Source organism: Rhamphochromis longiceps, linkage group LG15 (genome assembly GCF_057381845.1).
Source record: "Rhamphochromis longiceps isolate RC_006_pf linkage group LG15, R_longiceps_female_GT1.1, whole genome shotgun sequence".
NCBI classification, from domain to species: domain Eukaryota; kingdom Metazoa; phylum Chordata; class Actinopteri; order Cichliformes; family Cichlidae; genus Rhamphochromis; species Rhamphochromis longiceps.
The window spans coordinates 6,039,720-6,111,808 of NC_140571.1; the positions used below are offsets into that span (position 1 = coordinate 6,039,720).

Consider the following 72,089-nt stretch of genomic DNA (forward strand, 5'->3'; position numbering starts at 1 on the left):
GGGGGTTGTGTCAGGAAGGGCATCCTGCGTAAAAATCTGCCAAATAAAACATGCGGCGCTACCCGCTGTGGCGACTTGCGAATAAAGGAGCAGCCAAAAGTAGTTTATTTTGGTTTATGGCTTGAATCTGTTAATTCGACTGAGTTGGGTGTTTTGATTCAGTGTTTTGATCCTCTGTGATTTATTTGTGTTTCCTGTGGAATCTGCAGTTAATCAGTAGTGGCGAAGTCGGGTTTGCATGATTAGATCCTAAGCTGTGAGTGATTGGGGGACAGGAGCAGAAGAGGGAGAGAATAGGTGAGTGGTTTTCGGTAGTCATTGACATTCTGTGAATATGTGGATGCACAACATGTTATAGGTATCGATTTTTAAGGAGAGCCTGGGCAGGAACCAGGATGACCTTTAACCTTATTGTTGTATGTATATTTTGTGTTATTTGTGTGTTGATCATCCTCATTCCTGAAAAATAGCAAATGCACAAATTTATTAAAATTTAATATTACCCAAAATGTGTGCCTGATCCAGTGTACCCAAGTGGTCAAATGCACTGCAACTCAAGAAAACACAAGAAAACAAAAAAATGTAACACTGAAACGAAACAGAAGTGTTTCTGGGGAGACAATAACCTGACAGAGCAGCTGTGGAAGTGACAAGCTAGCAGTAAAAGGCTAATGGCAAACATGTATCTACAGTATTATATGAATCATGTGATTAAAACACATATTACCTGCATCTTTCACTAATTCCCTACACTAATGAATCCACCACTTCTTCTAAGTGTGTCTCAGCGCATTGCTTCGCTTATTTGGATTTCTTTCACTTCAGCAGCCGGTGCACAAACGCAGAAATGTTTCTTTTGTGTTTTGTTCAGTTCTGTTGTGCTTTGTGTGCTGTTGCTGCATTTTTCTATTTGCTGGCATTTTCTTGAGTTGCAGTCTGTTCGATCTCTCAGGTCCACCATAGTCTGAGAACATTTTTCCACATATTTCACTGGGATCATTAGTCTTTTTGCAGTTTCGGGTATCGTCCCCTGGTGGTGTTTAAAAAGAATGCAGGTTAGAGGAACCTCCATGTCGACTTCACTTTTCAGACCCAGAAGCTACATCCATCTTTTATTCCGTCTATGCTCTTGATCTAGCTTGCAGTGGCAATCTGCTTTTTACTCCCATGATTCTTAGCTGTCATTTTATTTTATCTTCTGATCACCTCAACCACCCAGTTGCTGCCTTTGACCAACTTTGAATAACTGTGCACAAATTCCTCCTCTAATCTCACACTTCCTTCTTGACTTCGTTTCCTCTTTGCTTGCTTTTGAATTGATAGATAAATCTTTACAGATGTATCTGGGTCTTTCCCGGGGGATTGAAAATCCATAAAATTAGCTCTCTCTCGCCTCTGTTCTTTCCCATGCTTACAGACAAACCGACGAGTGCAGCAGCAAGATAAAAGCCAGTGTTATGTGAAAACACGAAATCACTCACTTTCATTTCATTTGAAAGGATCTTCCTAAAAAACCACTCCCTTTAGTCAAGGAGAGGTGTAGAGTCATGGATAGAGCTCAGCAGCACAGCAGTAGTATGGTTTCAGGCTTTACTAAAAACAGAGATTTTTGTCTGTATGAGATGTTCTCAGGCAGCTCTGTGTTATTCACCTGCTCTGTAGCCTTACTATCCACATGCTTTACTGAGAAACTGACTGAATATGTGTTAATGCACATCCTCCTCATGCCAGCTCGACTCAAAGCGCCATAGCTTTCTGCAGGCATGTAAAAATAAATGTATTTCACAATAAGCTCCTCAGTCTTACGAGTGCACGGAGTCATACACATTCAACAGTTTTGACAATATTCATTTAACTGCAGCCAATTAAAACTCAGGTAACAAAATGAATGGCTCTCTGGCCCTCACTCTAAAGACATTTTTAACTATTTCTCATGAATAACTGACAAATTCAGTTATTCAGCGGGGACATAATTTTATTCTCTCTGCTGAGGTTTCTTTATTGAAAGAGATAAGTGAAAGCAAATATACCCACAAAGAATATCCAGTCTAAATATATTGGCAGGAAAAGGAAAGATAGATAAAGCTCAGTTCAGTTTGAAAATGCAAATACTTCTGTGGGTTTTTTGAGGGTGTGTGTGGGTGATGTGATGTAAACTGTATCCTTGGGGTCTGCTCTGGAAATAAAGCTGAAGTAGCCCCCAGCTTGACTAATACTGTCATCTGAGATGGGAACATTTAGAAAACATAACATCTGTGAGGCGTTTTTGTTTTTTTCTTAAACTGTTTTGGAGATCTCAGTAGAAAGAAAGGCAGCACACACTCCTCTAAGCTCTTTCCCCTGAATAATCTAGCATTACAAATTCACAAGGTATGCTCAAAACCAGCACCTGCTCTTCGTGCTATTTTTATAGACAGCGCCTGAGTCACATAAGCTAAATGAGCCTCTTTTTAGAGTTTGCAGTCTGTCCAAAGCCCTCCTTAATACCCCAAGCAATTTCATTAGAATCCAAAATTAGCATGTTGTTATTGTTTTTAAAACGAGACAACACAATAACAATCCAGCCCAAATCAATTATGTTAAACGTACTTCTTATTTTACAGCTGTAGGGAAATATCATATAGTGTGACCTAAGTGGGAGGAGACGAGGGGGTGCTTGCTCTTCAATTTTCATTTCCATCAGTCTCCTCTACCGATATGGAATTCTCATGGGTGTCTTGGAGCAAGTTATCTCCTCAAAAAGAAAAAGAAAAAGAAAAAGACAATTGTTGATGGGGTGGGGGTGCTGGAAATATCTGGGTTGCGATGCATTACATCCCTAAATCTATGTGCAGAACATTTCTGCAAAAAGTTTATTTTTCCGACCAGCTTCATTTTCATCTTTGTCTCCTTCTGTTGCAGGAAAATGGAAAAAATGAGAAATGGTAACTGCAGTGCACGGCAGCTGAGAAGGAAATCACACTTAAAACCATGAGGGACATGTAGTGTTGACACTGTAATTAATACCCAAATTGTTTCTGTAGTTTGGAAGCTGCTCCACATGTCTTTTTTTTGGCTTAATCCACCGCTAAACATGATTACTGGAACAACTCCACTTGCTCACAGATTTTGTTATGCATAAGGGTTCATAAAGTGGGGTTTCCAAAGAACCGCACCATCCTTGAGTGAAACACAAAAATGCATCTGAGAAATCCACATGTAGACTGCAGTCCAGTGCTGTAGCTTCCAGTCAGAAACATGAGGTGAGCAAATACAGCCAGCCTGTTTCTCTCCTGCAGGAATCTTTGGCATTGCCAAGAAACGCTCATTGAAATGATGAAAAGTGACTCATCCACAGATGAGAGCAACCGAGGAAGTTGCTTTGCTTTTTCTTCTTTGTAAACTCTCAATAATTGACAGTCTGTGAAGATTTTATTAGTGACTTCATAACAACAGGCCCCCTTTCCTGCACCTTCACAAATGATTTTATTTAATTTAAATGTACACAAGAAATCCCTCGTGCACAAATCAGACACAAAATATTTTCCCACTCACTGTCTTGTTTTCTCAGGCAAAAGCACGGAGCATTGGCAAACACAACAGCCTTCTTTTGATCTATACTGCTTATTAATTCAATCTGCTTGTTTGTCTGCCTGTTCAGCATATCCTGGTGGAAAAAAAGTGAAGCAAGCTCTTTGTTTTGTTTTATATGAGCACTTTTCACCCTGGATGACTAGGCAAGCATCTCATCATTGGTTATTGTGCTGCAGCATGTTCACCGACAAAGACATCAGCATGTGACTCACTCCTCACTCTCCTACTGTAATGAGAGCTCTTCCCCAGCTGGTGCTGCAGTCGCTGCTGTTGCATGTATGCTGGCACGGCAGAGCCGCGTTTAACCCTCTCACAGAGGGGATTCGGCTATGCAAATTTAGTTTCTTCATTCTTAAGGAGGAAGGCGTACTTCAGTTTTTGTCAGCATAACTAAAAAAAAAAAGCACATTCATCAACCTGATTCAGCTGCAGCATAGTGACACCAACAATGCTTACAAACTGGAACATGCACAGAGCACACAGCAAGTAACAAATTAGCAGCTTTAAGAAATAAGTAATTCAAATAGCTGGGTGAAATGTTTGACATTTTAAATAAAACAAGCTGTTGAAGCCAGCTAAAATTATTGTAATTAATGTGCATGTTAGCTAATGTAATAGCTAACATATGGTGTATTGTACGGCTATTAAGGCCCCAGTTTGAATTCACCCCAGGTTTACTGGCTGTCATTCCCCTGCTGTTTCTCAGCTTCCTTATCTTCTGTCTACTGTCCTATTCAATAAAGAAAAAAAAATGAAATGATAGCGATTAAGCTACATACTAACCTTTATTATAGCGGTTAATAGACAACAGAATTAACTGTTAGCTAGTGTAAAAATTGAAAGGCAGTGGCTTGAAACTGTAAATACTAAAGGGGAATTAATCAGTTACTAAGAGTAGGAAAAAGTTGCAGCTGATGGTGACTTTGAAAGAAAATGCAAGTAAAATATCAAAAATGTAATGAATAACTGAAATAGCTGAGCTTAATTCAGGGAATAATCCTTTTACAAAAGTCATGTGATACAGCACAGGAAAAGCCGGCCAAAGATTGAGCTTGAGAATCTTGGTAAATACAGCCAAGCAATGATGCGATGCAGAGTTCTAATATTTTGATTTCACCATTTGCAAACATTTTCAAAACTATGTGTGATAAATGTAGTCTGCGGAGCAGTTTGTGATGCATAAATTGCAGATAATGCAGCACTTCCCAAAATCCTCACCCTGTAAACCTATTGACTATAATAGGAAAACTCATACTTGATGAGGCCACACTCAGCCGAAGGTATGATCTGGCCAGTCAGACTTTCAAATTTTCCTCCCTAGTGATGCTGGTGACCTTTTCTTCTTTGTGACAATACCAAAGAAGAAAAGTGCAGACAATCGCTTTTTGCCTTTTTACTAAATCACCATAAATTAAAGAAGGGACACAGTTTGACAAGTTAAAAGTCATGGAGATAGATTAAAAAAATCTGCTTTTTTAAGCGAGCAGTATTAATATTTTAGGAAACAAACAAGTAAAGTGGTGTTTGCGGGCTGCACCACACCCGTTGTGCTCATCTGATACACTGTGGGGGTATGTACAACAACAACAACAGAAAAAAAAAGTTGAGAGCCATTGATAATGTGCACCACAACCAACAATCACAACAGAATATAACATCATTGCTCTTCTTTGTCAAAGTGACTGCCGCAATAATAGGACACCATGTGGGAAATGTTAGCTTGTTCTGTTGGCATTTTGTTCACTGTGTGAAATTTTGAGCTGGGTAGGCTACAGCTCTGCTGTTCAATAATCATAATGGTTGACAACACAAAGGGAAATGTACTTTCCTGCATGCAGCAAAGAGAATGGTGCAGTTATACAGATTTCAAAGCTGCTCCTCTGTCTCTTTCTGGCAAAACCACCTACACCCCATGACTCAGTCTGTGTTTGCTTTTGCTTTAAGAACAACTCAAGCATCTCAATTACTCAGCCAGTTCCTTCAGATTGTGAAGGGCTTTTCAGATATGAATCCAACTATAGAACTTCACATTACAAAAATCAGAGAAAGAATTTTTGCTTCCAAGAAAGGCCATCCTTCCTGATTTATTTGTCATTACATTTGAACATGTCTTTATTTGCAATATGTACATGTTGCCGTCACACAAGATAGGAAAGAAATCCCAAAGATAATGTAACAACATTGTTTTTCTTTAACGCGGCTTAAAGCACGACACGAAGAGATCACTATCAACCTGGCATTCAGCAAACTTCTTTGTTGCATGGATGTGTAGCTCATCACAATGAGGAAAAAAAAGAATAACAGCATTAAAACTTACGTATTGTTGTAACACTTTGCACAATACCATGTTGCCAAAGAAGCCAGCTAAAAACACATCATTTGAATGACACGCTACAAAACACAAAGTATCTTCATCGCTATCAGCAATAAAACTTTCTCCGTGAGATGAAAACAAACTTTCGCTATAGGTACAGTGATGGTGATGTGTGCATACACTGCAATCAGTAGCTTGTGAGTTAAGTTTGGGACAAGTGGTCAAAAAGGTGTCAAAGGTTATCAGACTAAACATATACAGATACATTATCCTGTCTTCAGAACCCCTTAAGAGTGCACTGTGGTCCATTTCTGACTTATTTTAGTCAGAAGATGATTGTTTACCCATAAAGGCAGTCAAAGACAACATTCAAAAGAAACTTTGGGGTTTTTGAATTAAACTGCAGCTCGGACCCCAAACTTCAAGCTTCCTCTTGTAGAGAATATGTAAAGATATTCACTCGTCATTAGCACATGAGAACAGAGTTACATTTTAGCCTAAAAATTTCACAGAACCAAGGATGTGTGTAAATGGATTGTTTACTTGCCTGGTTTGACAGCAAGCAGTGACATCAAAAGTGGCTTATTAGTGAAATTAATGTGGTTGTGCTATTTTAGGGCTATGCTCCAGAGAATATGCATTCCTTCAGAAAAAGCCATTAATGGGAGCTAATTGTGCACCATAACTGTCAGGTATGACTAATGCAGGACCTGTGCAGGGTAGCAAAGTGTATATCATCCCCTCTTGAGGCTTCACTGCTTGAAATAGTATCTGCCAGACTTGTGTAAAAACACAAGCTAAAATATCAGACAGAAGCTAAGCTCGTTGCAACATGGCAACTGCCTCAACGCTACCCGAAATTGAACCTCCCCCACCCTCATTCTCTGTATTGAACTCTCTTTTCCAAAGATGAGTGATTCCTCGATCAGATAGATTTATTTGTTTTATTATTTTGCTTTTGTTGTTTCAGCAACATTAAATTTAAAACTGTACTTTTGAGTTAAAATATATATTCATAATTTTAATAAATGACATATTAAAAAGGCATGAACATTTTTTTGTATCGAAAAAATATCGACCCGTGACACCAAAGTGTCGAACCGAACCGTGAATTTTGTGTATCGTTGCACCCCTAATATATATATATATATATATATATATATATATATATATATATATATATATATATATATATATATATACACACACACACACACACACACACAGTTAGAAGTCTGGAATCTATATACGTCACCAAATGTTGCATTTCCTTGCTTCAGATTCACTGCTAGGCCTTTACTGTGGTCACATTTAATTGCTTATTATTGGGTTTGTATTTAACGACATGCTCGGTTCAGACAGATACGCACGAATTACTTCACCATTGAAGGATATGTAACTGTTTTGCCTTGGGTTGCTTTTGCAGTATGCTTTCCATTTCCACTGTGAAGTTCAGTGTGATCAGTTTTACAGCTACAGCTGAATCTGAGCAGAGTGTAGTCGTGTCATTATCATCAATAAACACCAGTGACTCAGTTCCACTACCAAATGCCACATTTGACCATTTGAATCTACTCCAGATCTTTTATTTGCTTAATTTATAATACAACGGTGCAGAAAACCAGGCCTCACCTGGCTGTGTAACTGCTTGTTAGTCCATTGTCCAATTATAAGTATTTTTTGAGCCTCTTGAAATTAAATACTAATTAAATACTTCTGTTAAACCACTTGAATGAAATCGGAAAGTCTGCACATCTTGATCGTTTGATTTCCAACAAACCAGAATTTACACAATTAAGTCTTTGTCCAAAAACCAAGAACCTAACTGTATGTAAGTCCTGCTTTGAACTGACATTATGTACTTTATGTATATGGCATCCTTAAATGGCTCATGCTTCATTTCATATTTCATGCTGTGTTATCAGATGTGTCACTTGTAGAAACACTGGACACCATTTGCCCTGAATATCTGGCCATTTCACATCTGTGCTTTACTTCAAAGGCCATAAATGAAAATTAGTTTAAGCAGTATTAATGAAGACACTTTTTAAACAGTAGAGAACACAAAAGGACAAACATTAAAAAAACAAACAAAATAAAGCAAATTTGTATGTATGTAGGCAAACATATCTGCATGAGCAGATTTTAGGAGTACTAGGGATTTGACAGATGGCTAGCTTTACTGAGGAAAAATGCAGGCCTGTGGCTCCATTGAGATTTTTCTGATTCATGCCAGTGCATTTGTTTTAATGAGAAGGGAACCGTGTTCCCTATTATAATTATTATTATTTTGATTTTCAAGAGTTTGATCCTTTATTGATGAACGCTCTATATTTTTTTTCTTATGTCCCTCTGGAAATAAGTCCTTTGTCATGGTTTAAGAAAGTGTAAATATTCTCACATCTTCTTTTTTTATTTTATTTAAATCTTGCGGTGTGAGGCAGTCAGCCCAGAGACAAATGCATTTTTGAGCTGATGGGGGCAGATTATAGTATATTAAAGACAATCCTAGGTGGCAAACTGAGATGATACAGGGCAAGACTCCACAGGGCAGCTCCAATTTTAACAGCAGCTCAAACAACAACAGTATAGTATTGGTTTAGGTGAATAAGTTACACTGTGTTGATCTGAACCTTCCTAAACCTCTGCTTGTTAATAATTGGTTAAGTTCAATAGGTTACTGTATGAGCTTCTCTCTTCAAAGTTTCTTTAGGGCTTGTGGAACCTAAAAATCCGTCAGGAGAGGATGAAGCAAACATGGATTTAAGCCATTGCAATGCAAACTGGGCTCCAACATGGAATGCTTCCTTTACTCAAACCCTCTGTCTCAGCAGTCTCTCTCAATCCACAGGCCTCCCTCTTCTTGCCCTCTTGCTTGACCTCTCTCCAGTCACTGTGGCAAATCTTGGCTGACAGAGGGCCTGCAGGGAGAGAAGTCTGGAACAAAAGGAAGGTGGAGGGGGGGAAAAATTGTACATCCTGGAAAAACTTTCCTCAAAGTCTGCAGGCGCAGTGACATTCCCCAGAGGACGGTGTTCTCTTCCTGGGCTCCCTGGAGGTGTTTGGAAAGAAGGTGTGACTGCTATATGTGCCCTGGTTTAGAAAGGTAGGCAATGAGCGCTACCACTACCCCTACATACACACCGGTGCCTATAGTGATGGAGAGGGCAGCTAAGAACAAAGCCCTTCGGGAGGCGATGTTGGCCAGCGGGAAGTCACCTTTGTTCACTGCCTTAGTGGTCTGTAAAAGAGAAAACAAAGAAGAAGAAGAAGAAGAAACTCAGAGGCTGATATCATTTGCAACGACTTCAAGAGAAATGGTGAGCCACTGAAAAATATGTTGTTTATCGTTTCTATTGCAATGTAAAACCTAAAGTCATGGAAATGGAGAGACCAACTGACTGACCTGTGCAAATAAATACATGAACTGAATAAAAAATGCATTGCAGGACTAAGAAATCGCAATCAGTGTGAAAATGTGAAGGACAGGAGGTTATGGTCACCTCAGCTGCTATCACTGAATGACAAAAATCGTATGGGGGGAAACAAGATAGATAATTTATCATTGAACTAAAAAAATAATAATTATTTTCATATTTATATATCACACAGTTAATCCATGCTTTCAAGTCACAGAGTGTAAAGCTGGTTCTTTGTGTGCCCACACTGCTTTTTTCCCCCTCCAAAGAGTGACTCCCACTGACATGACCCATTTACAACAGGCACATATAGATCCTCTTCACGAGCCCCTGTTAGTGTAGCTAGAAAAAGCAGCCGTTAAACCGCAGTAAATACTAGTTTTTGTTTTCAATCAAATAAGAATCCTAAAATTGGTGTTATATTTTGTCCTCTGACATACATTTATTTTTCAAGCAATCTGCTTTTATAACAAAAACCACTCTGAGAGCACAAACCTCTGCCAAGGCTTCTCGTTGTCTGGGCAGTATTTGGTTTCAAGGAAATGGGAAATGGCATTGAGATCTTTATGCATTCATTTTGCTTTCTTTGTTCTTTTTATTCATTCTTTAAGAAGCGTGTTGTACAATAAAAAGTAATTTCAGGCTTTTCTTTTTTCTCTGTTGAAACCCATTTTAATATACTTGACATGTTTTTCAGTACAATTATATTTTACTTTACTTACTAAACTTAATTTTAAATGTTTAGTGATAAATGTCAAGCGAAAACGTTTCTATTGATTTTTTGTTTGATAGTTTTGTTTTCCAAATAAAATCATACTTGTTCATGAGCATGTATTCAAATTGTTATTTATTTAAACACTTAGCCTTTTACTGTAATGTATATAACAACATCAAAATATAATATTAATAATATTATAATAAATATAATATTTATTCACTGTTTTCCCATACGTTGTCAATACAAACAATGGCAGTGATAAACATATTTTTAAATACCTACAGCTTTACTATCACTTTGACTTTCAGATCAACCTATTAACATTAAAGGAAAGGTCAAAGGTCAAATGGGGAATGATATTTTATATCGTTATACTGTACTGTACTTTCAATACTAAGAATCATAGTTTATAGGTGAGGTTATAAGGCTTTTGTCAGTTTTTAAATCCATTAATTATTAAGCTGACCTTTAAGACCTTGTAGGATGAAATCCAAGTTTTAATGAATTGTTAACATTACCCAACTCTACACACAAAGTTTTATCAGAAGTGATTCAAAACTCTTTGAGCTTTTCTGTGTTTACAGACATGAATGATGACACGCATGCAGGTACTGCAGCCTTTTTTTCTAAGTATATATGCCAACTGGAAAACCAATTGACAAAAAGAAAAATATATATATGTATGTATACATTTACAATATAATCACGTATATATGATTTGCCATTTGACTAAATTTGATTTGTATATTTAATCTGTCTGATTTGTGTTTCCAGGAAACTACTGACTTTGTGTTTTACAGTGCAAACACTGAAGCGATTATGTTGCATGATTCAGCGTAATGAATATAAGCTTGAGCATTAATATAGTGTATTTTTAGAAGTGTATTAGAAGAGTCTATGGTAAAAGAAGAAACTAAATGAACACTGTGAGATTAACAATGGGCAGTACTTACATTCTCAGAAATAACAATTATTTGATACGTAATAACTTCAGAAATAAACAGACTGAAACTTGGTTATGTTTTGAAGTGGTCCGTTTCCTGCCTCATTAGTCACTGTAGATGTATATTAAACATGTTGGTTGTATTTAAACACATCTAAATGTAATCATGTAGGCGAAAAATTCATCCTAATTTTGTGGTGATTGTAATGTGAAGTCTGGGCTCCAAAACACTGAGCTGAAAATGATTATAAAGCAGGGAGCTGCAGAGTTGTGCAGTGTTTGGATGTAGTATTTGGAATCTACATCAAAACATACATTTTTTTAGCATTTATCATCACACTATAATTATTGTAATATATGCATGCATGTATGTTTCCTATCTCCCACACATAGGGCGGGGGATTTGCTAGTTAATAATGGTAAATAGAGAATCTCCTCTCTAAAGCAGGAGCAGGTATAAAGACTTGTGGTTGCTGTGCTATGTAACCTTTAGCTATCTTCTTGTTCAAATGGATTTCCTCGCCAGAAGGGAAAGGAAGGGAAAATAGACTATTTTGATTTCTCTTTTTCATTTAGTTCACTGAGTGGAGGTTATCCCTGAAGCAGAAATTACAGAGCATAAACTGTTATATTGGCGTTTTTTGGCCTTTGTATTGGCTTTTTAAGTTTCTTGTTTCATTTTTCTTCCACTAAATTAAAATAAATTCAGTTTTTTTATTACAATGCCTTACTGTATTTACTACTTTTTTTTTCTTCACAGCAGTCAAAGATTCAGCAGTCTCCAGTGTTCAACATGTTTATAAATTACAACCATAATTCAATGTGCCAACAACACAACACAGTCAGATGGGTGTGAACCTGTGCTAACAGAATTTTGAAATGCACTGTGTGGATGCATGAAATGGCCTTCATTATTCTTGTATCCAATTTAATAATGATGTGTGGCATGTGAGTATGATGAAGTTGGCCTTAGGGTCACACTAGCTCACTCTGCCACTTTCATTTTGGAGGTGAGCCACAGCACCAAGTACTCATGAGGTAACATTTCTTACTAAAAATCAAGGTTAACAGGGATTGCACTGCTACTCAGGTGCAGCTCTCTCAGTAGTCAGAGAGTTTGCATCTGGCAGAGGCAGGGAGTGGAACCCTAAACACAAAGTCTCCATTAAAAAAAAAAAGAGCTATACTTGGTTTGACCTTTGACTTTGAAAGTCTTGCATATGAGTTGCTTTTGTAGAATTGCTTTGCTCAACATAAGGGAAAACTGAGAAGAATTCTGAAATCTTCTTCTCATTGAGAAGAGCGAGCTGGTTCAGGTATGTAGTCTAATAGCATCTTTCTTTATTTAAGTGTGGTCTTGTTGGATATCTGAGGGGAGAGAAGAAATACTGACTGGAGTAAGGATTACTTGAAGTTTACTTTTTTAACATAGTATAATCTGAGATAGTTCTCGAGGCTTTCTGAAGGCCTTTCAAAGTTGCTTTTCCTTGAAGATTGGCTGTTTGGTTTTTTCTTGTGCTAGTCATATAAATAGTAAAACAAAATCTGTCTTTGTAACATTAAGCCAGTATAATGTTTAAGTATTGCACTTAAAATTTAATATTTTATACAGTACTGTATAATGCTAATACTGTTTTTAGCCGCCTGTAACAAAAACACATAATTTATTCTAATTTCTTTAGTTGAATCTACAAAAAAAAAAAAGCCAAAGATGACATAACACAGTATTTTTGTAGCAATAAGGTGATTCCCAAATAGCTGTTAGCTGAAAACGTATCTTGGCATCGAGTGCAACATGTCCTTAAACAAAATGAGGACATTTTCCTTCAGGAAAATGAGGATAGTAGAGAAAATAGAGAGTGGAAGATGCAATAAAAAGTGGCAAGACTATTTCCTAAACTATATTTGAAGGTGATGCTGACATTTTTTACTATTTACAAAGAAGAAAATCCAGCAATGACGTTTGACAGGACCCGAGAGATGCATCTGGCTCTTCAGTTGCGTCATTAGAAATGGTCTTACTGGGAGACCATGTGAAACATACAGTGGAACAGTATCAGCCATAGATTGGCCTCCCCAGAGTTCGGACCGCAACATTTTTGAAGCAGTGTGGGAACATCTTGACAGAACAGAACAAAAGGCAGCACACATCTAAAAAGAGCTTTAAATGTCCTTCAAGAAGCCTGGAGAACTATTCATCAATCAGACTCAGAATACTTTATTAATCCCTAAGAAAATTATTTGGTCACAGTTGCTCCAAGACAATAAGAACAGTAACAGACTGAACTAAATTAAATAATACAATATATTACAAAGTGACAAATTTAAGAAATTGGCTCTAATACATGCAAACAGCTTAGTTCAGTCTTTCTTCAATAATGAAGGTGCTCATACCAATTATTGACATTCAAACTTATTAGAATTGTGCAAACTCTGTGTTTGCCTTAGAAACTGTATTATGTTTGCACGTTTTAATAAATCGCCGCACCTACTTCCTGTTCTACCAGCAAAATATAAGGAAATATCGGAAGGCTCAACTCTTTCGCACATTACAGTACAGTTTACAGAAATACAGTGATAACAAAGAATGAGTGCAGTGTGCGATAAATCTAATGTAAAATATATATTGAAATTTCTATTAGGAAGATTGTCTTGATGCTAGCTCTGTTTAGATTACTGCACATCCCTCTCTCCCGTTTCCCCACTTCAAACTCATCACTTTTTCCTGAGGTCATTTATTCTCTGCCAAACCAATCAGATTGTGCTTTCTCTCCCACTGCCAGGTGTTATTTTAGTGTGGAATTAATGCAATTCTCTTCAACCTTACTGGTGGGTTCTTCACATCCCTCCAGTTCTCATGTCATCACTCCTCGTCCACCACCAGGGTCTAGACTCCATAAAATGACTAACCCGTTAAAATAATGACATCACAATGGGGTCTACTCACAAAAGGCTAATGGCATATTTCTTTTCCCTTTTGTGCATATTAAGTCGAATACATTATTTTAATTACTCTTTAAGTGTCTTGCTTTATCGCTCTCTCCTGACAAAAATATTGTATTATTCATAGTCTCTGCCAATTTGCACTACAGTCATGCAAACAGCGACAAAGCAGCTGTACCAGAATATGACCTCTAGTTACTCATGCCTTCCTCCATTTAGCTCGAAATTCTGGATCTCATTCTCTGCAGTTTCTCACCAGGGTAAAATAACTCCAGTGAAGCAGATATAAATGAATTTTGCATATTTAGTCTGGCTTTAGCCAATTATATTAGAACAGAACGACAGGCATTGTTTATGTAGTCATTTCAATATATTGTTAAGAACATAAATGCAGACAGGATTAATAATCAGTTGTTTTCTGCTTTTAAGGAAGCATTGTTAATTGCCATGAGCTCAGAGCTCAAGAGGATTTTTTGATGCTTACTGGACGGAAAACTTTGTGTTGGGGTTGTTTTTTAGGGTACGGAGACAATTACGAAGCATTTAAACAAAATCAGATGCCTAAAACTTTCTGTATGTTTCTGCGAGTGCCCACAGCAAGTGAAGAAGATGTTTCACTGCAGATTACTGAAAAACCAATCACTAGTTTGAATTCCTGACTTTTGTGGATGTAGCCCTGGCTCAGACACAACGCATCTGTCAGAACCTTCTGTAGTTTTGCAGAATGCACGCAGAGTGGCCATTAGGAAGGGTCTTGTATCACTTTGATTGTTTGAACTTAATAAAAAAAACAGCACAAGGTATTGCCACTTTGCTCTGTTTCTCTAAGGCTGAGCAGATTTTTGAAGACAAAGTTAATAGTCCAAGACAAAGACAGCTAGATTAGAGCCAACGAGAGAGGCTCTTTAGACAAATGCCTCGAAAGGTCAGGAAGAAAATCCAGACGAAATATGTGCATTCGAGGCAGCCTTCAGCTTCCACATCAATACAGTAATCACTGGAACAGAAGCTCCATTATGAGGGGTTTATGGGAAATTAGGCTTTAATTTGCTTTCAAAATGACACAAAGCACATTCTCCCTCTGACAATATATTAGCACAACCCCACAGAGGTCTTTGGGGACACTAAAATAGTTCTGACTTGTTTTGAGATTCAGACTGAAGAGGGGTTTTTTTCTACAGAGGCTATTCAAAGGGCACTCACTCGAGGGTCAGTTTCTCTGGTGCATTTGTCAAATATGATACGCAATGTTTGTCAGTTAAAATGAAATCAAGGCATTTTGTGACAAACTGAAATAATGCTGTAATGTGGACTGAGAGTGATGAAAATATCGCAGCTTAACTTTTAACACTGTCAATCATTGTATTTTTCCTTGAATACCCTTGAGAGCAAAATGGTTAGAAGCATTTAAGGCTTTATCTCCACCACCTTGACAAAATGATTGAAATGTGGTGTCATAGAAAAAAGATAACATCTGAGACTCGGCTGCATGGAGACTCGGCACCCTTAACAGGTTTTTCTTCCAAACAAACAACACTCGACGCCCCCTTCTCTGTGTCTGTGTCTCCGCCTCCCTCGCACAGACAGGCACAAATAGAGAAACAGTTTCACTATAACGAGCTCATTCATTTTCATTCTTTATTATGGCTCGTACGCCATACGATAACTTCAGGGGAGTCTTATTTGCAAGATCGTGAAATAGATTGTTGCTGCTCCTCAGCCCTGCACTTTCCAGTGCAGATGTCTCAGAGCTAAGTGACGAATTTATCAGCATCTCCAAAACAAAACACTCACCCAATTAGCGGCAATAATTGAAACTCAATTCCGCTTCCCAATCAAATGCTCAAAGCTAATTTCCCTCAGATATTTATGGTATTCCAGTTATTATCAGCTGATGCGTGCGTTTGTGGGGGGAGGTTAACACTGAATCTCAAAATTGTGCACCACAAGTTACCATAAAGACATTATGCACAATAAAAGCCGTTGTCTTTGGCGAACAGCGTTACAGCAGCATATGAATGCATGTCTGTTTTTGTGTTAAGGTGTTTGCTGACGCCTTCACTCACTCGTCTCCTTGGCAAAGCAGCGGCGCTGTATTTGACTAGGCCTGACCTTCCAGTGGAACAAAAACACTATTGATCTGCCATCCACAGAGTCTATTACAGTCGCTAACGTGTTTGTTTTTAAATGTCCTTAGAGTAAGTGGTGAAGCTGATGTGCTATCATTTCTAAAATATAAATAAATAAATTTCTTTGCCCTTGTCACATCTACAGTGTTCTACAAAGACAGAAAGCTCTGCCAAAGCAATGAAATGAGCAGGGTGTGTATATGTGAAAGGAACCTGCGACAGAGGTAAATCCCTATCTTAGAAAACTGATTTCCATCCCAGTTTGCATGTTAGGTGTGTTTTAACAGTCAGGTACAGGAGTGGATAATTCATTTTCCCAGAGGGCCACATGAGAACCTGGGACTGTTGTGGAAGGTACAGCCTTCTACAACAGTCCCAGTTTCTCAAGCGGCCCCTTGAGACAATTAATTGCCCAGCCTCGGTCAGGTAGCTTGTTGTAGGTAGGCAATATTTATAAGCATGGCTTAGGGTTGCTTAAGCATTCTCTCTCAGTAGATCTATTGAAGCTTTCTGATTGAAGTAAAGGGTAAATCAATATAGTTTTCATATACGGAATTTTCTTGACTGATTGGAAATTTCAAAAACGTAACTGATTTTGCTATGTGGTCCACAGCTCTTCCAAAACAGTGCCCTCAACCCAGCAGCGAGCGAAACGCATGCTTTGTTGTATCTGAAAGCTCCATTTGTCTGATTTTTACCCCCAAACATCATTGTGACAGACAGATTACCTTAGGCAACAATGCAACATCTGTTTATTGTTTTCTCTCATCAGTTCTGGACAGCACATTCTCATCCCAGGGCATCACTTACTGCTGTTCCGGCAAATGACGCAGGCAGAGATGCACACAGGGTGCGTGCCATGGAAATATTAGATTTGGAAAAATAGCTGTCTTATTTTTGAGATCTACAAAGTACTCATTTGGAGTGGCAGTGGAATAATCAGCCAGAAGAACATGGCTTTGAATTTAGGGACTTTGTTTTGCTCTTTGCTTCGCTTGGTTAGGTTTGGAAATTGAAACAGGGTTCGCTTGAATGCTCGCAGGATTGGGATGTTGGTATCACTAAGGATAGGATTCTAAGATTAACAAAGTCAGAATGATACTATTGATTGTGTGATGATTGCACAGTTTAGGAGGACCAGTTGCTAATCTTGCTATTTGAACCCATGTCTAAAACAAAAACACAGAAAATCAAAATTATCCTTTAATTATATTAGATAACATCCAATCCAAAAAGGAAATCTGACTCAGCTACAACTAGTTATGGTTTGTGTTGGCTTCTTTTAATGAGTCATATATTCCTCAGCCATTATATTTTTATGAAGTAAAAGCTGATAAAGATTCTGATTTTACCTACATGTTGAGTTGATATTGCCATTATTGGCCACCAGTGCAGTGCAAATGCACCGGTAAGCATACTCAGACATGTGCTCTGCTAGCTCCTATAGAATCACCACTTTCAGGTTGGTCCTTCTGAATAACGGCATGAAACGAAGACCAGTGAAGTGGGTTATTGAACTATAAAATTAAGCGATCCCAAACTTCCTCCATATCTTTGAAATCCTGACAGCTCTTCAGGAAAGCACCTTCTAAAGGGGGGAGATTGGCAGAAAAATCATCCATCCCTAAACACAGCCATCACTTCCCCATAATTACCCAGGAAGAATCAAATTAGCTCCTGACAAGATAATTCACTGACGGGCTTAGACTACTTGCGCCCAAGATAAGGCAGCTAAATGCTTGAGCTTTTGATAAGAATTTGTGGTCAGACGCAGGGCAATTTAATGAAAAGCTTGTCTGTCTCTAGCACGTTTGTGTGTTTGTATGTGCAGTGCGTGTGTTTACATGCATTTTCGGACATACTGTGTGTTTACGCTTGTGCTGATAGCCTTTTAATGTGTTGTCTTTATTATGCTGATGATTCACAGGACAGACTTGATTAGCGGCAAGACAAGAGGCACTCCCTGTGCTCTTTGGTTGACATAACATCATCAGAGTCATTTCAAAGAGAACTGAAAAGAGGGAGGAAGTCTGGCTGGAATCTATTAGATACCTATTATGTTGTGATTGCAGACGTTACTGAAAAGAAAATATTGGTAAAGCTTCTCGCTTCAGATTACGTTGTTTAGGGTCATTTTTAGTATTTTTTTATGCTGGACTGCAATAAAACATTCGTTTTTAGTGCATCAGTCAAAAGAATGCCAGTGTGTCTGCAAAATAATTACGGCTCATCTTTCCCAAGGGCTCACCATCTTTAATACATCAGCCCGCCTTTAATTGGGTTCATCTTCAGTCCTCTTGAAAAGTCTACACGTTCAGAGATCCTCTCTCATCTTATTATTTATAATACAACCTTTCTTGGCATTTACAGATAGAACCTTGAAAGTGATTTATAGACTCTTCCTAAAGGAGGCTCTCAGCCTGTTTACAGAGCATCAAGCAGCCATTACAGATTGGCCTTGAGTTATTGATGCATAGCTCAGTAAAAATTGGCCTTGCAGTAAGCGAGTCAGCTGTCAGTCCTTTTTTAAGAGTGAAGGCTCTTAATCTTTTGGTAATGAGTCATACATAAAGACGGATAGATGTGTGTGTTTACATGTTTGTGTGTTCCCATCTCTACGAATTTATAGAAGCATGTGTATGGGTGATTGGGGGGGAGGGGGTGGGGGCATGCTAGACCTTGACAACCAGATGCTGCATCATTCATGTGTGACAGACCACAACTTTGAAAGGGTATGCATTGCATGCCTGTGTTAATATGTGCATGTGTGGCCTCACCCCTTGTGAGAAGTAAAATGCTGCAATCCCCAAAGGCCAGAAACAGCAGAGCATGGAGAATATGGCCAGGCCGAGATGATCTCGTGGAGGGACAACTATGAAGTTGTCTTCACTCTCGCTGTCGGTAGAACAGTCTGTCTGCACAGAAAACAGCAGTTAATGTTAAAACATATAGCCATTTAAAATTTCATGATGTATATGGGCAGACTGTGTAGTTTCAGTGGCGATGTAGCAGTAAACAGGTGGTTTGAGAAAACACTGGAATTGATTCCTTTTGATTTTTGATGCAGACAGCTGCATCAAAATGCAGACAAAGACTGATGCCACTCTTATGCTTTGCAAAATTTAAGGCTATTGACAACAATCAGTTAGTATACAGCCTGGAGAACTGTAGAGACTAACAGCTAATCTACCCCTGCACAAAAGGCCACAAGCACTTCATTAACTGAAAAGCTATATTTTTGTCACAACTCATAGCCAATGACAAGATGGGTTGTTATGCCAATTGTGACTTTGTTTACAATAGTAAAAACAAAAGTAAAAATAATAAACATGAAGTATGTGGGGTCAGAGGTATCAGTTGTGGCATGGATGATTGAGATAAGCATTTTTCTGTTGTTGAAAGTGGAGTGGATCTTTTTGTTACTTAATTTTCTTAGGTCATTTTTTTCAACCCACAAGACAAAATTTTTTGTTGCTAAAAGTTTTTGCTGCATCTGAAATTTTTGAGTTAAGATCTCAAAATTTTGAAATGCAAAGAAAAAATTTAAAAAGCTAAAAACAAAAAAACCCACTACAAATGGAGAAAATAACCTGAAATTTCAAGCTACCAAGTTGGAATTTGTGTTGACTTGTGAATGAGAAAAAAATGTTTGTTTGCTTTTTTAGTGCCAGAATAAAGCTTCCATGGTAAGTAGGCAAACTTTGATTCTATTTGACAGAACTCTGTTTTATGTGCTAACCAGTTTTTGGTTGAAGACTAAAGTTAAAACCTGACCAACTTAGGTTAGATATTAGCCATTCGTCTTTTGGTATCGGCATATATAATAGCCCAAAAATGAACATTTAAAAAGATAGCAACCAGCTGATCCAAACCAAAATAAATAACCAAACAAAACAGATATTAGCAATATCTGTTTATATTAGGTTTGTGAGAAAGAAAAAAATAATCAGCCATTATATTGAAATATCTCAGTTTTAGATATTGGTATCACTCTTAAAACAGATTCAATATCCTCTAATCCTCAGTGAAAGCACAAGCATTATTAACCGTTGAACAGTTTCTAACTACTGAGATAGAAATTTCTCATTGCAAACTCATAGCAATACAGGTAATACAAGTAATATCACCAAGACACCTCATCCTGTATATTTTTGGGCGCCTAAGTCCAACCATGTGGAACTTCTGTAAATTTTCTGTCACTGGATGATGAAATTTGCCAACAAACATGCAGATAAAAACAGGATTTACTTTAAAATACATATGAGTAAGACTTCATTTATATGGTACAGCAGTCTTTGTACAGGTAGAGTTGGTTTTCAAGTTGAGTGGGTGGGAAAAGAATCTCCACTTATTGAGAAAGAAAAAGGCATTTGTGTAATGGGAAACAAAACATACCAGCGTATGCAGGATCATTTGCTTCCACATAATGTCACAGCTCACATTTATAGACTTTTGGTGATGGCCCATTAGTTTCTCATTAGTTCTGAGATATGCAGATTCCTACATTTTGGCATCTAAACAACAGATGGCATGAAAAAAATAGCTACGGTTGAAAGTACACCCCATTTCAGATGTGAAATAGTTATGAATCAAACACACCTCCTCCCTAAAGCTTTATGAAACTATTTCACGCTCCATGCAACATTTCTCACAAGAAACTGCAGCAAAAGAGAATAGATGCTCATACATCTGCATACAGTTTAGGATGATGCAAATTCAGAGTCCTGATCCAGAGCTGAAAAGATCAGTATGTGTTACAATTCACAAGTCGGTACAGGACGTTCTGACTACGTCATTCTCTAGCATGCACGTATACAAACACGTTCCTCTTGCGGCTTTGTTGTTGGATTCTTCGACGAAGCCGAGACCAAGTACAGAGATTTATTTTCCAGGGATGAAAAGAAGTCTCAGATTGAGGCCACAGTTTCTATATGAGACATTAAGCTGCATCCTTCCCACATTATCCTGTTTGAAGGATGATCCAGCATGAGGGTGGAACATGGAAAATAAATGAAAAATACAATCAAGGCTAACAAATTGTGGGTGACTATTGTGTCAAATAAATAGACGTCAATTTTGCTCAACATTTCAATAAGAGAGATGATGTCTGCACAGATGTTGGATGTCAGGCAAAAGGTCAGGGAAGGAAGGCAGAGTACGTGAGAATCGTTATGATATATGATCTGACCAGATAATAATAATTATTATTTTTTAAGATAGCTATAGTGACAATTTTATTCTTTTTTATACAAGTTCTGGTTAAGGCAGGGGTGTCAAACTCCAGTCCCGGAGGGCCAGTGTCCTGAAACTTTGCTGCAGCACACCTGAATAAAATTAGTAGGTCATTAAGAAGACTACAGAACTTGACTGTATGCTGAGGTGGCAGTTCAGCCATTTGATTCATGTTACAGAAGCTCATGAGTGAATGAACATGGTGCAATAAAAGTACTTTTAGAAGTTACCACCTTTCCTATCGCTCACACGTTGATTCCAGATATTGTATCAAGAACCAATCCTAGACCATGGCTGGCTTGATAGAAGAGTGTACAGTTTTTACTTAAAAATGCATTTCTGATGTTTATTTTTGTGTTTCATATCGGTGAACAAGAGTGCAGAACAGTGACATTAGCATTATATTGAAAGTTACGCTTCTGTAAACATGTTAGAGTATTGGAAATACATTTGGTTTGAGGGCAAAACAGTTTTTAATTAATTTCAATAACACACCCTCCTTGTAACAATGTTGCCTGATTGATGATGAGGATTAGCGGGTGGGTGGCTGAGATGTATGGGGGCCCTGCCCACCGTCTCCAAAAATAGACCCTTTGAATGCAACCGTATTAGAGAAAGTAATTGAGCCGCAGAAGAACATTTCTAATTTCTCTGTGCACTCAGACAATGCCACGCTGTGTGAAAAGCTTTGCCTACAAAGCCGTTAAAACCTGCAAAAACGGGCCCCTGTCTAGGTGGTCAATATATTTTCATGCTCTTTATAATGACATGTGGACACCAGAAGGTTGCAACACATGAACATAATGCAGCTTAAAGAGTGCATAATGTCAGTCTGCTGTTGTGGCCTTAAGCAAGCACTATGGTGCAATCTCTGCAGAGCCAGCCCTGCTGTGTGCTGTGCCTTAGAGCTCCCTGACAATATCTGCACAGCCTTCTGGCTGTTTGGAGAATCAAAACACACATCATCCAGGGATTCTATTGGCTTAGATTACTGTGGGGAGAAAAGTTCAGGAAGCAGGGGAGGCAGGCAGGTGAAGATTTAGGTTGTCTGAAATCAGTGCAGACCTGCAGATAAGTCTGTGTTTAAGGAAGGAAGGTCATTAATCACAAACCTTCAAAGTAAAACAGGCCACTAACCCGTCTGGAAGACTGTCTCAGTTGTCAGTGAAATTACTTTATCTTTTACAGCATTTTTCTCAAAATTAATGATGGGTATGAAATCAAATCAAGAGCTGAATGACGTTACAGGTCGCAAACTTCTTTACCGGGTTTACAGAAAAACCCATCAACAAAAACTGTTGGATACTGTTTGTGACCACAATATTTAAACTTAGCCCTGCTTCCTGGCCCAACAAAAGCTTATTATTGTTATTAGAATATAATGGTTATTAGAACTGGAAAGTGAATGATGACAAAGGACCGCGTTACCTAGAACAACACAGTGAATCACAGAATAGAATAGCCCTTTATTGTTATTGTACATGTACAATGAAATCATGGTTGATCCACTTCAACTGTGTAGGAATAAAATGTAAATAGCAAGGCAGCAGCAATAAATAAAAAACTGGAGAAATATATAGAAATAGAAACATTTCATTATTTATCATCATTTATTTCACAAAGCTTGAGAGGATAGGTTAATTGGAAAATCCAAATTGCCATTGTGTGAATGGTGTGAATGTGCGAGTGAATGTGAGTGTGAATGGTTGTCTGTCCCTGTGTGTTGGCCCTGCAACAGACTGGCGACCTGTCCAGGGTGTACCCCGCCTCTCGCCCTATGACAGCTGGAATAGGCTCCAGCGCCCCCCGCGACCCTGAAAAGGATAAGCGGAAGCGAATGGATGGATGGATATTTCACAATGATTGCTTCTAAAAACACACCCTGCAAACCGTGCTGCTTTAACCTCTCTGCTCTGTGTCTCTGTTAAGCTCAGCTAAGTTAAATAGACACCCAGACCACAAGAGTTCCAGATAAATACACCACCACACGTTTTTAGTTTGTAATAGGAGATGCTTAAGTAAGAAAACCTTTATATTATTTATTACAGACATATTTATCTGGAAGATGCTGTAGATTATACCTTCAGTTTAAACAGCTTTGTAGTTTTTTGCCAAACTTTAAATGAGCAAATGCGCATGTGGGTTTGTTATGAAATGTTTATCTCTCCAGTAGCAGAAAGGACTAATGACTTGTGTATGCAGATGATGCTATCTGTGCTCAGATATCTCCTACGAGGTGTAAATCCTGTCAACATGCGGTAACTGGCTGACAGTTAATGAACAGCTAACTGATGATTTCACCATTCTGCTGTGACAGCTTAAACAAAAGCTTGTGTAATTTGCACTACAGGAAATGTGCCCCCCAACCTGTAGAATTTAATTAAATGTTTTATTTATTGATTTATTTTCATCAGATCTGATGTCATCTAAATGTCACAATTCCTGATGACAACAGCAAGATCATTTTTAATCTTTGCAAAAATCATAGGGAGGATTTTCACAAATTTGGGTACCGAAGCATTTTATTTTATTACACATTACATGTATTATTTCATAAAATAACCCATTGTGTGTGTGTCTACCCGATAGTTTAGTATGCACTTCTGCCATTATTTTGTGAACAAAATTAAATACATCATTTTCCACTAATATCCAAAACAGTGCAATAAAAGAAAATGAAAGTTATATCTTCAACTACTTTAAAAGCAAAAGCCAGCAGTTTAAATAACAGAAATTAATTGTGTGAGGCTACGCAAAGGTAAAGTACTACAGGATGGTCTCTAGAAAGAAACTACTTAACAGCCACAGGGCACTGAATTATTTACCTGCTTAAAAAAATAGATTACATTCAGAATATTTATATTTCGGGTGGTGAATATGAATTCAGGTGAAATGAAAAGAAATCGTGCAAGAAAACAAAGAACGTTAAAGCAACAAGCAGAAGTCTGTAGCCACTAGCGATTCAGTACTAATCGACACAAAAAAGCACTATTGTAACAACCGTAATGACCTTTTTCCATTAGTACCTACTCCGGTCACCTCGGCACAGCTCAAAATGGTTTTTAGGGATTTCCATTAGGTCATAGTACCTGGTACCAGGTTTTTTTTTTTAATACCTACTCGACCGGGGTTTCAAGCTATCTGAGGCGATCCAAAAATGTGACATCAGCAGACTGCATGCCACGGATTGGCTAGTCAGTGGCATCACTCAATGATTTATGAAAGCATCTTCTTCACAGAAATCAAAACAACCATTTATGAAACTATGAGGGGAGTGGCTGCACAGAAACAATACTCTGGTCTTGGAGTTTGACAAAAGAGCCACAGACTGAGTAGCAGGTATCACATAGAAATGATATTATGGGGTATTGCCATAACAACCACATGCACATTTGGTGGTACTCTGTTGTGTCTTCACCTCTAGCTGACACTCAACTTTACAGTCAGGTAGGCACACAGCCCCTCACCTCGCTAGCAGCTGAACACAAACAGCAACAATAGAACAATGAACTTCAAGGTCAGTTAAGCACTCATTTCAGCAGCATTGGCATATTAAATATTTAATGTAACTATTAACCTGGCCAGTGTACCCATTACCATTAACCATTTAACTATCAGAAATTCCCAGATGGATAACAAACCCAGCCTCAGCGCATCATAAGCTAGCATACAGCTAATGCTGGTATCAAGATAAATGCAATGCGTTAGGAAGGGCATCAGACATAAAATCTGTGCCAGTTCAACCATGCAGGTCCATCCACAGAGTTAATTTAACAGGATAACACCAAAAACAGTTATGTTTCTCTTAACGTCCCAGCAACTAGACAGAAAGAATGCTAGCCTACATTACCAACTACTTATCAAATCAAATATCTGGCATACAAACACCATACAGTTCCGCAACTGTATTTTTCTTTATTTTTCACCACATCAGACAACCTAAAAAAATAGTGTTGTCATTGGGGTTATTGTTTGCACTGTTCTAATCACAATCATTTTTTCACTCCTATGCTTCTGAAAATGGCATAAAGTATCAAATTTAATTTAATGTAATGTCTAAATTTGCATTTTCTTCTAACTAACAGAGCAACACTGCTCTGGTTATTTAAAAAAAAAAAAGCCTCATCACATTCGATATATGACCTCAGTAAAAATGTTCCTAATAACCATATTTTCTCAGATGTTAGTTTATAGTCTATCAATACAGCACAATGTTTATTCTGTAACTTGTGGTTCCATTTAGAGTGAAAAAAAGTATGATTTAGGGTGCAGATACAATTTGCTACCATGAGTGCTCACCATCCCTTGTTCTCACAGTCAGATCCCCATTTAGCTAGTAAAAAAAGATGCCCTAGATGTGTGGTTTTAGGGGTTTCAGAGGAATAACAGAAGAAACACCAAGTAAAAAATAATATAATCTTTACCATATGATTAGTAAGATTTACACAGTACCTGAGTGCACAAACTCTGGGTCGACGACACTCCTGTATGTGAGAGGCATATTCAGTATTAAGAGCTTTTCATGATGTCGTTCTCCCAAACATGTATTGCAGTTATAAGGGGATGTACTTGCAGTGTTGGATTAATGAACAAAATATTTGTTATTTTTCCTTTTCGTTGCCCCGTTGCTTCTTGTTGACAGGTGTGCAATTTAGGATCGTGTAATGAGGCTGCAAGAGGGAAACACTACACATCATGCTTAGCATTCACATCAGGTTGTGTAAACAGGTTGAAATGCATAAGCAAAACTGTGCTGTTGAGCACAGAAATTGGTGATTAAATCTGACAAAAATAACAAATTCTTGTTTTGTGGGACCCCAGTACAAGTTGGATTTTATCTTTTTTGAAACACTTTTTAAAGGTGCAGTTGTAGCCTAAAGGGTTTCATGAATCATGAATCTGACTGGTCAATCCAAGGACTTTTGCTGTGTGTTGCTCCCCATATAGTACTACCATTCATTCCCATCACTTCTCCACTATGAAAAAAAAAAGGCATACATAGCATAAAGAAAAATGAAAAAACTCTATGACAGGGTAAAATGATCAAAATAAAAAACAAACAAATTAAAAAAAACATACAGAATCATGGATCATGAACTTTGTATAAATCATATAAGTTGCAATACTAATGCAACTTATATGGTTTATACAAAGTTGCAACTAATAATATTTCAGCAAACAGGAGCACACTGTGTTCCTACATTATGCAAATGAAAGAAACTCCTGAAAAAACTCAAAGGATAGGGCTGTCTTAACTAATCTAAGTAGCTTCAGAATATAGAACATCCAAAACACATTCCTGCAAGTTGGGATGAGAGCACCGTCACCCCAACTGAGACGGTAGCTGCATTAACAGTAAAAAAGCTTGCATCTATAATTTAGCAGGTAATTGATTCGCTGGTGCCTTTAGCTGTGTAATACGTGATTTGGCATGACTGTATTACATATTCACATCCATTGAAAAGGTGTCAAGTCAGACCTGCCACAGTAATGGAGAGGGACAGATGGGATATAAATCAGAACACCCTCTTGGTATTATAACTAGCCACAAATTCTACATATTGCTTATTTTGTGAGGAAGAAAAACCCCTAAATCTAACAGACTAATCATTACATGTCTGCCCATAAAAATAAATAAATAAATAAATAAATGAAAGAAAGAAAGAAAGAAAGAAAGAAAGAAAGAAAGAAAGAAAGAAAGAAAGAAAGAAAGAAAGAAAGAGGGAAAAAACTGCTCAGGATTGCAACATGTAATCACTCCCGAAGGGCTGATATTACTCGAAACTCATTGCAAAAGCATCTTTCTCATTATTCACGTTGCTATTCAGGCAAGGATTAAAGTTGCAACAGTGACGTCTGGCAGAGAGAAAATCTGTGCTACTTCGTTTCTCTTTCAGGAATCTTATTCAGAACCAAAAATAAGGAGAGTCTTTTACTCCTTATTCTGTAATTAACAGTGAAAGCCACATATCATATTATCCTCATTTAGGATGACCAATTATGCCTGCTGCTGCTTACTGACTCCCACTCCTGTTCTGGGTAGAGACTGTGCAAACATGCACTTGAATCACTATGATGACCATCATTAATGCTTTTTCCTCTGCCTATTCTTAGAACCCAAATTGGTGTGCTCCTTTGTCTAAACAGTGGCTATGGGTAAATAAAAAAGAAAAATGATCTTTAAGATTAAATAAACAACTAAAAAGGCTGTTTGTGTCTCTACAACAACCTCATTTGACGTATTTATGATTAGGTTCGAGGCAGACTCAGGGTTTTGGTAAAACACTGTCATATTAGGAGATAATTCAGGTGGAGGAGGCACAAACAAACCTGTAGTCACACAGTTCATTAAAGTTGGTTTCTAAGTTGTATTAGCTCAAAGTGCAGTGGAAATGTTTTCCATAATCATCAGGTAGGAAAATACTAATAGAAAAACAAAGGTTTATGTAACTAAAAGATCTATAAAAAATAATTCCTTATATAAAATTCTGCAACTTTAAAAATATGTCATTATTCACACTCCCTCAAGGCCAAGTTTGCTTAATTTTATAATTCCTGTGGAACTAACCCTGTGGCTTTCCAAGTGATCATTTGTATAATATATAGGGCCATGTATTAATGCATGCTGAGTGGAAGAGAGCAAGGCCATGCCAAACAATTAATGAAATGCAGTGACTCAAACTGATATCCCATTTTAATACCACACGATCCCAGGAAGCAAAGATTGTCAGAATGCAAACAGAGTTTGGTTGGCATGTTTTGTTTGTGTGTGACTTAGTATTGCATTAGACAGAACATCACTGCCATACTTTTCCGTTTAATAATCACCCAAGGACTTATGATGTTGCTGTTAATACTCCTCCAACAAAATGTGTCCATGTGGTTGGAGGAGGACTTTAGTGTCCTATTAAATAGAATGGAAAAATCCGCTGCCTTTGCAGTGGTGCCTTTCATACCTATCTGGACTCTTTACAACTTCAAATATACTAATCATGCATGTTATCACACACAAAGTGGCAATCTGTCAGAACTCTTTTGCAATTTTAAGGAGAAATTCTGAGCTACTATTTCAAAAGTAGTTTTGGCACGAGATTTGATTCATTCTTTAAATGATGTAAAAGGGCAGCCAAGAGCAGAGCGACTTAATAAATACACATAAATGAGCATTCCTAAATCTTTTTATAAATTAACATTGAAGAAAAACTTAATATGGAATTAGTGTAAATTACTGACATTCCAAATGAATATAACATCAAAGGAGAAAAAAAACAATCTTTAATGAAGGATAAGGTTTCTGCTTATCATGACCACATTTTTGAGTTATTCTCGGCCAATGGAAGCAGTGACTCACAGACTCTGGAAAGTTACAATGTTCAATCAAGTTTTTGGAACCAGAAGATTTCGATAGATCAGAAAGATTTTCCAAGCTGAGAAATAAATATCTTTAGTTTGAAAAGAGAACACTTTCATTTTGCTGAATTGGGAATGACTCAAGAGATTGGTCTGTCATTTTCTGCCACAAAGAAATGTCTGAAAGATTTCACTAGAATACATGAAACATTGTCATAATGGTTAGACCTTTCAGAGGAAGAACAATGTGCGTGCAGTGAACTGAAGAATGACTACATTTTGGATTTAATTAAGCCATAGGCACTAATATTCCCACAGATTTAGACAGAATTGATAACCTTTTCAATCAAACTGGTCTGATTTAAAATTCAGAAAGGCAACAGAGGTCAATTATTGTATTTCTTTCTCTGGATTTCTCTTCAAGGCTTAGGGTTTTAAAATTACAATATCTCAATTGGAAAAGCTGAAGAAAGACAGGATTTAATGATTTAATGAAATGTTGCCACTGAATATGATATGCACTGATGAATGCAAATTCTGTACGCTGAAGAACATGCAACAGATGGTGCAGCCATTTTCAAACTCAAGTTTTGGTAGTATTCGTTGCTGTCATTTATTCTCCTCTTCCATTAACACTGTGCTGGTGAAGTCCTCCCATTCTAGGAAAGCCCACCAGGCGTTTTTCTTTTCCTGTTATATTTCTGAATATGTAGCTTCTCAAAGCACATTCCATGCTTTAAGGGAGTCATAAATATAGCACTTATAATGGAACTGTTCATATCATTAACACCATGTAAGTATGTTTACCAGCGAGGGTCAGAGGTTTTTCTCAAATTAACAATATGTGATATAACTACAAACAACATACACTAGCATAATGCTGCTGCTGTGACAGAGACGCATTTACTCAAATGATTTAAAGAACACCCATATTCCAGTATGTCAACGCCAGTAACACGTTAAGCCTGTTCATCCCTGATTCTATATATGTATAGTACACACATAATCGTTACACTAGTATCAGGGTTTTAGCGTGAAATTTAGGACCTTGGGGGGAGGGGTATTAACAGGACAGTTGAACATTGACATTGCAGCTCTCTGTACTTCTGTGCAGAGCTGCTGATGCTTTGTGGACAGTGAAAGAGAGACGATGGGATATGGGAGGATGACAGCTGAAGAAACAAAACGGTAATAAGACAACATATTTTAATTCTTCTCTTTTAATTTTAAACTTCTTTAGTTTTAACTCAGCCAACAGTATAAACTGACTTGTACAAAGCTAAATTAGTGTTTGCAGCTTAAGTATAAGAACAGTTTTAATGTATAAGTTAAAAACTGCCCCAATTATTTGGCCTATAAGTAGTCAGTTGGACACTTACAGACCTCTGGGGCCCAGTCAAAAATGAAATTAAACCACAGCCATAATACCTACTAAATCACCCTACTACAATGTTTAGCAATCATGTTATGATTAAGTGTCATTTCATTATACTGAAGTATTTGCCATCTAAAAACCCAGATACTGATGTGTGAAATGGTAAGTAATGGGAACGGGTTATGATCAAGGCAAATCAGTTTCTGCTGGTTCATTAACTCCACCCGTCTTCTCAATTTGATACCACCACCACTATCACGGGATGAGTGATTTCAGGTAGTACCGTGGCCTTGGTGTATTTTGTCCTGCCACATCATGCTTCCTGCAAGCACTTATTTGATTGATGCACTCTCTTCAAGACCTATCCACCAGGTCTCTACCTGCCCCTGCACTCAAAAAAATGAAACGTTGACTTTAATTAAAATTATTTTGTCAACAGGTTCCACGAAATTGAATTATGTTAGTTTAAAGCAAAAATCTTTAGTTCATCTAATTTAAAAAAACTACTTAAGATTAACAAGACATATTTAAGACTAACTAAATCAAGTTATGTTGTATGAACATAGATGATATATTTACAGGTTAGATAGTTAAGATTAGTTACTTCAACACATTTCTTATTTGTGGCAGTAAAATGTTAAATTTAAGTTAGATTAATTCAAATATTATATTTTCAGCCACCTTGTGCTTTATTAATTAGTTTTACCTAAATCTATTTTGTCAACAGGTTCCACACAAATGAATTAAGTACATCCAACTTATTTTTTTAAATTTATTTTATTGCCAACACATTCAGTGAGCATTTGTGTAAACCCAGTCCAAAATAAAACACAACAGCTCATTAGGGTTAGTAATTAACAGTATGTAGACAGATGCAACATCAAGACTTTAAATTAAATGTCTGTATCTACCAGAAATAGAAGAAAAAAAAAAAAACGCATTGAAGATCACATAACACATTAATAAGATGACACTTGAGTTATGCACATGTGATGCTAGTAAGGTCTGTGAGTGTTTTTTTCTTTTAGTGTCTAAAATGGATAGCAAAGTTGCTATTTGCAATGATTGCTTAGGGTCAGTCCAGTAACACAATGCCAATGAAGTGCTTTCCTTTAACAATGCAAAGTGAAGTGTCCACCTCAACAGCCACAATTTAAAAAAAAATTATGTAACAACAACAACAACAACAACAACAATAATAATAATAAATAGTCCACTGATATTAGCAATCAAAGAAAATTACATCACCATCCCAAATAAAACTTTAACAAAACATGCCAACATTATGGTCTAACAATAAAACAGCTTGTCAGCGTTCAGTTTTTTTGCAACAGCACAGCAGTAACCACTTAACACTTGCCACTGTCAACATTTATTTTACCAGTGTTTGGGCAAAAAACTTCAGATGTAAACATTTTAACATGGAAACAATTGTTCGTCTTTAAAAGTCCACAAAATATACATTCATCCTGCATTCCCAACTTGGATGATTTGATATCCTCGTGTTGGTGTTGTTCCCAGACCATCATGAAAATGTTGTTCCAGGTTCAACATTGCAAGTGACCAATCACATTGTTGTGACGTTATTCTTTTGCGCGCCAAGCCATTCGTGCATTTATGAAATTCCAATGTTGCAAGGACAATATCAATTCTGCTTACTGTTTATTAAAGGGTTACGGTTAGGGTCAGTTGATCGGCGGACAGAGGCGGTTTCACGCAGCTTAAGTACAGTTTTTTGTTTTACGCCGGTTTTTCCCGAAGTCGCAAAAGTATGACGTCACAACATTCTGATTGGTCACTTGCAATGTTGATCCTGGAACAACATTTAGTATGATGATCTGGGAACAACACCAACACGAGGATATCAGATCAACCTCCTAACTTACCCTTATTTTTAGTATGTATTGCAATTACCTTTACAATGCACACAATGTAACACAAACTGAATATGAACATATTTCCACCTCATAACAATATGCCTTGAACGCTAATATACACACCACCCTTCAACATTTCTGGTGCAGTATCATCTCTCAATTAAATCCTTTAAATCTCAATACTTTTGATTGTCTCTTAGCTTTCAGTCTTGAGGTTAACTGAGATTCAGTGCATATATCCCACCCATTAAGAGTGCACATGCAGAGGCCAGGTCTTCCAGGTCATGCAGGACACACTAGATGGTTATACCCACATCGGCTGGAGGAGTGCTGGCATCAGCTCATTCGATGGTAAAGATAGCAAGGGTAATTTGTTCCAGCTCCCTCTGAACAGCTGTAGCTTAGACACAAAAACATAGAAAAATGGCATCCAGTTTTAAAAAAAGAAAGAAAAAGGGCCAAAGCTACCCTTTAATGACGTAAACACAATATTAGGAACATGCACCCCAGTGCGCCACTATTTTAGACTACAGATTCAACGATAAATAGAAATAGTTTGGGTATACAAGAAGATTTCCCAAAACATTTAAACAGGTTCCATGCAAATTACAACAACAACAACATGCAACAACATTAGTTATTCAAAATTTGGTTTAATACAGATAAAAAACTAAACTAAAATTACCAACCAATTATTCTTTGAAGAGGATGCTTGGGTCTTCATTCAGGTAAAAAGGTAGTGCCCTGAGGACACACTCCCTCCCCTTTTCAATGGTTTCCTTCTGTAGAGAGTGGCAGAGATACAGGAAGAGAAAACAGATATACTTTAGGATGACAGAAACTCACATTATACGCAAAATGAATGACATATCCACTGCACAGATAGACATGTACACAAGACCAACTAATCATCACATGGACATGAATAGTTAACCTGTTGGGCAGGGTTTCCACCACATTATATATGTCCATAATGGAGGTAAAGACAAACTAATACATCATCTTTTTTGCATTCAAAACATAACATAAAAACATTCACTTCTGGTTTAACCTAAATCAAGGGATCAGATTTTACATATGTTTAGGTAATTTAAATTTTCCAACGTTTTGAGTACCAAACTTTGTCTTGCTTAATATAAATGTAAGTGCACTGTGCAGCTACCATACACTAGCTGTTTAAATTTGAAAATGATCTTATTAGCCATAATATTTTGCTACCAACAGAATAATGCACCTGTGTGGCTGGGGCCAAAGTTTGTCTAATTTTCTTCCCTGCAACGCCTCCTTTTTTCTTGAAGACTTTTATGAGCTGGTCAGTGTATTGGTCAAGTTGTGTAAAAAGCCTTGGAACATGTGCAGCAGTAGTAATCCTCACATATTCTGCTTCCACCTGAAAATATGTCAACAAACACAACATACTGTACTGTAAATATACATACTATATGTACACATATACAAACTAAAACTAATGTAGAAAGACCTCATTAAAGCTATAATTTTAACACAAACATTTACACAAAATGCTAATGGAGCCATTACAGCTTTTATTGTTATTTATCAAGTTCCAAAAAATATTGATCACAGCTGATCTGAAAAGAATTTCATGCCTCAGGCCCTTGAACTGCAACCTTTACCATGGTTCAGATGTGGAGAAGAAATAACAGGGGCATGGGATGGGTCACAAAAGAAAACTTAACTTATAAAACAGTTTTGTTTTTAAAAGTATAACAGTTCACATACCACATACAAGCTCAGCAATACCACATACACCACATCAGTATAGGAGGGAGCAGGTAAAGGCAGGGTCTGAGATTTATAAAGTAAAACAAGAAATTCATTACTTAATTTCAAGAAGCAAATTATTGTTTGAATTACAACTAAATAAAATACTACTCAGAAGAAAAGCAAGAGATTGACACTGCCATGTGCTAAGTTTCTATAGAAGCAATTATCACCAGGTCTGTCGACCTCCATTGTCTGTCCACTCATATGTCTTGAATAATTTTATTAAAAAAATTAAGTGTGTACTTTCACAAACTGTAATTTATAACTACATTGATATGTATAACTCCGCTAGGAAACATGCTGTATTTACAGACCATTTTTACATAATACAGATTACTGATAGAGCAGAGCAATGGTGTCACAGTGGCTTTCGCCCTTCACTTTTTGGATTTTAAATGTCACTTTATGCTATCCTTGCTATCCTATTCGATATTTCCGACTCTCGGATTACAGAAAAGGAATCCCAAGAAAGCAAATGGAAAAATAACCCCTTGAAAGAATAACCCCATGAACCCCTGTAGCTAATCCCTTAATAAAACAAAAAACAATAAAAATGTTTCTTATACAGTCCACAAAATAAGCATGTCCAGGACCCAGTAAAACTAATGTAAAACAAGCACACGCAAACGATATAACATGTCTTGTAAGACAAACGTAAAATATAACCATGCTGGACATATAGATACTACACAACATAGTCAAAGAAAAAAGTGGTCTTACCTCTCAAAGAAACAGCAGCTTGGCGCCAAAACAGCCTTTTTCAGTTAAATTTGAAGTCTTGCGCATGAGCAGGCACAAGCCGTGAAACCTTCTTGTTCTGCGCGGTTTCATTACAACTGTTTTTGCATTACTGCCACCTTGTGGATATACAAGGTATATCGATCCTAATTGACTTAACTTAAAGGTTATGCGATCAAGTAACACAGTATTATGTACGTTGAATAATAGACACAATTACGTAGACTTGATTAGAAAAACATATGTTAACTTAACAAAAACATATATTTTAAGTAAAATGAAAATAAATAATTAATATACACTGAACAATCCACCTCATTCATTTTTTTGAGTGTGTGTAGAGCTTACCTGAAAAAACATCTTTCACCACCAAATTCAAAGGTTGCACCTCCCACTCAAATGTATTTATTTATTTTTTGCAGAGGATTCTCTCTCAACCCTGACTTGCAGTGAAAAAAATGCTCTAAATGCATTTTCTTCCCTCTTTTTTTTGGTTTCAGTTAGAAAAACATCAGTTACACTGTCCCCTACTCAGACTCTGCACACCAAAACCGTCACCTTTAACTTGATTATATTGTCACACAACTAAATAATAAAGCAGAGCAGTAACTTGCCAACTGTTGTAATATGAGCACTGGCATCTTGACGGCCTGTATCAGTCACCGTGACATGATAATGACATCGTCTAACAGCATAAATTAAAAAAGAATAAACAAATAGATAAATAGTTTACCTCTCGTGTGACATACTTTATTGGCATTCAAGATTAGTGACTACAGCTGGGATCTGAGCAGGCATGCCTTTTGCATAATTTTGGAAAAATCAGTGCCTAAAACACAGGAGCTCTTTCAAATCAAGCTGACTGTATGTTCCCACCTCACAAAAGTGAGACCAGGAGCAAGGCAGAGAAAGAGGGCTTCATTTGGTAGCCCTCCTGTGGTTGATGCTGAAAAGAGAAGGCAGGTGAGGTTGCCTCAGTTGTCTGGAACAGACACCTCGAACACGTAAAGTGTTTTCTGAAGGCAAAACTCTCACCTTTCATGTTCTACATGGAGGTCACAATGCAGAACTGTGACCTTGCAGCTGGGACCGATTCAATAATTCTGGTGCATGCCATTATGCTGCTTCTATTCAGCAAATGTTCTGCTTACAAACTGCTCTGCTTTTTAATATTGCACTCAAAATAAAATAAAACTAATAAAGGGGAAAAACTAATAAAGTACTCTAATGGGAGATGTAAGACTTAAAAGGGGCTTTTGGACAGAGGATGCGTTTTGTAAAAAGGAATGTAAGTGTTAGTAAACAAAAGTTAATCATTTGATGTTTTAGTGTTTTGAATAAATTATTGTTTTGTTTTTTTACACTTGAGATGTTACTGAGCTCTAAAAGTGTTTAAAAAAGACAAATGGTACTTTGAATCATACTGAGATTTCAGTTTCTCCAGTAATATCATTAAGAGCTGCTTTACTTCTAATTTCGTACACTGAAAAAAAGGGACTGGCCATCTCTTGGATTTATGTAAGCATCTTGCATGTATTTAACACAATTGCCTCATGTTTTAAAGATAAATGTAACTATATAGTGTAAAAACGACATGATATGCAGAAAGGGTGTATTAAATTGTTCATATCATGTTCAGGTGAAGTAAGTCAATAAGATAGCAACGTTAAATCTCGTGAAACCACGCGTGATTTCATCTCGCGGGCTTTGGATCGTGGTTTAAAAAATGCATCCATCTCAGTCAAGTCGAGCAGCCAACTCTACGTTTTTTGGTATGTCTTGATTTTTTGAATTAATATTTACCATATTTCAGCCAAATGTAGTTAAACGTCTAAAGTGCCGCCATGTAACATGCTAAAAAAGAGCCGTTAGCTTATTTGCTGTTTTATCTGTTGTCAAAGAATTGGCGCTTTTTCATTTGAATTTGTCTTTGGCACAAGAGCCGTAATATCACATTAAACCTAATTGCGAGGCACTCATAACATAATTTGGTTTTCTGTGTGAATAGATTTGTCAACTGACTCTTCAGTTACATTGTGTATTTACTGCACCGTGGTGTTAGTGAGATTTTGGACATTGAACAGCTTTAGCTAATATCATCAGCGGTATTATGCTAGCTTACATCCCTACCCCTCCTGCCCTCACCTGCTGTCCTTTTGTTTTTGTTTTTGTTGATGCACATTGAGAGACCACATCTATTCTGCATTTCACCAGGAGTCAGCTGATGGATTGTGGGTTCAAGGTGTTATGGTAAGAAAGTATATTCTATTTTCGCTTAAGGTTTCTGTAACTTAATTATAATAGGTTTTTTATAATTATTAGGTGCATGCATACTCAAATAGACCACCCTATTAATACAACTGAGAAATCCAAAATCTGCCATAGGTTTAACTTATACCTGTATGTATTGTCAGAAAGGTGATTACTGGACTCACATTAATGCACACTTGAACTAAAATGAGGTTGTAACTTGTGGGTTCTTGGGTTGCAAATCAGAAATAAACACCTTTGGATTTTTTTAATCCCATAAGATCTGGAAGCACAGTTTTTATTCAACAAAACATTACTGATTATTAACCAAGCACAGTGCCTGCTGTTATTTCAAAATAATTTTATGTCATTTCAGATGAAATGCAGCATTCCAGTGCATCCCAACCATGCCTTTACAGTCAAGGTTTCTGACGGAGCTGAGTTTCTCTCTGACAGTCTGCTGAAAGTGTTTGCAAAGTGATCGGGGGAACAGGGCACAAAGCTAAAGGATGTAGCTGCCATAATGACAGTAAGAACTTTAAAATTCTTTAACTACAAAGTGTATATGTATTGCATTAGGTCAGTAAAAGATTTTTATGCTGCATCCATTGAAACAGTCAACTATTACCTGTGAGTACTGATTCCACCGAAAGGATGCCATAATTTTCGTCATGCATTTACTGGCCCACTGAGAAAAATTGATCTTTTTAAAAAAATAAATGTTCTGGAAACTATATATCCATAAAGTTGATGTCAAACAGGAACTTTTGATATTGCTTTGTAGATGCTGGTGTTGCATGTTGACTGGTTTAAGTTTTTGTCTGGGATCATTTTCTTCTGTGCTACTGAAAAGTTCACAAATCTCTGTTTTCTTTGTTATAATACTTTAGGATGACATTAATGCTCGAAGGGAGTCCCTCATCAAAGTGCTCCGCATCTGTGTGAAAGACAATTGCAACATCTTGGTGCAGGAGTTCATGGTGAGTGTTTTATGAGTAGATTGTGGCTTTGCAACATTTAAAAATGCATTTAGTTATCCACTTGATCCTCATTGGACTGGTTAGGACCAGTAGTCCTCTTTAATAATTTGAAGTTCACATGAGGCCTGGTAGTGAACTCGGCCGCCGGCCCTTGAGGCCCCACCCCTATATTAGGGGTCACATCAGTGTGAAAAAACTTTAAATTTGTCATTCTAGTGAACAAAGGAAAATCCCACCAATATTTACATTAGCTTTTGTTTGAAAAAAAAAAAAAAAAAGACCAACAGCTAACCAAATTGTGGGGCTGAAAGTCTAAATTCTAACATCTTCTGAGTGACAAAACCTGGATTTCTGATGGGCCGGTGTCTTTCTAACAAAAACGAATGTAAAATTATGTTTTTCACCCTCTCTTAGAAACTCTGTTAGACCATGAATGGCAGCATGGCAGGCCACTCTTTGGCTATAGCTATTTACTATGTTGCTTGCATTGGTTTAAATTACTCTAACATTAGAACTGGTAGATTCAAAAGAGATGAGTTTAAAAGGGAATCTTAAAAAAATGTTTTGTGTTTAACCAGGACTTGACTGAGGCCACTGCACAGATTGAGAAAACCACAATGAACATCTGTCTCCAGAGGATGCACCAGGCAATGACTTTTCTGATGTTGGCATCATCATCGAGGGTATAGTAGTTCTTCAAGATCTGGATAACGTGACCTTTGCAGTAGCCATGCTGTTTGGACCTTTTTTATTCCTTCAATATGAGTTACCCATCACAACTCTGCTACACTTTTGAGGTGATTCAAAGGGTGGTAATGGAGTTGGAAGCAACTCAGCTCTCAAGAAAAGTTCACAACTAAGACAAAACTGCTCCTGCAATGAAAGCTCACTGTTATGCATGTGAGGTGACCAGCTCTAGGTGAGAAGACATTTAAATCTCACACTTGTTCTGCTGCATTTTTGAAGCTCAATTCCAGGAACAGATCGCAGGGTTCATTTTTATATACACTGCAACTGCCATGAGGACGAGCCGTTTTTTTGTTGTTGTTGTTGTTGTTTGTTTTTCCTTTTACTCTGTACAAGTTCTCTGTTTGGCAGCATTTTTAAATTTCTCTTTGTATTTTTTTCTTTCTTTTACTAGTGAAGAGATGTAGCATGAACAGTTATGCAGTCTAAATATCCCATATGGGCCGTGTGAAATGGTATTTTCAGTTTCATTCAGTTGAAGTAAGGAACGTTGAATATTTCTAAGTGTGCTGTTTTGAACCAAGATGTCACAGTATGATCAGTGCTGTAATTTTTGACAGTCACTGTATCAATGTTATTTTTGCATCTCTTGAATAAAGGTTTTGACCTGCAAGTGCTAATTTCTTTAGTTATTGGGGTAAAATGGGTAATGTTAATAGGAAGGTGTTTGCCAATTCAGTAACCTAATTTAATGTTAATGGAAACTAACATTATCTCAAATTGTTTAGTTATAATTGTTGTTTAACTGAATCTTGACGTCAGAGGCCTTAAATAGAATGTTTTGATTTGTTCTTTCCCAACATTTTTCAAAAGAAAGAGTCTAATTTCTTTGCTGTGATTGATTCCAGAGAACACGGAAGAACTGACATTATTTAACTGTTGATTTATATAGATTCAGTAGAGGAGTAATGTCAGTTTAATTCTTTACCTACTGTCAATGCAGTGAAATTAGACATTTTGTTTTGAAAGGTTACTGGTGGATGCCAGCAACCATCTTGGAAGAGGACAATATAATCTGTTATAAGGCCTCCATTTGAAAATTGTGTATTTGATACTAGAATATAATAGCAAAATGTAATTTGAAGATAACATGTAGTATTTAAGTGACCAAGTAGTATTGGGTAAAAGTTATTGAATGGTGTTGGGATAAAGTGAGAAAATTGTGAAGGATTAAAATATTTCAAGAGCTCAAATTACTTCATCAAAACATGTTTAAGTCACATTTTATCAACACAAATTGCACAGGTTTATTGAACATGAATAAATTGTGTTAATTTAACTCAATTGTTTAAGTTGCTGCCAAAGCAAAACATCTGTGTGCAACAAATGTCCACCATTGAATTAAGTAAATCCAACAACATATTTTTTTCAGTGTACTTGAAGAAATTGCTATTCTACTTTACTGATTCTCCTCAGAGGCTATCTGCAATTTACTCATGCACTTTGATCATTGGAGAGTTTGTGCTTTATATAATAACTCTTTTCAGGCCCACCCTTTTAAAAATAAAATACTTCTTTCCACTGCAGTAGTTCTCTCTTTTTATCTATCTTTTTTGTAATTTAAACACACATACACACATAGTCAGCAAAATAAAGGAAAAGTAACATGAGCATACTGTACTGGCTAAGCTGTTCATTCATTAAGTTAAAAAAAAAAAAAGGGGGGGGGGGGGGGGGGGGTAAACCTGATTAAAACCTGAAACCTGATTAAAAGATTTTCTCAGTAATGTGATCTTGAAATGTCCAAGAAAGGAATCCAACCAACTTGAGTGGAGCCACCCTATGCATATTATAATTTATGAAAATATATATGTGTTTGCATAGCCCTGAGAGATTTCATGATATATAGTATATTGGGAATTAAAAATTAAAGGAAGATATGTCGGGGCGACCGTGACTCAGGGGGTTGCATCTGTAATCGGAAGGTCGCCGGTTCAATCCCCGGGCTCTCTGTCCTGGTCGTTGTGTCCTTGGGCACTGGTGATGGCCAGAGGGGCCGATGGCGCGATATGGCAGCCTCGCTTCTGTCAGTCTGCCCCAGGGCAGCTGTGGCTACAACCGTAGCTTGCCTCCACCAGTGTGTGAATGTGAGAGTGAATGAATAGTGGCATTGTAAAGCGCTTTGGGTGCCTTGAAAAGCGCTATATAAATCCAATCCATTATTATGTCCTGGAGAAAATTCTGACACAGATGAAGGCCCTAGCATGAGTAGTGGTCAGAAGAAAGCAAAAAATGTATACTACGGACAAACCGAGCCAATCCCGCTATACCTGGGGCACGGGGAAAAATGATCAATATGCTTTTTGTGACATTTTTGTTTGGTGGTGCGCTGCATGATTTTTCTGATGTGAAATATATGCCGTGGCTCCAAAGGTTTGGGAAAACACTAATTTAGACTTTTAATTATTCATCAACTCAAAGCTCACTTAATTCTGCTTTTAATGAGCGATGAACTTCTTCCGATTTAAACCCTAATATTATTTATTTGTATTTTATTCATTTTAATGCACTATATTCTGTGGAATTTGTTACAATATGAGAGGTATAAAAAACTATTTCATTACCCTTCTGTGTTTCATAATCAAGATTCAAATACTGCTGGAGTAATGTGATACATTTGTGGTAGAAGCCTTATAAGTAACCACATCTGTGTAGCTGTAGTGTATAAAGACAGCCGTTCTGCTGTTGTAGACGCTCAGCAATGACATACAATTAGTTAAACTGTACTTCTTCTCATTGACAGGTTTAATGAGAGGTGAAGCAGGCACAAGTATTAATTGAATGTTTTAGGGCGTTTCTATATCCAGTGGATAACTGATGGAGTGGAAATGAAGCTCTGGCATGTGCACTCAGTTCGACAAGGACTGAGAAGTCAGGCAGGAGACAGATTTACTACAGCACACATTTGAATTTGGCTATGACTTGGAGTTTTTCTCTGGAACAATCTGAGTAGGCATGGCACGCACTGTCCCTGGGACCATAAGAGACTTATACAGTTAAATGTATATATTATGAACAAAGAAACTTTTGTTATTGCAAGAAAAGACTAAGGAATTCGGGAACTTACAGATCTGAAGTGGGACAATATAAGAACAATTTGGTGAGCACAGCTCAGGCAGTATGAATGCCACCTCAGGTATAAAGTGTGTTAATTGGGTGAGACAGCTTCGAGCCTTTAATGGTTGGATAGAAAGGAGCTTGTGACTAACATCTTGTGACTGAACTACCATTTAACCCTTGTATGGTGTTCGGGTCTGTGAGACCCGTGTTCAGTTTTTTTCAAAAGAAAAATTAAACAATTAATTATTTTTTCACGTGTAAATGTGTTGTGTCTTTCCACTCACTCCACTTGATTATAACTGATTTATTTATAACATTTTATATAAAAGAAAAACGAGAAGCACATTAATTCATAAATGTGATCTAACAAAGGTAAAGGGAAAAAATTAACCATGTTTGCTGTTCATATGTCTTGTAACTGGGATGAAGTAAACATCTGTTGAGTAATTTAACATAAAATTGTTTGATAGTGTTAATTTGGAAAGCCAAAACTCTAGCGGGTCCACCAGACCCATGAACACTGGCTGAGTAACAAAAATACGAACACCACACAAGGGTTAAGGTAGGCAATATATCAGATCTAACATGACTACACACTGACAGAGGGAATATGAGAGTTAAGTTAGCTGTAGTGGAAAGTGCACTGTTTGAATTCATGCAAGCATCCATCAGCAGCAATATTCACTTAAGTGTACAAAAGCTGAACTGAAGATATTTAAACAACCTGAGGTTCAGTTCGTCATGACTTGTGTGACTTCACAACACAAGTCATCCTTAACCACTCAACACTCACATAGAAGAGAGAACTAAATTGAGGGAGTGTGGGATGGAGGGCTATATACATTTTGGAAAAGACCAAATTTAATACAGATATATAGTTGTTATGAAAAATCCCATTCTACGCCAAATCCAGTTCAGGTGATTGTGGTAATGGACCATGAAATTGTTTGCAACCATCAAAAACAGCAATATCCACGCTGAAAAAAGAATGCTCCCTGTCTGCATTACTGTGCGTCACAACAACACAAGGTCAGGAACACAAAGTGAATTAACCAAAGCTGCCAAACTGCTACCAATGTAGGGGCAATGTGGTAAGCAGAGAACAAGCAGAATAAAACTACAGTACTAATGCCACCTGCCATTTTAAATTCCATTGTAATTGGTGCCAGGCGTTTAATACTATAAGCAGCGCCAGACGTTTAAAACATGTGATGGCACCAGGCTTTTAATAAGGGCGATGCAGGCAAGGACAGCTGGCTGTGTAGTGTAATGGGTAAGGCAAATACCTTTCATGACAATCTGGGGTTTACTATAGGGAACGTAAGAGAACCCTATAAATGAGTTTTTCACTCAATTAAGGGATAAATCTATTTAGCATGAGTGATGTATCAATTCACAATGCAGATACGGATTATATGATTAAAAAATTATATATCAAAATTTAGACTTTTAAATGTATTTTGTGATTCTACATACTATAAACACTGTGTATTAAGAAAAGGATATAGCCAAGGTAACATCACATCATCACATTTCTTGAAATTGCACATCATGAGTGAGTTATGGTTCCAAGGTAGAACCTTAGCAGACAGTGAACATACACACGGTAGTCTGCTGTCTATTTTAAAAATGGAAACAGTTTACAAAATAAATATCATACACAATTGAAAATGACCATTAACTCACATGGTTACTTTTTTGTAGTCTGTTACAATAGGAATCAAAAAGCTGGTTTATTACACTTTCACATCAGCTTCAATTTTGAGATCAGGAACTTTGAGTTTCTTTATATATTTTTTAAACCCATTATGATTATTAGATGACAGTGAACAAGTAAGTTTCTAATTGTTAAGAATAACCCATAGCTGGACTGCCAAATTGGATCATTTTACATTGGTTAATAAAAAAAGTCCAACAAGAGCAAATCTCAACTCATTTGATTGAAATGGGAAGTGAAGGAAATGACTAGCAGTCCAGATAAAGTTCATACTAATTTAAATGATGCCAAAAAGGTGAGAAGATCTATGAGGATATCAGCTGCTATACTAGTTCTTTTGGGATTGGGTGGATCAGGTTAACAGCCTTTTCAAAATGGCATCCAAATAAGAGAAATGAAGAGAAACGGCAGGTGGTGATATTAAAATGGCAGCAGAGAGAATGACACAAATTATGACCCCAACAGCTTTCTGTGTAAATGAAGACTGCCTGATTTATAAAGCATGTTTTTGGATGGGCCCAACTGGCCAGGAATGGGGTTTGTGACTAATGCTAACACTGTGCCTGCCTGAAACGCTGCAAAGGTCTGTTTATAAGTGATTCTAAGCGAATGGGCTTTATATATTTGATCTAAAGAATTTGCATTCATATTTCTGTCTTTATATAAAACCGGCACATACAGTAGTATTAAGGTCCAGCGCACCAGTAAAAAGGCTTTTGTCCAAATCTTAACCAAGCTGACAAAAATACCATAACTCTAATCACCAGAATCATGCTTCAAGCAGACATAGATCACATTATGTAGTCGGAAGCACTGCACTTCAATGTTTGCTGTTCTATAAGCCTGCAAATTTTTTTGTTGCTGAGTTTGGTTGATTAGCTTTCTAGTTATTAGTTTTAGTAATTCAGAAACTTTATAGATAATATGCTTTTTACACTGGTGGTATCATTCCTGGTTACAGGAATAATGATGATTATGGATTAGACATCGCAAAAGAAGTAGTTTTGGTTAAGCAATACCAATGGTTCTAAAAGAAAGAAAGAAACCATAGAGAAAAACTCTTTTCTCATTGCTCTATTCAGCTGAGTCAGGCAAAAACCATTACACCTTACTGATCCCTTTATTAAATCAATACAACTCACTAAGGAGGAGCTGCAAATAAAGAGAAGCAGACTAGATAAAAGGATTAAAAACTTCAAAAAGTCAATGTGGAGTAAACAAAAAAAAAAGGAAAAGGAAAACTTCTTCTTCTTTGTAATTACATTGTGAAAGGAAACGAGGCTGGATTTTGGATCAGTTGAGCATTGGTCATGTAAGACCTAGTGCCTAAAACAAAGGATGGTAATATATGGCAGCGCTTGCAGAGTGTCACACAAATTGGCACCCATGTTATGCTTTAAACAAATAAAATTGTGTTACATTAGGCAAACTGTATTTTTCATATTTCACAATATGCCTTAAAAGTCCACATGTGCTACACAAAATAATCTAGTACCTCTTCACATTTAGGATTTAGGATTTTCAGTTTCAGGTGGGTCATTAAAGGCACCCTGTTGAGTTTCTGCTACGATCTCTAAAGAACAAACTTTTATATGGGATTTATATGGGCTGTTATATGGGAGTCAAAATCATAGACTGTATAAAAGGTGGGTATAGGTGCTGTGATATTACCCATCGGTTTTGGAGCCTCAATATGGGAGTTTCTGCCATCATCATCTTGGTTGGAAACAATGAAAAGAAATTACATGACGAGGAGGCCCTAGTCTGACTGAAAACTGCATGCTCACGAGCTAACAACTTGATACTGGCAAGTTGTTAGCCAATAAGCATACAATTTCCTACCACAGATAGTCGTTCATTTTGAAACACACTAAGGCCGAGACTTGCAAAATAGGCTCAATTTGTTTTAATTCAGTGTGACCCAAATTTGACTAAGCCAATAAAGTAAGTAAGAAATTTAGAGAGAGGGTGTTTATATAAAGGTCAAGTCAAAAAGCGGTTTTCCTATATACGTTCCATAGACCCATTCCCATTTTAAGGCCTTTAGACAGAATTAAGTTATAAGGCACTTTGATATTGGATCTATTTTTACAACCTATAAGCTAAATCCATGTGTTTTTTTATTGTCCATAGCCACAGTCCTGCTGTGACTTTCAGGTTACTGTTTGGAATAAAAGTACATAAAAACTATAGCAGAGTGCTAGCAAAGGCAGTGAAGAATACAAAAACTAGTAACTTGCATTCTGTGCAAGTTACTGATGTGTATTTTTTTTGCATGAGAGAACAAATCAATATGCTATTGATTGGTAGCTGTTTGCTAGTTACATTGCAAATACATCCTGTATGGCAGTGTTTCGAATGGTAGACACAGACGAGTTTTTGCATGTCAGTGTAGGGGCTTTCTAGTCTTCCTTCTGCACATTGTGTCAGACTGTGGGCCTGGTGGTAGAGACACCACACACTTTGTGGTGTCAATGATCTCCTGTTGGGAGGCTACATAATGAGTCCCACTGTGTATTTGCCTCTTTTACATCTCAAATCTGGCTGTGGGGCCTGATGATGCTTTTTTAAGCACTTGTTCATTTTTAAACAGGAAGTGTGTGGAAAAATATGAACTATATGGTAATGTGTTCGCTTAACCTTTGAGTGGGTTAAAAGGAACCTCTAGAAGTCTATGAATAGAGACTTTGTGTGAATTCAGTAAGAATTGTAACTCATGTATTCGCTCTTATTTTGTGTGCAAATCTACAACTACAATGGAATAAACCTTCACATCAGAAAATCTGGATTTTATTTGCTCTTGACATTTGCACATCAAATTTTTTCCTCAGCTCATCCTGCCAGGATGAGCTCAGTTAATCATTTACATTCCTCCCTTCCCCAGCTTCTATTTCTATGAGCTATATATACCCATTTCACGCAGCATTTCTGCAGCTGCATGTTTATCACTGCAGTCCAGGTTCATTCTAGTGGACTCAGGTGTGTGGCAGCCAGTCCATTAAGCGTTGCAGGACACTGGTCGACTCTTAACACCCTATTCCACCAGTCCAATCCCCTAAATCCTTTGGAGTGCTTTGTGCTATTGGTCATGTCGGTTGAGAGTGAAAATACTGTGGCTAAAGCTGTGGTACCTAATATTCCTGTGTGAGGCAGACATGGGTGATTTATTATTATCTAACGATGAATTTTACAAGAGTTGGGAATTGAGGCCAAGGTCAGTGGATCAAATGGATTTGTGTTTAGCAAAAATGGCAGACTGATCCAGGAGCTAAGCTCAATCCTTTGGTGTGATGATATAAATGCAGATCTACCACAGGAATACAAGCAAGCTTGCTGTCAATTAACAGAAACACATGCACACCCACATTAGCTGCCTGCTTTGGGTTTTTCCTACGAAACTGCACATGCGTCTATGAATGACTGAACTGAAATTTATATGTATATTAAAATATTATATATATGGTACTATTCGGTACAATTCACTTACAAATCCCTCAACATTCTGGTCCTTCGGTACCTATCTGACCTGCTGCACCCATACAAACAGTCTCTAATGCAATGGGCCTGCTTTTGTCCCACGCACCACCCTCCACACCTCTGGGGACAGAGCCTTCAGTGTGGCAGGCCCCACCCTCTGGAACTCTCTGTAATCTGAACTTTGAAACACCCCACACTGAACTCTTAAGGAACCTCTCAAAAATAATCTCTTCAACAAAGCGTTCACCCTCCAGCCTTTTTGTTTACTTATATACTTTTGTAAAGCATGTAAAGCACCCTTGGGTTTCTTGAAAGGCGCTAAACAAGTTCATTTTTTTATTACTTTTGAATTCTTCTATTTTAATTTTAGTTCTACGTGCTTTTTGTTAAGAACAGAGCAAATTTTAAAAAGTATCTAAAATAATGCAAGCTTTCTATCATGCATTGTCTTTCCATGCTGAATGCATTTTTTGCCCTTACCTCATATTCCACATACTCCTCCTCCTCCACCTCATAGGAAACCGTTTGGATCTTGATGTGTTCGCCGTCCTCCAGCAGCTTCGTCTGGGGTTCTTCCGTGCTGGGCGTGTCTGCCCCTGTTGTGTTGGACACCTCCTTTGCCTTTTTCTCAGTGAAGGTGGTCTCACAGCACTCATTTCTGTATTCCTTAGCCTTAATGCTGCCACTGTCCTCCTTGTATAGGATGAAATTGGGTCTGTAGAAGGCTTCTACTGCCAGATGTAGCGAGGTGGCATCCAAAAACTGCTGGGATTTCACCTTCCCGTTGGTATTGTAACTTCCGCTCACTGCATTGCCATTACTCACTTTTCCTCCTCCTCCACCTTCACCTCCTCCACCTCCTCCTCCTCCAGCAAAGTAGTTTATAATGTTTTCCTGATAATGATTGTTGGGGAATTCTCCTCCGTAACCATTGATCATGTGTTTACTGTTTTTGTCCAGCAAAGGATTTTGGAGTTCACTGAGATTCTCCATAATCAGCAGGGGTAAAAAAGTGGAAGGAGCTTCTCGGTGACAGCAGGGAGATGAAAGAGTGATGTGAAAGAGGCTCCTCGGTGACTGGTTTATGTCAGTGAAGGAGTTAATGGCATTAAGCACTCTGAGACCTAGAGGAAAAAGAAACAGCAATAGAGACGGGGAGCGTTTTTAGAGTCAGTGGAAAACTTGGAAGGAGAATTTTATTTGTCATGTACCAGCAGGTAGCAGTTACTCAAATCTCGCTCGCATCAGATCAAAGTTTAGCTGTCGTTTCCTCAGCAGAAACAAATTTTACAACATTCTGCTTGTCGAGAGGTGCACCCTGCAGACGACTCAATTAAGTTTAATTTGCTTCCTTGCTCTAGACACATAAAGTAACATGAACACACACACACACACACTGGAGTATTAACAGCAGTACATCATAGAAATTTCCATCTACTAAAAATATCAACCTCCACCATCAGTGTCCATGTGTTCTCTGTCCACCTAATTTGATTTTTATCACTACATTGTTTATAGAGATCATTGGGGTGTCATTACTGTCACAGTCTGATCCTGATAAGCTGAGGCCTCCTACCCATATAAAGCTCAGAAGGCTCCCATGTATGTATAAATTTATGACTCATTATACTAAAATCAGTTACACATCGGCTATGAAATGTACGATAAATAAAATCGGTTGACGATGGACATAACACAGCGGGTAGAGCATTAAAAATGACTTGCTAGTATTCTGTAACTGTATTGTGATGATTCATAATAGTGGTTCACACATTCATCTTACACTCGAACACGAATTACTGCTTCTGGGGGTCACAACCCCCCCTGAAAAAATATGGTATAAAATCTGTGCCAAATCAAACATGTGGATACATTCACTGTAGAGACCCTTTGAGAAATAAGGGAACATGCAGAATGTTCCCAAAGACTTAAATGGCCTCATTAGTTAGGGAGCAAATAATGATCCCGTGTTAACAGGAGTTACCTGGTGTTTGAGTAGACTCCAAGTTGGATACATGTAAATGCAGATTTTAAAATAATTCTTATTTTGATTGTGTATAAACCTGCAGTTTAGAAGTGGGTTTTGAATTTAACATTCTTAAATATTATACTTTAATAAACAGTTTCTCATAAGTTTATATCCAGACATAAATTACATTTGTAATTGGCTTCCATATATCTATATTTTAGGAGCGGGAACTATGTATATAAATATAGTTGTTATATCTGTTTAGAAATCTGGGATTCTGCCATGAATGTATACTGCAGATGTGCAGCCTTAAATAGCTACAGGCTTGTAATACTGAAGCCAACATTGATTATTAGCATTATAAACATGTAGGTATAATATTGATGCCAATCATGCAGTGCAAAGCTAAGAAAAGTGTGAGCTTCAGAGGATGGACCAAATACTTAACACCAGACTTATAGGCCTCAGTCAGTCCTAAAAAGCAATCCAAACCAAATTACAAACGTCCCCCCTTCCCAGCTATTTCCATACTGCAAAAATAGTCCAGAGTTTTCTGCCTCCCAGTCGGCACCCTGAACTCTTGTCTGATTAATCTGCGTTTAAAATAGAAATGCCAAGAGCAGATTATTTCTGGGGGGTCCTGACCCCAATCATGTATATCTGGCTTGCTGGTGTATTTCTAAATGCTTGAAGGTAATGTATTTCCAATTGAAGACAACAAGATTACACAAAATGCAAACTGGCATTATGGTGATGGGATAAGGATAATAGTCTGTCAGTTCATAGGTTAATAATGTCACGGAAGATTCGTGTACTTTCTTTGTAGATTGATTGTGGTTGTAAAGCACTGGTGATCATATTAGAATAACGTTTAATTCTTCATACTGTGTAGGCTTTTGTGTTCTGTGCCATACATTTATTCCTCCCTTAGAGGAAGATGAGAGATGATCAGGAGAAGTTGTGAAAATATTTAGGCTTTGTTTTTGTTTTTTCTGACAAATAATTCATCTCAAAACAGGCAGTTGTTTTTGGAATAAACTCTAGAACAAAAGAACAAAAGCCCCTATAAAAGTCCAACATACTCAGGTTCCTGGAGGGGAAACTGATTTAGAATCACCTAAAGACTCTTTCTATTAACATTTCTTCTCTTTATTCCTCCATCCATGCTTTGTATGTAACAGCTCCCTCATTATACTCTGTATACTCTTTAATTTGCTGCGTATTCATCACTTCCTTCTCAGATTCCCCGACTCCCCTTCCCTTATTTACTTTATATGTTGCAGTTTTCTTTCTTTCGCTTCCTCAAATTACCTCGATGTAGGATTTTTGTTAGCTATCCTTTTTATGTTTTCTGCGCCATGAATAAAACACAAGCCCCATGCTCCCAGATTTCCTGAAGCTCTGTAAGCACTGGACAGCCAGCAAAGTTTTCATGGTTCCTCCCTGTTGGACCTCCTGCGTCTGAATATGCTGACATTGTTGTTCCATGCCAGTGCTCCTTTTGGTCCGCGCATAGCCCTGGGGATCACATACTTCTTCAGTTCGTCAGATAGTGTGAGTACCTTGTAAAAAAAGATGAGCCGGCCCTGGGATTGCCAAATACTTTAGATGCTGATGTTGTGTGTGTTACGTGCTGTTGTTTAAGCAGCAGGATGCTCTCTGACCCATGTGTGCTTAAGTGTCAAAAATCCACAGCTAGCAGCCCTGACAGCTGTAATCTCCCTGGTGGGGTTAATGAATAATCCATGCAGATTTTGTGGACACAAAGTTAATTTATATTTTAGTATTTCTACTGCTTTATATTAATTGGTTCCAACAGGGAGTGAGTGATAAACGTTACATAACACACCCCATGTCCAAGTGTTTTCAAAATGTCAAAGGACATCAAAGGATCAAGACTTAAAGGGGCCACAAATAGCATTTTAACATCAATAAATCACGACTGCATTAATACTAAAGTACAGCTGCGATTACCATAATCATGTGGGACAGCCACCAAGCCTGAGAGCTTCAATGGGATAGTAGTGAGTAGGCTCTGTTGAAGGCAAAGTTGAATGAAACCTCAGCTGAGTGAAATTGTATGTACCCTTCAACCAGTGACTGGTTGGGTATACAACTTATGGTGGTGGTGGGAGGTAGTTATTGGGGTTATGTCATCGCTACATTTACTAAATCTGCCAGATGAATTGGAGTGCACTCTACCTCATAGAACACATTACCCCAACAGAACACTTCACTTTCAGACTGCTGGCTTATTTGTGGTTTCTAGGATATTTAAAAGTAGAGTATGAGGCAGAGCCTTCAGCTTTCAGGCTCCTCTTCTGTCGAACAGGCTCCCAGTTTGGGATTCAGGAGACAAACACCCTCTTTACTTTTAGGGTTAGGCTTCCCGCGATGCACTGTGTATTTCTTCTTCATTCCCCTTTCATTACTCACTATGTGTTTATACACCACTCTGCATTTAATCATTATGTGGGAGTGGGAGGCAAGTTAGGGAGGTTGCCCCTTCCTTCCTATATGTCCTGGAGGAAGCAGCTTGAGGTGACTGTTGTTGTGATTTGACGCTCTATAAATGAAATAGAATTGAACAGAGTCCATTAAAAGCTAGAGTAACATAAAAAAGTCAATTGAATTTGCTGTTAATTAATTTGGAACCAACTAACTAAAATTTTAGCAAATGTAAATTTAATCAGACCAGCAATCACAGCGGCAGACGGGATCATTTTTCCCCGTTAAAAGTAACATTACCAAAAATCAGTTTGGACAGACAAAAATCTGTCGTATTTACCAAAAACAATTAGCAGCTAACTTCAAAACTACAGCTATTCTTTTGTTAAAAACACAAAGTTTGCGTCACTAAGTGAATTTGCTCCAATAACGGCTAAATGGGATTTTCATCTTCCAAAAAGGTACACAAGATTTTGTGACAGATGGTGGAGTCTAATACACAAATTAACATTTTGCTTTCTTTTGTGTCCAAACACACCAGTGCATCAGCTAATGCAAAAATAAATGCTAAATAATTCACTCTGACGTGGGCTGAGGAACGAGATACGATGGGCTGTGATGCACACAGCCCAAAAAAACATTTCCTCTAAACTTCCCAGCTTTTGCTTCTGTAAAAACTCCCACTCTGCACAAAGCTACGAGCTGACAGCGGATTACTTTTCGTGTCATTACTTAGGGATGCTCTGAGTAATCTTTTTGGTGCTGTCATCCTTGCAAATACATTGCTGCCACAATGCTGGTGCAGAGCAAGGGTTATTTGGCTGCAAACAGGAATTAAAGTGTGAATACAGTATTTTAGTGCAAGCCGAAAACAACTCAGTATGGGTGATGATAAATGCTGAAGAAATAACCACAGATTTGTGTGTTTATTAATGTGCGCGCATTTGTTTGTTGGAGGATGTGTATTGTGCGTGTGCGGCTGTGAGTAAATAAACGTGTGTATGAGTGGGTGGAGGTGTTTGGAAAGGAAGGGAGAGTAGCAAAGAGACAGAGAGAGAAGATGGGTGGGAGAAAGCGAGAGAGAGAGAGAGATCACACTTTTGTGCTATTCTCTGGTCGAGTGCATTTGGGCATGTTGGCGGGCAGCAGAGGTTATGGAGTCGTAAGGAGCTGGGAGGTATAGCTGAAAGCGAATGAGGCAGAGCAATCATTGTTGCAAGGGAAACAGTTCAGCATGAGAGCGACAGCACAAGAGGGGGCCTGTGTGCTGCAGTGCTGCCGTGTAAGACATCTCAGAGGTGTCTGACAAGGGGTTAAAAGATTAGAGAACAACCTGTAAGAATACAGGTGCGTGAGGGTAAGAATGAGGCTGTGGCACTGCTAACATGTCAGACGCGCTGATACGTCTGTGCGCTCCAACCCCATTAGACTCCAGTCAGCACAATCAATTTTCCCATGTCAGCCCATTGCCAATCAACCTTGGACCTCTGACCCTGAAGCCAAGCGTGGGCATTTTCAGCCGGCGGCGAAGAGCAGCTGAATACCAATGTGTCTCATCCGTCGGCCACGTTTACCAATCCGTTCCATCCAGACTGCGTCTCTCACAGCTTGTCCTGTGCACCGCATGTAGAGATCTGCTCGCTGCACCCGACAACAACAACTTCATCTTCCTGTAATTTAATTTAGAGGCAGCGGCTGGCATATAATATGCATAATAAGGTAGCGCCCGGCAGTTATTGATGATCACAAATCGGGATAATGCACGAGATCTTATTGCTGAAAATGCAAATACCAACATAGGCTACATTTGTCAGTGAATCTTACTCCCGGCCTCAGCACGTGAAGGTCCACTGACAGATTAGGAGACAGAAAATGACAAAGTGAAGTAACTGACTTAACACCATGTTGACTGATCCTTTTATGAACTATTATCTTCAAAGGAGACTGTGTAAAATGCCATAATCCACTTGAAATTAATCTGAAGCCTATTCCTCTTACAGCAGCCACTGCTGTCCCTTCTGTCTACATGTCTATCTGTGAGCTGATAAAGCATTAAACCCTTAGCAAGTTCCCTTTAACATAGAAGTCGGGGCTCCTCTGAAGCCAATGAGCTCATCATCTGGCTTACTGTCTTCCACACCTTTGTTGGTTGATTTAAAGTGTTCTTCAGTATGTTAATCCACCATCTCTGTTACGTGTTTGAATAATTCACTGGTTGGGCGTTGCAAAAAGCAGCCGTGTATGCCTCTGCTGGAGTGTTTTGTTGTTTATGAGATGCAGGCTCTGGCTAAGTTGCCTTTGTTGTTGCCTATTGATCACAATCTCCATTAGCAGATGATAGCAACATTTAGGTTGTTTCTAGTCTGTAGCACTCATTTCTAAACGTGCTCGTTATTCTGAAGATAGACAGATGAATGAATGTACAGTAACAGAATGAGAATCATCTCCTTTTAAAAAATACAAAAAAATAACAAACAATAAAAACAAGACAAGGTGGAAGCTGAAACGTACCACTTTTCCCAGTTCCATCTATTAAAGCAGTTAAAGCAGAGATCAGGCCTGACTTTGCTTGTGCTACCCCAATTATTAAAGGCACCAGGGGTAGATCAGAGGGAGGGGGCAGTCTCTCTATCTGTGTGTGTGTGTGTGTGTGTGTGTGTGTGTGTGTGTGTGTGTGTGTGTGTGTGTGTGTGTGTGTGTGTTACTCATAGAGGGGCCATAAATCTGTTTGCACAGGCACATTTTGGGGACCTGCCGCAAAAAGCAAAACCACACATATAATGACTTGATTTAATGTTGGTGTGTGTTAGGCTTAAGTCATCTGAAGTAATGTTAGTTTTTGTGTGCGGGTGTGTTGAGTGTGCAAGTGTGTAAGTGTGTGGGTTAGAGTGCATGGTCTTGCACTCCTGTTGTATGCCCCCTTATTTTGCCCTCACTACTAAATCTCTGATATAACTATAACTGTGTAAGAGCTGCTAGAGTACCTCAAACCATAACTAACTACATGCATGACAACAACAATAATAACAACAACAACAAAATATATCCTGCATGCACACAGAATCATCACTTTGGTTCCCTTTGTTTATGTTTATGAGGTAAAAATGACCCTGGTGCATTCTTTGGCCAAGTGTTCTAGTCTATTTGCAGAGGGACAAAAGAACCAAAAGGCGCTGTTACAGTAGGAGGTCACAGAATGACTTGATGACTTCATGCCAAAAGCACTTCTCACTTAAAAACACACAAAGAAAAGGAAGGGATTTTTTTTTTTTGGTCCAGCAATCGCAGGTGGAAACTGTGTGGAGAGTTCTTCATCAGCATCATCCTCCATCCTCCATCACAGAATACATTGCAGTGCGACATATTCATTACTTATTTCTATTTATAACTTAAACATGAACATGTGTATTCACGTAAAAGCACCGTCTGGGTGCACAGAGTTTACTGTAGACAATTAAATAAAAATAAAACCCTTAAAAACAGATCAAAACGCACACTATTAAAAGGAAGTTTTTAACAAATAACCGAAGAATGTTCTTTACGCTTTAAGGATTTATACATATTTTTTCCTTACCTCTGAGTTCTCGTCAATCCAGATATTGTTTGAAGGACGCAAAGACTGGCTTGTTTTCGCCTGTACATTATGGCTCGGATGCTGATGGTGTCGCCCACAGAAAAAGACATTTCTCAGACTTTCTCATTTGAAGAAATGGCCAATCGCTCAGGAAAAAAAAGGGGGGGAAAAAAGAAACCCACTGCCGCCTGCCACAGTATCGTAATTTCTCTCCTCTATAAATTTGAAGGTCGCTTTGTTCAATAAGCCATTTGGCCACTGAAATTCTGTCGTCTTTGCAAAGTTAAAATAGCTTCTGTGAACGAGAAAGAGAGAGAGAGCGGGAGAGTGTGTAGGGAGGTTTAGAGACGCGGATGATGAGATGAGGTGAGGAGTGTACACGCTTCGCAGTGCGCGCAAAGCGAGAGCCCCCAGAGCAGCGTCCACCCCTGCCCGTCTGCATGCATCTTACTTTCACAGTACTGAAAACGGTAGCGAGGTTAATCTTGTCTTACAGATGATGATGATGATGTGTGTGTGTTTTTTCTTCCTCTTGCAAATCATTAAGAGGTAGAGGCAGGCTTTAAAAGCTCCACCTCTGAGAAGTGTGGGCAATTGCCCATCATTTAGACGCTCCATGATTTCAATCAGTTATTTCAGACAGCAGCCGCTTATGTCACGGAAGAGCAAATAACTACAACACATGTTCTGCTAGAGATTAAAAAAAGTAAGAAAAATAATTATGTAATTGTTGTGATTATTCGTGAAAAAATAGTTGCGGTGGACTGTCGTATCTCGAAGTGTTTCACGGCAGACAGCAAAACCTTTCACAAGCTGCCTCCACAATTAGAGCGATTGGACTACAGCTGATGTCTATTGTGACTCTGCTGATTTGATTAGCTAAAATGGACTCGGTGATCTCAGTAAAGGCACTGTGACATCTGTGCGACTTTAATCTTTCATTTCAAAGTACACGGGGAGCCACAACTTTCCTATGATAGACTTTGAAAGACCTGAAAGCAGAATTGAATGAACTTTTCAGTGATTCCATCTAATATGATTGTCAAAGTCACAGCAGTAGGCTGTAGATTATTTTGTACTGCGAGATTTTGTGTTTTTCGTGTAAACTTGAAGGTTTATTTTTATGTGGGCGTGGCTTAATTGAGTACAGGTGATGTCACACACCTTTAATGGCGTGCAATACTAAAAATGTTGGTATTGATCAGATACTGATTTTATAAAGGCAGCTTATGTAGAAAAGAGCAGTGTGACATGACTTATGTAACAAACCATCAACAATTTGCTAGTTCTGACCACATTTAATGACCAATTCACTGTATTCATTTTTACTTTCCACAACAATCAATTCATAATGTTGTACTAGTACGAATTGAATCCCAATACCAATGCTGTTATCCATACTATTGATATTGGGATCAGTCTGTGTAGGAGCCATAATTAAATGTATTGAATTTTGATGATCACTGGGTTTTCATTTGTTTGGTTGCTATGGTGATGTTTAATGAGAGTCACGTGGGTGCTAGCGGTGACATCAAGAGGGCGTTGTCAGTCTGTCATTCACTGGTTTGATTCTGACAGAGAGGAGGGCTGGGTAGCCGTAGTTTTTGTTGACCGCTGCGCAACGAGTTTCCCCTTGTTGCGTTAGAGTCTGTGATGTTTTAAAAGTCCGAATCGCGAGCCAATCACATTACTCTGTAAACTCTCAAAGCACTTTAATAATGAAGACTATCAGTATGAAAAAGAATACAAACATGCCAGTGGTGCTATTTTAATTTGAAATATCATGTGACGAGGCATAGAAGACATGGGAAGGTTTAAAAAGAGAATATTAACTTATAAACACAGCAAACTGTCAAATAAAATAAAGGAAATCAATGGGCTGTAATAGTCACAATGGCTTTCAAGTTATTAATTACAGCATCTTCAGTTTTATTTAATAATGGGGAGAATTGTCATTAAGTGGAGAAAAATACACTTTGAGGTTCTGTGGACAATAGTATTCACTTAGCTTTTACAGAAATATGATCATATTTAGAACTGAAAATGTCGACTGTGTCTAGGAAACTCAGTCCTGCACTATTATTCTGTATGCATTGCATATAAAAACCAGCAGTGGAGTGAAATTGCCATTTGACCTCCAATTTAATACTTCTAAGCAACTGGCTTTTAAACCCATCAAATACCTTGCTGAATAAAAATGCTGTCTGCTAATGAAAGTTCTAGTCTAAAGTTTAGTCTTATTGTATCTATCCTCTGATCCTCAGAGAATTTAAACGTCAGCTGGTTTTTGTGAACTCCATTTTCTCCTCTAAAAGGACCAGCTCAGACCTCCTTCATTCCCTGAGGCATCAGCTTAAATTTGCACAGTGAGACAGCACAGAGAGGAAACAAATAATAGGGCTGACGAGGCTTCATCTAAACTGAGAGGAAGCAGTGAGACAGGAACGTGTTGACAGAAATCTGAACATTTTAAGTTTCTTGAAAAGATATATAAAGATACATCAGCATAGTTTGACAATTACAGTTATTATGTGACTGTTTTAATACTTAATTGATAGTAGGAAAGATGTAGCAACCCCACATTTTGTGAGGCTTTCTTTTCCAACTTAATTTAAAAAAAGAAAGATTGTGCAAAAGTCTTCAACTAACCCTGATTTCTTTATATTTTGCTTGGAAAATGGAAAAATATATTTGGTGTATATAAGACAAGAACAGAGTTTGTACAATTCTAACAAGCTTGAGAGTCAATATTTGGTATGGCCACCTTTATTCAACACATCTGTCATCATGATCTCACACTGTTTAAGTTGAGGTCTGGGCTATGGGGAGGCCAATCTATGATTGATAGCGCTCTATTGTGTGTGTCTTTCTATCCAGATATCCATTTATGGTGTCATGCTAAATTAAGTGGTGGATCAAAATCTGATCCACCACTTTTCTGCATTCATAAGTCCATCAATATTTGAGAAAATACCAAATACTACTGTCTGAAATCCAACCTGAAACCATGACTCCTCTGCTGTGTTTTACAGATGACTGCTGACACTCACTGTTGTAACTCTGATCTCCTCATAACAACCTTTACATACTAAACATACTTACATACTATGTCAAATTTTGATTTATCACTCCATAAGATCTACTAGCACTGATTTTGAGGGCAGTTCTTGTGCAATTTGGCATATGTCATCCCTTTTTTCCTGTTTCCCTTCATTAAGAATTGGATTTCTTTACAGCCACCCTTCTTCCTCTGAGACCATTTCTGATGAGGCTTCAATGAACAGTAGATGAATCAGCCAGATGCATTTCTCAGGTCCTGTGTCAGGCATTTGCTGGATTTTTTTTTTTTTTTTAAGGACAGGACTTTCTGATACTCTTCATCGGCTGTAGATGGCTTTTTATGCCTGCTACTTCTTTTGTACTCCACTTTTCCAATTCCATTTGATTTTTTTAAAGAGAGACTGCAGACCATGCTGAGAAATGACAAGTTTATGGCTAATAGCTCTTTGGTAATTGCCTTGTTGATACAAAAACACTGTTTTATGTCTTTCAAGTTATGTTATCTTTGGCATTTTTCATAGATTTAACTTAAGAAATGGGAGCAAAGTATGTGTTGCTGTGACAGGCTGCTAGTAACAAAGTGACTAATGATACGGTTCAAGATTGGTTCTTTCTTAAATTGCTAAGTTGTAGGCAAAACACTGGTTCATCCCTGGAGTAACGTGTCTTTTTTATGCTTGAATGATTAATAGGTCAGAGTTAGGTGATTTAAAAGAAAAATAGCAATAGCAATTTTTTAAAAACCTTTGCACATTACTGTATGTAGTTTGAGAAATTCAAAGGCACAGCGTGTTCATCAAGGTACGAGGTGATGAATAAAGCTCAAAACCGAGGCCACTGAAATCATTCAAATCGGTCTTTATAGTGCAGTAATAAAGACAGTTAAATGCATGACAGGACAGAATACACAATAGTAAACTTTATCAAAGGTTGAATGATGTGATAACAAACACAAGCAGGGAGGAAAACCATAATAAAATGGTGACGGCAAAGCCCAAGCCAGTAACACCATGGCTAACAGCCAGGTAACAACAATACACTGAAAATTGTCAAAATATGTTGTTTTAAAAAATGTCATGAAACTGGAACACACATGTAAACAAAGGCACTGAAATTGGTCATACTTGACAAAAACAATAAGAAAAGCATGAGAGAGAAACATAATTAAACTGAGACTGGAAAGACATGAAAGTGACTATAACAGCTTTTTATTGACTAATATATCAGTGACCACATCCATTGTAAAATATGTGTAATAAATAGTAAACATTCTATAAATGTCCATGGACCGCTAAGGACAGCATAAAGCTGAGGGATATGATCAAAAGCAGAAAATGCATGTCCTTCATCAGAGCTACTGGTCTTTAAAATACAAACCAGGCTCTGTGTCTCTAATGAAGCTCAGCAAGCCCACAAAGAAAGCACAGACTATCAGCAGAAGACAAAAGACAGAGAGATCAGCTTTCTTTACTCTGCATCAGCTCTTCTTTTTTTGCCCATGGGAGCAGATGATTTGGTGGCAGGGAGCTTTGGAGATGTTCTCTTGGTCTCTCTGTACCAAGAAGTGAAAGGAGCTTTTAAAGACAGTGCGGTAGATGAGACGTCAGGATATTTAAGTGCTGGCTCTCAAGGGAACGTTGAAAATAAAAATAAACATAATTTCTTAATTGCATCTTAATTTCTTAATTGAGCAGCACTGGTCACTGTGAAGTGGCTATTATTAATTTAAAATACATCAACACCCTTCTGCTGCATACTGTTGATTTGTTTTCTTTGACTTTCACAAATTTTAGTTTTTAACTTGCAGCTTGTTTGACTTAATCGGTCTATAATTTTCAGACTGATTTGAAGTTTGGTTCTTTGTTTTGGATTTTAATCTTGTGTTTACCTTGATTAGGACATTAAAAACAGCAGATGCATTTGATATTTTACTGAATGTGTACAGCATAGAAATAGTCATCAAAAGATTGAACTTTTCTTCATTCATGGGTACATGATAATTAATGAACGTTTGTTCACTGCACAGACACTGTTGTCAAATTTGGCGTAATGTTTTCCTACTTTTCAATTATATTTCTTGCACAGTGTCATGTTTGCTCTTTATAAGATAATAACCACATTAATAGCTTATATTCACAGTTTTAATTGCAGAGGTTTTGTCACTGTTTTAAACTCTTCATGCATTTATCTTTCAAGGTTATTGAAACACGCTGAAAAGCAACTGGATGCCACTTACAACATCAGCCAGATAAAAGTAAAGAGCCCCAGTGGCTCAATTTAGAGGCGCCTGTGAAAAGGAAAAAGTCCAAGTCAAAGGGAAAGAAAAACTTTTGATTTGCTGAGTGTTGCTTTGTATATCTTGATTCAAAATGTCACACTGCCCCTGGGTGCCGACATCATATTTCCCTCTCTGCACTGCATGTGGTCGCCAGAGAGGCTTTAGGACAACAATACAGCTACAATAGTGTGGATGTTTTTCAGGTCAGTCAAAGAACTAATAAATTGTGTTATACATTCATCAGTAGTGATGCTTTTTAGCCTCTGTTAGGATTTTCCGAGGTAAATAGAACCAGCCAGAAATCCAGCTCTGAATGATGGTTATAGCTTCTTCCAGCTCTTAAAAGGGGATAATGACATTAGAGGGGGCTATTATTGTGCAATTACATTTACAATGCTTTCCTTACTTATTTTTGTGATGTCTTGACAAAAAAGTTTTAATTGTATCTCGACCGAGAAGGAAATCTTTTCAGTTCTTTTTTTTTTTCTGTTTGCTGAAGTCGTCATATGGACACAGCTATGGTGGAAAGTTAGACTTTTAATTCATTTTAAGACTGCATATATAAAAAATAGCAGAGTCTTTCTACTGAGACTATTAAACACCTATGGCTTTATATATGGGCTACCTATATCAGCACGAATCCATATGGGCACCACCCAAAGTGAGAGTGTTGCGCACATTTAGGCTAATTGATATTTAATTATGATGACTGGGTATACATTTTAAATTGCAGACTGCACACGATGAGCTGTCACACAGAGTTGGTGTTTTACAGTTTTACACAGCAGCTGTCCTCAAACTGAGTTTGTGTTTTACTGTTGGTAAAAATCTGATCTGTTCTTACTAGAACTGCATAAATCAGTTTAATACCACTCCATCTCCTGAAAATCTGATTTATTTATTTTTTTTGTGCATGTTATATTTCTATATTTCTTTTTCTTCTTTTTGTTGTTGGGTCCTGCTGGCAAAGTTGATGCCTAAATGTTTTCTTGATTGAATTATTTAATTTTAGGTAACAGGCTTTGCTATAAAAGTCTTTCCTATGGCCTTTTTTACAGTTTTCAGCATGCAAATGAATAATAAAGAAGTTTCAGATATGATATAAAATGGCTGTGTCTAAAATATGTCCCTATACACTGCCTGAACATTAAATTGACTTCCAACTTTTCCAGAGACATATAATTCTGTTATAAGTATAAAGAAATAGAGCATTCTCAAGACATTGTGTCACTGAGCTGTGAGGACTATTCATCAAAATAAGAAAAATTTCTCACAAAAAAGGGCCAAGAAAAACAAAGCACATAAATAGCTGCTCTGATAAAGATAAGAATTTGTTTTAGTGTAATGGTCTAATAAATCAAAAAAGGAATGCACACCAGCTTTGTCAGTTGTCGCTGCTCTGTCTTAAAACCATCATTTCATAACATACAAAGGGAAGTAACTAAGTCTGAGGGACAAAGGACCCCCTGATGATCAGTGTTGGGGAGTAACAGAATACATGTACCGCCATTACGCATTTAAAATACAAAATATGAGTAACTGTATTCCGTAACAGTTACCGTTTAAAAAGGTGGTATTTAGAATACAGTTACACGGCTGTATTTTCCTGTTTCATGTTGTCGCGGGTCAGGATTGTTTGGGTTTTGTTTGACAGCTATGTTATGTTTTTTTGAGGATAGTCCTCCCCCAGCTGCTATCAGGGCAGAAGATGTTCACACCTATGTCCGAACTGCAAATGAATCGCGCATGAACGAAGCCGCTGCTCCCGCACTGTAACACAGTCAATTCTTATTTCACTGTTATGCTGTTTTGTAGATCACGAGGTTTAAAACTACTTATAAACAAACACACACACACACACACACACACACACACACACACACACACACACACACACACACACACACACACACACACACACACACACACACAAAATAAGTCCACCAGAGTGCCTATTTCGGGTCACTTTTGCCGGTCCAAGCCCGGATAAAGGATCAAGGTTGGAATTGTGACATTAAGAAAAAACAATAATTGCTAAAAGAAATTTAATTTGTAGTTCTAAATAAACTCTAAATGCATTTAGGACGTTTTTTACTCACTTTATGTCTCTTCCACGATGTTATTTCTCTCTCCAACAACATAGGTTACAATTAGATTAGCATGACCAATTGTGCAAATTAGGCGATGACATCATTTAGCGACTTCTAGCGACTTTTAGGACAGCCAATAGCGATTTTCCTTACTGAGGAGTTGGCAACACTCGGGGAGAAAAAGGAGAGTGGAAAACTACGAGTTGTCATCGAGCAGAAACGGGAGCTGGAAGCATGTAAATGTAATAATAACCACTGCAGCCAAGAAGAGTGCCTGACGAGTAAGTAAGCTATTAAAACTCGACTGTACACAGTGTTCGTGTTTTCCTCCGAAACAATAAGTTCCGTTGGAGCAGCCTTTCAACGCCTCTCTCTGTCTCTCGCTAGCAAACTTGACCCAGACAACAAAGTAAAGCTATTTTTCGGCTACCAGCCCGACACGGAACCCGACGTATTAGCCAAAGGTCCTCCCTTTACTACGGTTCGGAGCCGCGGACCTTCAGTAATAGTAATAAATCACATTCATGTAGTTGTAAACAGCATGATAATATATTAACAGGGTTCATACGCCTTTTTCAGGGTCAAATTCAAGCACCTTTTAAGCACTTTCAAGGTCCCTTTTCAAGCTTCTCCAGCACATCTATTTAATTTATCATCTGTGATATTATTATGTACAATTCCAATGTATTTTGTTCATCTCCCTTAAATAAACAGGAAGCCTTAAAGTATGAAATATTCATATACAAATACACATATAAATGTGTGTACTGTCTGAGCGGCTGATTGTGCCCCACAGGTCTCAGTGTGAGCTTGAAGACATTTATGAGTTTTAAGTAGTTTAATGTGCAGGTACTGAAGATAAACACATTTTGAATGAAAGCCGGGGAACTTTGGTAGCACAGAAACAAGTGGCTATTCTTTGTGACCATATGGATCACTCATATTACCATTATTTCAAATACTCCAAAAAGCTGGGGTCCAGGGTATAATTGGCCGTTTTTGACTACTTTTGATTTGGCCTCTATATTTCACCTTTAAAAACTGTTTATCTGTTATTTACTCATTTTGACATACCGTATCAGCACAATTGATCTAAATTCAGACAAAATTTAAAATATGAGTAGAAAGTGATATTTTTGACTGTAAAAACCACAGGCATTTTCATAACTTGAAATGCAAAAAGAAATTGTACATTTTTTAAAAATATGCACAAGTTTTGCAAAGCTGTCAGACCTGCAAATCCTGCAGGTCTGACAGCAGCTGTGTCACTCAGCGTTTACACTGCAATCTGCCTTAGGTGGCTTTTTTGCAGCAACTGTCACATTCACTAGTAGAACTGACACACAAAACAAAACAACGATTACACTACACACTAACTACAAAATGGTAAATGGCCTGTATTTATATAGCGCTTTACTAGTCCCTAAGGACCCCAAAGCGCTTTACATATCCAGTCATCCACCCATTCACACACACATTCACACACTGGTGATGGCAAGCTACATTGTAGCCACAGCCACCCTGGGGCGCACTGACAGAGGACACTGGCGCCACCGGGCCCTCTGACCACCACCAGTAGGTAACAGGTGAAGTGTCTTGCCCAAGGACACAACGACCAAGACTGTCCAAGCCGGGGCTCGAACCGGCAACCTTCCGATTACAAGGCGAACGCCCAACTCTTGAGCCACGATCGCCCGTCAAAAGACACCACACTAACTTGAGACTCCAAACACGGTAAACGTCACAAATTTCTCATGTATCAAAACCGTCTCTCTCTCTCTTTCGCTCACTCCTAAAACTCCCCTCTCTTCCCAAACAACCAAATGCCACATGTTGCCATATCATTTTTTTGATTGGTACATTTTTCCACCAATAGGGAAGGAGAGTTTTTCTTTTTTCACCAATGACTGTTGTTTTTCACTCACAAGCAAAGCGTATTTGCTAGCGCTCTCCTTAGAAAATGCCATTTTTACCGTTTCTTCCCGGAGTAAACGCCACTGTTTTATTAAAAACAAAAAACATCGGTTTTACGTGGCCTATCAACACAATTTAAACACTGGTATATAGTTTGAAGTCCGCACGTTCGACCCAAGTTGAAATGGAGACTCTAGGACGTCGACCCCAGAGGGTTAACCAGAAAGACTTAAGTTAGCTAGTTATGTATCAGGCTAATGTTTAAAGCTTTCACTTGAGCAAAGTAACTCATATCACTGCTAAGTAATGTTAGCCAAGTTCACAGCATATTCCATTATAGCGCTGCCATACTGCATCACACTCAGTGCATTTCAATCATTTCTCCAGCGAGTTTGATAGCTAGCAAAATAATAATCATAATTTTTTAAAAATAGCATGTGTAACGTACACGTACTAGAAAATTATTTACTAGGACTCACCTATCATGCGACTGGAGACTGGAGAGCTTCTTTCCAAGCTCCTTGGACTACGATGACCTGGATGACTGAGAACCTTCAAGGCTTCTGTATATTTGTAATTGTCTTTTCCAACTGTTGCTGAAGAAGTTTGAGAAAGAATCCCACAACAATGGGTAAGCATTGTCTTTTGGTCTACAGGGTCATCTTTGTAAAAAGGGAAAATCCCCCCCCCCAAAAAAAACCCCAAAACAAAACAAAAAACCCCCACAAAACAATCAATAATCCTAACTGCACCTTCAACCTCCTAATATGGACTTTCACAGTCTTTAAAAGAAGACCCTGAGCTCACGTCAAACAACTTTTCCACTGCTACTTCATCAAGGCACGGACACCAAAAGAAACAGTCTTCTGTACTGTTGTGCCACTGTGACCTACCTCTTACAAGGAAGAAGTGCAAAGTGAACAACTCTTTTTTAAAATCAAACTTTTCTATCTTGCCATTTCCTGGATCTTAGCATCACCATCCATAGGGCAAACAGACTCACTGAATGGTTCAGCTAGGAAAAATTGAATCATGTACTAAAGCCCCACAGTCACCAAGATCTCAACTAAATTTTACCCTTGTGAGAGATTTTGGACCAGCATGTTAGACAACACTTTCCACCACTGCTTTCCAGAGACCTTCGAAGTGGACATCCAGCATTCATGCAACTTTAAAAAAGATTTCAGTGAGGCTGCATTTGTTTGGCTGAGATAGTGGTATGGTGGGTGTCACAGCTGTGAGCTCTGACTGCATGCTCTACCGTGGAGGTCAGACAGCAGCCGTAGAGTCCATTAGCACATTACACAGTCCTCTCAGCCAGGAGACGAGAAAAAGCCATTGAACATCCCATTCCACCCCGCCACCACACAGATTAGAGTGGTCCTAATGCAGCTACGATAGGTATGTTACTCATGAGAGAGGAGGAGAGGGAGCTGTGAACCAGAGGCTGAGGGTAACAGCAAACGAGCAAGTGAGGGGGAGAGGAAGACAAAGAGAATATTAGAAAGAGAAACGAGGAAGTAAATGAAGTGTGCGCCACTGATGATCATTCTCTTTGATGGCGTATTGGCATAGCGTCCAATAGACCACACACTCATTAGAGACAGAGAACAGAGTGCAACTTTCCTCCATATGCTTGGTTAAAGCAGGCCAGAAATTAAGAACAAAACTTAATAAAACACACTTCACTAATTATCCTGCTGTATCAGCATAAATGTTGACACGTTTATTTATTTATAGTTCCTCTGAGCACAAACCTGTATGTATAAAAAAGTGTGCTACAGCACACCCCTTGGGAAAACGTGCACTGAGCATGTCTGGGTAATGTGTGAGTTGAATGGAAGGACATATGTTTTATCTGTCTAATACTTTCTGATGCTGTTTTAGGGTTTCTGTGGAAGTGCACTGTGTCAGTGTTTTTTTTTCTTTTGATGAATTACGCAGCTCTTTCCGGTTCTACAAATTGATGGTGAAGATTTAAACAAAAAGCACATTTTCCATGAACAACATGGAAGTTTAACATGACTTGAAAGCCTTTTATTCTCTTGGGGAAAACCACATATCTACACTAGCATCACCGAGTTATTTTCCTTGCTCTCTTTTGGTTGCCGGATTTCATTTGTCTCTTGATTTGTTTTCCTTTCACCACTTGTAATAAACATATGTTAGAGTACATGAAAGGGTATTTGAATTTCCTTTATCTCAAAAGCAGCGAGTGATAATGCAAACTGCCTCAGAGGCAAAAGAAACCAATCCATTTAATAAACTTTTTCTCCACAATCTGTTTATATGGGCCTGCCTGCCAATGGCACATCAAAGAATAAACTTACAAAGGTTTTAGAGTGTGTGGTGCCTTATTACAATTCGCTTGAAATCATTAAAAGAATACTGGGTGGGTGTTGTTGCTTCTGGTTCGTCTTTCATATCAGGTGGTTTTGATGAAGGAATGGTTGGTAGGGAGACTTGGAGGCAGCAGCACAAGGTGGTAAACAACTCATCTCTCTTGCATTTATTTTTTGAAAAGCATTATAAGTATAAGAGACTGAAAAAATGAAGGAGGTGGAAGGGAGGGGTGTGGGTGTACAGTGATTCATTAAAACTGATTTCCAAGCTCAGTCGATTTCCCTGCTATCGGTCTCTGCAGACATGGAATGCCTTTGGGTATGTAACAGACACAGCACAGAGTGAGATATATTGGAAGTCTTGTTCAATGGATGCATTGATGGACAAACAGATAGGCTCAGGAACACCAACCATTTATAATCACTAATGTTATGCAACCACTTTTCCATGATATGAAAGCCTGGAGTACATGAGATATGACAATGTTTATTCTGGGGAAGCTTAGAAACATTAAACCAGGGGTGTCCCAGATGATCATCATTCTAACATTTGTTCACATAAATCAATAAATTCACCAATCTATCTATATACCCGCAGAACATATATAAATTTCTGTTCTCCCCCCCTCCCCCCTCCCATTTTCCCATGCTTTAATCAGCATGGAAAAACCTTAACTGACATCTTTTATAGTCATTTCGAGCAGTTTGCCATGTTTGTTGTTGTCAAATTGTATGCTAGGCTTGCTCATTAGCTTACTGCTCCTTGTAGTGGTGTGGAAGAGCTGGGAGAAATTTGCATAGATGCAATAACCCAAGATTAATTTTCCTTTCTTCTAACATTAAAAGCAACATTTGAATGTCTGTTACAATGAACAGAAGCATATTTAGACACTCTGGGCCAGATTTGCGCTGTTGCACAGTAGTTCTGCGGGCTATCTACTTATAGTGCAGTAATCTATCAACAAAGACACAGCCAATTTATTTGTGTATTCACAAACACATTCCACAAAGAGAAGTGCACATTAGTGAGTAACAAATGAGCAGACCTAATGAAGGGGTAGAGGTATGTACCAAAAGGTTGTGGTTCTGTTTGAAATCAACATAGCATTTGACATAGATTAGAGACAGCTGAAGGAGAATCGATATGTTTTTGTTATACAGGTGAACTCCTGTTAGAAGTCACTGTGAATTGTGTGGTCCTATAGGTTGACACAACTGTCCCCTGGATGAAAATGACAGCTCAGGTCGAGTGCTAGACTTATCCAGCATCTGACTGACAATAGCTTCATTTTTCAGCCTGGCAATGATCCCAAACACCCTGCCAATGAAGTAAAAGCATACCTGGATAGACACACAATGAAAGATCAGTTGCAGATCGGCCTCCCTGGAGCAGGGACCTTAATATTATTGAAGCAGTGTGGAATAATCTCATCAGAGAATGGAACAAAAGGCAGCCACCATCCAAAGAAGAGCTTTGAATGGCCTTTAAGAAGTATGAATAACTATTTCTGAAGACTACTTAAAGAAATTTCAAGAAATCTTACCTAAGAGAGTTCAAATTGTGTCCACACATTTCATTCGCAAAACTGAAATAACACCCCACGGCTAGGTAATGATGACAGTCTTTTTTTAAATACTAAAACAGAGTTTTGGGCTCGCACAAACTATTAATAAATCTGTCTGTTCATGTCAATATATGCTTAACATTATCTAGTGCTTACAGTAATGTACAAAGCTCAGCATAATATGTTTTTGCAGCTCCCCCCCCCCCTTTTTTTTTTTAGCAGTAACAGCATTAATTTATTGATTAGAATTATAATCTTCTAAATCCACTGCATTTCATTTGTTGTTATCTAACAAGCTGTATAGACAAATAACTTGGTTTCCACTTCATCAAAATGGCAATTACTGTAGGCCTAATTGCAATAATCTTTAAAAAAAATTTCTATGCAGATATAAAAATCCTCCAAACACTTTAGGTATTTGTTTACATTGCTTTTAAAATTATTACATTAAATTGATTTGTGGGGATAGGTTAATTGGATAATCCAAATTGTCACTAGGTGTGAATGTGTGAATGAATGTGAGTGCGAATGGTTTTCTGTCTCTGTGTGTTGGCCCTGCGACAGACTGGTGACCTGTCCAGGGTGTACCCTGCCTCTCGCCCTATGACAGCTGGGATAGGCTCCAGCGCCCCCCGCGACCCTGAAAAGGATAAGCGGAAGCGAATGGATGGATGGATGGATGATTTAGAGCCTTGTGATGCACTGGCAACCTATACAGAGTGTACGTTGCCTCTCAGCCTGACAGGTGGGAAGGGCTCCCCATCAACCTAGATTGGATAGACCTCTAAGAAAATGGATGGATTAAAAGTCCAAAAATAAAAATCCAAGTAAGACTCTGTTTTTCTTTCCAAAACACTGCCAGAAGACTCAAACATTGCAAAAATGCAGTGAAAGGTCGTTATTTCTTCTTCATGCTTAACCATTACCTTCAGCCTCACCTTCACATCTTGGGTGCATTTCAAATCTAGCACACAACAGAAATTGACATTTTCGCTCCTAAATTCATCTCTCTGTACAAAGACTCTTGCCTCTTGTTTCACACAGAACTGTTGAGGCTCATTCATTTCTGCAGAACTCTGTCAGTTCACACAACATGCCCCCTATGACTTAGCTGAAATACCATGCAATGAAAAAGGCATTGCAAAAAGCCCTTCCTCTTTCAATAAAACATAATATTATCCCTTTAATCCTATGTTCAGAAGGACTGTATAGCACTTTACAGACAACACATCTTTTAGACCTCAAAATCTACCTGTTTATGTGTTCATGTATATGCAGTTTAGCAAATGAATCTGATAGAATTTCCTGTGAATGACTAAATCGTACTGAAAGTAAACATATCTCTTTTTATGGTGGAAATAAAAGTGGTGATTACAATGAATGCTGTTTCTTGTGAGATGACCGATTATATGAACTCAACAACAAATATTAGAGGAAGACATGTGACATCACTGTCAGGTGAATGACTATTTGAACACAATGCATCAGTAGCAATACCTCCGAGAAGTGTCTGCAATATAAAAAGGGTGGGGGGGGGGAGACAAGCGCTGCCAAGACAAAAAGACCCATATGGCAGGGATAGACAAGAAAACAAAACATATCAAACTCTGATGCCAAAAACGCTGCCTCTCATAACATATTTGTCTAACTAGGTTCTAACAGGCACTGTCAATCGTCGTCCCTCAGAAAAGCCAGAATTTATGTGTCTTCTCCTTGTTCTTGTGCTTATTTTGGTGAGATGAACAAACAGGGAGGAAGAGAGAGAGAGAGAGAGAGGTCATTTGAGGTACAGGTAAGCTGTTCTAAAATCCTGTGCATTTGCAGCACAGAAAGAGGACACAAAAAGATGATTTAAACAGGCAGTTTGATTCACACTGTTATTCTGTTTTAAAAATAGCATGTAATGCCATTTAAATGGCTTGGCTTGTTCTTGGCTTGTTCATTTAGCCTGTTTAGCTTCCTGCTGCATAATGGCATGAAAATGTTCAGGGATGAGGACTTTGGAAGGCAGGAGCAGAGTAGGGCATGTTGCCACAAACACAAACACAAACACATCATTTTAGGCATTATTTGTCTATGTAAATATATGTATTGACTTAAAACAAATTGAAAGGAAAACAACATTTGAAAACCTAATTAAAAAAAATAATAATATTGTAAGCATGCAATACAATAATAACCTTGGCTGACTCTTTAACTCTTCTGTTCCATTTTCTGTCCAGTTTTGTTTGTTTCATTAAGGAAATTTGTGACAACCCCGTCCTTTAGTGTCAGTTTTCCTTTGCATGTGTGTGAGGTAGAATTTTTTTCTCCCTTCCTGGCTGCTATGAGTCTTCTCAAGACTATTTTGTGTCCACTGGCATAGATATTTGCCTGCACAGAGCCTAGACAACCTAGGCAAATGTGCCTGTGTGCAGTCTTCCAAAAAAACAGCAGGATGTAGCTCAACATGGATGATTCTATGTATAAGTTGAATCCTCATTGGTTGAAAGTGGGCTGGAACAGGAAAGGGAGCGATAGCAAAGTTCACCATGAACAAAGGAAGTGGAAAAAAACAGTGTCACAGGAAAGACAAAATCTCTATGTTACGGCTGAAGAACCAACAATAGCGTAAGAGCCCACAAAAGGGTGGTTTGGGACACTGACCCCATGGAAAGAGTGAAAAGATGCAACATGTAGAAGACGGTCTGCCAATCTGTCTGTAGGCTGCACATCGGAGTCATTATTTACATGCCTGATCAATTATAAGTTGTTTTAGATAAAACATCATATTTTCATTCAAACCAAAGGACATTTTCACCAGTGTTTTGAGTGATAGTGTATTTATAGCAGGGTGGTGCTGGAATACTGATAACCTCTGATTGTTAAATCAGAACAAAACAACACGGATGAATACATATCCCTTATGGCATGACTAATGGATTGGCAGCTGAATTAATTAATCTTCATCTGGGAAATAAATGGCATATTTATAATATTCATGGCCTATTTGTGTATATCTGTCTGTCTGTCGTTCGGTCTGTCTGTGTCTACTAAACCATATATATATACACATACACACACATATATATATACTATACACACACACACACACACACACACACACACACACACACACACACACACACACACACACACACACACACACACACACACACATATATATATGTATATATATATATATATACACACACACACACACACACACACACATATATATATATATATATATATATATATATATGTGTGTGTATATATATATATATATATATATATATATATATATATATATATATATACACACACACACACACACACACACACACACACACACACATATATATATATGTATGTATATATATATGAGGTGTGCAGGAGTCACAGAGGTGTTGGGACATGGGACGATGGATGTGGGATTAAGTCAGAGAACAGCATCTTCTTCAGGGATCGGCTGATGGACGAGGCGTTGCAGACGACATTAGGATCTGTAGTGAGAGTAGCAAGCAGGTAGAAGTAGGCCTGGAAAGGTGGAGGTACACACTGGAGAGAAAAGCAATAGAAAGTTAGTAAAAGCAAGACAGAAGACATATGTGTGAGAATGAGAAAGAGAGAGGGAAAGGTGATGATCCAAGGAGTAGAGAGGAGTGAGCTAAAATACACAGGGTGGAGTGGTTGGAGAGGGGTGTCAGGGGTGATTTATGACAGGAGGATATCAGCAAGGGTGAAAAAGGAGGTTTACAAGATAGTAGCGAGACCTGCTATGATGTATGGTTTGGAGAGGGTGAAACTGAGAAAAAGATGTGAAGCCAAGATAGAGCTGCCAGGTTGAAGAAAAAAAGGAAGCTCATTCATGCATTTAGTGAAGGAGGACATGCAGCAGCATGGTGTGACAGAATATGCTAGAAACAGGAAGTGATGGAGGCAGATGATGTGTTGTGGTGACCCATAAAGGAAACAGATGAAAGAAGAAAAAGAAGATCATTTGTTTGCATTTGGGACATCTAGATCATGGTTAAAGGAAGAGTCCATTAGATTTAAGTGACTATACTCAAACTCTAGCACCAACAAAGGGTAAAAGTTTGAGGTGTTTTGAACTTATGTCAGATTTTCTCAGTGGTGAAGAGGTACGGTTCGATTCCTTGATGAATTTCAATACATTATGCCCAAGAAATCTACTTTATAGTAACTCCACTAAACTGTGAGAAATAAATAAGTCTTTCTT

General features: G+C 38.0%; 1 protein-coding gene and 2 long non-coding RNA genes across 4 annotated transcripts; 1 reads left to right on the plus strand and 2 right to left on the minus strand.

Annotated features, from left to right (window-relative positions):
- Positions 1-7,128: 7,128 nt before the first annotated feature.
- On the minus strand, positions 7,129-55,047 carry syndig1l (synapse differentiation inducing 1-like). The gene is made up of 4 exons (XM_085382243.1): positions 54,619-55,047; positions 47,108-47,751; positions 18,817-18,954; positions 7,129-9,128 (listed from the first exon to the last, which is right to left on the minus strand). The coding sequence occupies exons 2-4, from the start codon at positions 47,618-47,620 to the stop codon at positions 8,970-8,972; spliced, it is 810 nt and encodes a 269-aa protein (XP_085238369.1). The 5' UTR covers positions 47,621-47,751; positions 54,619-55,047; the 3' UTR covers positions 7,129-8,969.
- LOC146651892 (uncharacterized) lies at positions 30,613-34,496 on the minus strand. 2 transcript variants are annotated; one of them, XR_014907690.1, is made up of 4 exons: positions 34,379-34,496; positions 33,108-33,263; positions 32,563-32,655; positions 30,613-32,273 (listed from the first exon to the last, which is right to left on the minus strand). It is a non-coding gene; the product is annotated as an uncharacterized LOC146651892 (long non-coding RNA). The 2 variants fall into 2 exon arrangements; XR_014907689.1 differs by lacking the exon at positions 34,379-34,496 and adding an exon at positions 33,614-33,704 and having other exon boundaries at positions 30,624-32,273.
- On the plus strand, positions 35,973-38,717 carry LOC146651893 (uncharacterized). Its single transcript, XR_014907615.1, has 5 exons — positions 35,973-36,168; positions 36,583-36,646; positions 37,023-37,175; positions 37,537-37,626; positions 38,205-38,717. It is a non-coding gene; the product is annotated as an uncharacterized LOC146651893 (long non-coding RNA).
- Positions 55,048-72,089: the final 17,042 nt, after the last annotated feature.

Bases quoted from the DNA above. Each gene is read 5' to 3' on its own strand.
- syndig1l (XM_085382243.1), bottom strand. From the start codon at position 47,620: ATGGAGAATCTCAGTGAACTCCAAAATCCTTTGCTGGACAAAAACAGT. The intron at 18,955-47,107 runs GTAAGGGCAAAA...TTTTCTGTGCAG, and splicing joins AGGAGTATGTGGAATATGAG to ACAGACTGTTCTACCGACAG. The intron at 9,129-18,816 runs GTGAGGCCACAC...TCTCTTTTACAG, and splicing joins CATTTTACTTCTCACAAGGG to ACCACTAAGGCAGTGAACAA.